This window comes from Neolamprologus multifasciatus, chromosome 14 (genome assembly GCF_963576455.1).
Source record: "Neolamprologus multifasciatus chromosome 14, fNeoMul1.2, whole genome shotgun sequence".
Lineage (NCBI taxonomy): Eukaryota > Metazoa > Chordata > Actinopteri > Cichliformes > Cichlidae > Neolamprologus > Neolamprologus multifasciatus.
Window position 1 is genome coordinate 7465341 of NC_140452.1, and position 63994 is coordinate 7529334.

General features: G+C 41.3%; 6 protein-coding genes and 1 pseudogene across 6 annotated transcripts; all 7 read left to right on the forward strand.

The window, feature by feature from the left end:
* Positions 1-314: 314 nt before the first annotated feature.
* On the forward strand, positions 315-2023 carry LOC146503441 (vomeronasal type-2 receptor 26-like; the record flags this gene model as incomplete). Its single annotated transcript, XM_085184013.1, has 1 exon — positions 315-2023. A coding segment is annotated over one exon (939 nt), but the record flags the coding sequence as incomplete, so codon positions are not given.
* A 4020-nt stretch (positions 2024-6043) lies between these two features.
* On the forward strand, positions 6044-8799 carry LOC146503442 (extracellular calcium-sensing receptor-like). The gene is made up of 4 exons (XM_085131199.1): positions 6044-6217; positions 6336-6581; positions 6919-7059; positions 7439-8799. Exons 1-4 carry the CDS (start codon positions 6044-6046, stop codon positions 8360-8362), a joined length of 1485 nt encoding a protein of 494 aa, XP_084987325.1. The 3' UTR covers positions 8363-8799.
* Positions 8800-11294: 2495 nt separating this feature from the next.
* LOC146503443 (vomeronasal type-2 receptor 1-like) lies at positions 11295-13564 on the forward strand. Its single transcript, XM_085184609.1, has 5 exons — positions 11295-11794; positions 12049-12343; positions 12630-12716; positions 12840-13109; positions 13331-13564. Exons 1-5 carry the CDS (start codon positions 11523-11525, stop codon positions 13562-13564), a joined length of 1158 nt encoding a protein of 385 aa, XP_085040735.1. The 5' UTR covers positions 11295-11522.
* Positions 13565-13588: 24 nt separating this feature from the next.
* On the forward strand, positions 13589-15891 carry LOC146503444 (extracellular calcium-sensing receptor-like; annotated as a pseudogene).
* Positions 15892-25532: 9641 nt separating this feature from the next.
* On the forward strand, positions 25533-29080 carry LOC146503445 (extracellular calcium-sensing receptor-like). The gene is made up of 8 exons (XM_085131657.1): positions 25533-25867; positions 25965-26051; positions 26133-26402; positions 26576-26785; positions 26908-27183; positions 27543-27770; positions 27864-27987; positions 28111-29080. Exons 1-8 carry the CDS (start codon positions 25559-25561, stop codon positions 29019-29021), a joined length of 2415 nt encoding a protein of 804 aa, XP_084987783.1. The 5' UTR covers positions 25533-25558; the 3' UTR covers positions 29022-29080.
* A 5290-nt stretch (positions 29081-34370) lies between these two features.
* LOC146503446 (uncharacterized) lies at positions 34371-35344 on the forward strand. Its single transcript, XM_085131200.1, has one exon. The coding sequence runs from the start codon at positions 34371-34373 to the stop codon at positions 35064-35066; it is 696 nt and encodes a 231-aa protein (XP_084987326.1). The 3' UTR covers positions 35067-35344.
* A 13517-nt stretch (positions 35345-48861) lies between these two features.
* Positions 48862-50339, forward strand: LOC146503447 (vomeronasal type-2 receptor 26-like; the record flags this gene model as incomplete). Its single annotated transcript, XM_085184231.1, has 1 exon — positions 48862-50339. A coding segment is annotated over one exon (981 nt), but the record flags the coding sequence as incomplete, so codon positions are not given.
* Between the last annotated feature and the right edge of the window lie 13655 nt (positions 50340-63994).

Consider the following 63994-nt stretch of genomic DNA (forward strand, 5'->3'; position numbering starts at 1 on the left):
TTTTGAATCAGGAAAGGTTATTTCTACTTTTCTAAATAACTTCTTTTAGAAAAATACTGAGTGAAGTATTGTATATTGAACCTTGCATGTAATCAGTTTGTCTTTCTCTAGCCACCCCAATCAGTGTGTAGTGAGAGCTGTCCTCCAGGCACCCGGACGGCTAGAAACAAAGGACAACCAGAGTGCTGTTTTACTTGCATTCCATGTTCAAAGGGAAAAATCAGCAAAAACAACAGTGGGTATTTGTAATTCAAGGATACTTTAATTTTAATTTTGAGAAATTATACATAGTTATAAACAATTGATATCGTTTATTATATGCCTTCCCATTGTTGTCAGATTCCTTGGAGTGCACCAGTTGTCCAGAAGATTTTTGGTCAAACCCTCAGAATGACCACTGTGTTCCAAAGAAGACAGAGTTCCTCTCCTACCATGAGCCTCTTGGTATTTGTTTGACAACTGCCTCTTTGTTGGGCACATTTATCTGTGCAGTTGTTTTAGGGATCTTTTTCTATCATCGACGTACACCCATGGTACGTGCAAACAATTCAGAGCTGAGCTTCTTGCTCTTAGTATCACTGAAACTATGCTTCCTGTGTTCACTGTTATTCATCGGAAGACCCAGGGTATGGACATGCCAGCTGAGGCATGCAGCATTTGGAATCAGTTTTGTGCTTTGCGTCTCATGTATCCTGGTGAAAACCATGGTTGTTCTGGCTGTGTTCAAAGCCTCCAAGCCAGGAGGGGGAACCATTCTTAAGTGGTTTGGGTCGATGCAACAGAGAGGAACAGTTCTGGCTCTTACTTGTATTCAGGCAGGAATCTGTACTGCCTGGCTTGTCTCTTCCTCTCCAACTCCACATAAAAACATGCAATACCACAATGACAAGATAGTGTATGAGTGTGCAGTTGGGTCTACAATTGGCTTTGCAGTGTTACTGGGTTACATTGGTGTGCTGGCTATCCTTAGCTTTTTGCTAGCATTTCTAGCCAGGAATCTTCCAGATAATTTCAATGAGGCCCGACTCATCACATTCAGCATGCTAAGTTTCTGTGCCGTGTGGGTGGCCTTTGTCCCTGCTTATGTCAACTCTCCAGGTAAATATGCAGATGCAGTGGAAGTATTTGCCATTTTGGCTTCAAGTTTTGGCCTTTTGGTGGCACTGTTTGGACCCAAATGTTACATAATTCTGCTGAAACCAGAGAGAAACACAAAGAAGGCAATCATGGGTCGGCTCACTATAAATGAATAGAATTAATATAATTTGGGTTATTTAAATTAATCACTTAATCAGTTGAATTCATTTCACATTTTGTGTCCAACAGTAATAATTTAAGGTCGCTAAAATCGTAAATCTTTTATCAAACAATAGATTTTTTTTATGAGCATTATCATGGCAAAATGTTATCTTAGAGAAATCTTAACTTGCTGGATTGTTCGCCTCACCAGATCTTTTCCCCCCTCAAGTTGAAACTTTTGGATCTCAACCAAAAGAATGCACAAGAAATGAATTTACAAATTCTAATATTCAAAAGAGTTGCAGCTGTAAGCTAAAGATATTCCATTCAGAGCAGATGATTTTATGTGAATTTATCCTTAAAGGCTACCTGAGAAAACAAACAAACAAAACAAAAAAAAAAAAAAAAAAGAATGCTGCCATTGTAAAAAAACTGACCTAATTTGAGCTCCTACCTGCTCATGAAAGCAATGGCCAGACACACACAGACACAGAAACAGAGACAGATGCAAACAGAAAACAGAAACTGACCATTTGCCTTAAATGTGTTGTAACATTTTGGCTGTCCTCAGTATTTTAATCTTAATATGGGTGTATTGTTTCTCACAATAAATTGATATGATAAAATCTGTTTCTGCCTAGAGAACATGAATGTAAAGGGTGAAATTCACATTGAGGTAAATAATTAATTAAAGCTCCTGTGCTTGTGTGTTTGTGTGTGTCTGTGCCCGTTGACATTTAGGTAGGGGTACTATTAAAAAAGCAATAATACATATGCTTTTTTCTTTATTGGGCAAAATTAGTAGGGGTTTCAGGGAGTGTAGAACACTGTCTAAACACCTAGGTAAACCAGGCCCAATAAAGATGCAGAGTCACAGTAAGACTAAACATCTACTGAATCTTAATCTATTCTTCACAGATATTCTGATGAAAACGTCAAATAAACAATGTAAAAAAACAATACAAAAATAGTTAGCATCTGCACTCCTAACTCAAATTAACAATAAGTGGTACCATTGCGTCATGAATTAACCTGTCAATAAAATACTTCAGGTTTAATATCTAACATATCATGTAAAATAAACTAACTTTAGCCAATACTTCCATGATGCTTCAATGCAGATGAAAGCGAATTGTGTTCAGCACATACTTGACATGGCTGCTATGCTAATTCTCAAAACAGGAAGTGATGTCATCATATTATCATATTATAGTTAAATGATCCACCCCCACCCCTTATTTTCCACAGAGTATAGCCTTTAAAGAATACAATTATCAAATTTGTTTAAAGTATCTTGGGTCTTATTCACAGCTAACTTAAAAGTATATGAATATATGAAACCAGAGGAATTGTACTTAAGGCTACGTTCACAATGCAGGTCTTAATGCTCAATTCCGATTTTTTGATCAAATCCGAATTTTTTGTCTGCTTGTTCACACTACAAATAAAATACGACAGCAAACACGCTCTAGTGTGAACGCTCAAAGCGGCCCGCATGCGCAAAAGAAGACGTCACACACAACGCGCTCTGTTTAGACTCAGAGCAAACAGTATTGTTTGACTGATGGCCCTTAATATAAAGACTTCAGACTTTACGTTTCCCAACTTTTGCTTTAAGTTATTTTGTTATTTACATAATAATCTAGATAACCTAATAATTATCCTTATTGCTGTTTTAGAGGAGCGGTCCTTCAAAGGATAGTTGCAGATTTCTGTCAGAATCTGCAGATTATACAGTACAAATAAAATGTTCACGTTTCTCCAACGTTGTCTTCCCAACAGTTTCACTGACATCTACACTGGATGGCCAGGAAGCGTTCGCGATGTCTTCGCGGGCGCTTCTCCGGAGCTGATAATTGGCGTCTGTCTTGTGTCAGGGACATAGAAGACGGATTTAATGTGACATGACCGTTCAAACAGCAGTCACTTTCTGAAACATCGGATATGTATCGGATTCAGTACCACATATGAAAGTGACCCAGATTGGATTTGAAAATATCGGATTTGTGCCATTCACACTGTCATACCATGATCAGATATGGGTCGCATAGGGTCAAAAAAAAAAATCGGATTCGATGCGCTTTTGCCTGCAGTGTGAACGTAGCCTAAATCTTATGCATTCAGCTTGTCCTACGTCACGGTTTCCTTCCAAATATGTCTTTGCAAAAATTGTGTAAAAAGCATTTGCAGCAACAAAAACACAATATTCCAGAAACACGCTTTGCCAACTGATCAGCTGTTCATAACACTTCCTACGTTGGAATAAATGTCAGCACAATCTATCTGATGTTCGCCATTATCTGCCCGAAAACGGAAGGGACGTCATTTTCGCAGAAAACAAAGATATGCTGGTGTTTTTAAAATTAATGTTTGAGTTTATGCCTTTCTGTATAGTCTCTGGGAAACTTAGAACTCAAATTACATTGTTTTAAGATTGTTTAATTGATGCACATGCTGTTTTTTGGGTTTTTTTGCATATTCGCATTATAATATTTATTTTCGTTTTTCCTCCAGTATATAAAAATTGGTGTATCTCAAAAATAAAACTATAAAGACATTCAAAATGAATTTCCTGTGGTTGGAAACTATTTTGTGCAACTTCTTTGCATTTACAGTTTTGAGGGATAAACCTCTGAAATTTCTCTAACTAGAAATATATGTTAAAAAAACAAAATCAATTTTCAATTTTTTTGTAGTTTATTGCACATTTTTGCAATTTATGTAGCTAGTATGGACTTAATGCATACATATTATTAAAATTTGGGATATAATGTTTGTATTGATGTATATCAACTTGCGGACTTGGTTCTATGGTAGGTCTTAAAGGGTTAATATAGAAGGTTCTTGTACATTTATTCAGATTATGGTCTTAAATTTATTTATTTATTCATTTGCTCACTGTATGTCTCAATGATTTAACTGCAAGAATATTTCTCCCCCCTTTTACTTCACTTGATAAAAAAAATAACATTTTTTTTTTAAACTTTCTAACTCTCTAACCTGCATAGTCGCAAGTGAGTGTATGTTCAGTCATAGCATCTGCATCAATACAAACTGATCTCAAATGAAATGTATTATAGGCCCTGCCCATCTGCTGTCTGCTCTGATAGGTTATTTACAATACTGCATGCCAATAAGAAGGAATTGCAACGCCATGAAACCTAATGACTGGGCTGAGAAAAGGGGAAAAGCAGATAATAGTCATGTTGTCACTTGTACACGCCAATTTGCTCTTGTTCATTTTGTTATATTGTTACTTTTCTTTTACTGCAGCCTCTTTGTCTTCCTCCTCCTGCCAGTCACGTGGACAGTTTCATCTAAATAGCATTCAAAAAAGTGGAGATCTGATCCTAGGAGGACTGTTTGAAGTTCACTTCTTTTCAATCTTCCCTGACCTGTCATTTACCTCAGAGCCACAACAGCCTACTTGCTATGGGTAAGTATGACAGTGAAACAGCACAAAAGACTTTGGGAAATCACTGCCAACAGTGGCGTTAAGAACAAATACACACATCTTGCAATATGAACTTTCTTTATTTTTGTCATTTAGTATGTTATTTTAATTGTTTCTGTTCTTTTCATTTGAGTAGTTGCAAAACGTGTATGGTTGCAAAATCTTTTCCAGGTATCCTGCTATATGTTTCAATAGCAGACTGTGTTTTTTTGTTAGTTTTGATGTTCTAGGATTTAGGCAGGCAAAAACCATGGCCTTTGCTATTGATGAAATCAACAGAAACTCCAACCTATTGCCAAATGTGACTCTGGGATTCACTCTTTATGATAACTGCGTTGAACTTGGAATTGGATTCCGTGCAGCACTGTCATTAGCCAGTGGTCAAGATGATCAAATTATATTACATAATACATGTGTTGGAAATCCTCCAGTCATAGGGATTGTGGGTGATTCATCCTCTACACGTTCAATTGCCATCTCCACTGTCTTAGGTTTGTACAGCATACCTATGGTAAGTTTCCAGTTTAACCATGAAATATTATTTTTGGTTATATTTAATATAAATATATAGACCTAATTGTAAATTTAATGACCAGATTGAAGCTTAAAAAATGTAAGGAGGCAGTCAAGGCTTTGAATATTTCTACAATATACAGTCTGTATCTTTCACAGGTGAGTTATTTTGCCACATGTTCCTGTCTGAGTGACCGTAAAAAGTATCCATCCTTCTTTAGGACAATCCCAAGTGATGCTTTCCAGGTGAAAACCGATCAGCACAATTATAAACAGTCATCAGTAACTAATGATAACTAAGTTTTGTCTTGTCTATGCATTCATGTTTTAATCTGTATTCACTTAGGTTCATGCTTTGATTCAGATTCTAAAACATTTCAAGTGGACTTGGACAGGTCTGCTTGTCAGTGATGATGACTATGGACTCCATGCAGCAAGATCCTTCCAGTCTGAGTTAAGTCAGTCTGGTGAAGGTTGCCTGGCTTACACTGAAATTTTGTCCTTGCACAAAGAAACAGATGAACTCAGGAGGATTGTAAATGTGATGAAAAAATCCACAGCTCAAGTTGTCATTGTATTTGCACATGAGAGTCACATGATAAACCTTATGGAAGAGGTTTGGATTTAAAAGTTTTAAATTTTTACTAGCTATACAGATTTGCATCACTACACTGTGTAACAGATGCATTGTGTCTTTATATATTGATTGAGTAGAGAAAACTAGAAATGCAGAATTCATAATGTCACTAAATTAGTTGCTACTTACAATATGAGTTTATACATTTTGTCAAACATAATGCACAGGTGGTGAGGCAAAATGTAACAGGCCTACAGTGGATGGCCAGTGAAGCCTGGACAACTGCTGTTGTGCTCCAAACACCTCACCTCATGCCATACCTGGGTGGTACACTGGGCATCGCTATTCGTCGAGGAGAAATAACAGGGCTCAGGGAATTCCTGTTACAAATACGTCCTGACTTGCATCACAACAATAGCTATGGAAATAGCATGGTGAGGGTTAAACCCTTTACTGTGGTATTTGCAAGAATTGCATATTTTATTATGTATAATATCTAAAATAGTTTTCATAATATTTCAGGTGAATGAATTTTGGGAATTCACATTTAAGTGCAGATTTGAACCAGCTCCAGCAGGCTGGGTGGAAGGGGGTGGTACATTATGCACTGGACAGGAAGATTTGGAAAATGTGAACAATGAGTTCTTGGACATTTCCGACCTCCGGCCTGAGTACAATGTGTACAAAGCTGTTTATGCTCTGGCATATTCCCTTGATGAGATGCTGCAATGCAAGCCTGGAAGAGGACCTTTCAGTGGGAACAGCTGTGCCACATTACAAACACTGGAGCCATGGCAGGTGTGATATCAGGTTACACTTTTTGTCTAAATTGATTGCTCTGTAATTACATTTAGAAAAGAATTTAACCTGTAAGGCAAAATGCAGTGCTATAAAATTAACTATGAAAAAGCTGGATTGAGGATTATATTTTTCTCCTGAGCAAAAGTAGTGGTTACTGTAATTAGATCAGAGAACCCATTAATGGAATAAGTATGTAGCATTACTATAGGCCTTGTTTAAAAGCAATGAATTCCTATATTCAAATTTAATAGCTCTAATATCTGACTACTGAACAGCAGGGCCACAATTTACATTGTTAAAAGTAATTTAATTCTTTTACATCTGTTTTTAACAGCTTCTTTATTACTTGGAAAGGGTAAACTTCACCACTCCATTTGGTGATCAAGTGTCATTTGATGAGAATGGTGATGTGGTGCCAATTTATGATGTGATGAACTGGTTGTGGCTCCCTGATGGAAGCACTGAAGTTCAGAATGTGGGTGAGGTTAAGAGGTCAGCTTTCAAAGGTGGAGAACTCATACTTGATGAAGATAAAATCTTCTGGAACTTTAAATCCAGAAAGGTTTTTGTATGCTTTTATCTTTTCCCATATGTATATTTTTCATTTTTCTCATTTGGACAATATATGTAATTCTAGCAGGTAATATTAATTTCGTCTAACAGCCAGGTCGATCAGTATGCAGTGAGAACTGTCCTCCTGGTACCCACATGGTGAGACGGAAGGGAGAACCCAAATGCTGTTTCGACTGCATCCCTTGCTCTGAGGGAAAAATAAACAATAAGAGCAGTAAGTGCTTGTCTTTGCATATTTTATTTAATTTATATTAAATGTAAAATGCATTTCACCATCTTAGCTTTTATTGTCAGATTCCTTGGAGTGTACCAGTTGTCCAGAGGATTTTTGGTCAAACCATCAGCGTGACCACTGTGTTCCCAAGAAGACAGAGTTTCTTTCCTACCATGAGCCTCTGGGATTTTGTTTAACAGCAACCTCTTTGCTGGGAACATTTATATGTGCTGTTGTTCTGGGGATCTTTTTCTTCCATCGCAGAACACCTATAGTACGTGCCAATAATTCAGAACTTAGTTTCCAGCTATTGCTGTCACTTAAGTTATGTTTCCTTTGTTCACTGCTGTTCATCGGACGACCCAGGCTTTGGACATGCCAACTCAGGCATGCAGCATTTGGGATCAGCTTTGTGCTGTGTGTCTCGTGCATCCTGGTAAAAACCATGGTTGTTCTGGCTGTGTTCAAAGCCTCCAAGCCAGGAGGGGGAACCAGGCTGAAGTGGTTTGGTGCTATGCAGCAGAGAGGAACAATTCTGTTTCTTACATCTATTCAAGTAGTCATCTGCACTGCCTGGCTTGTTTCTGCTTCTCCTACTCCAAATAAAAACACCCAATACCACAATGATAAGATCATTTATGAGTGTTCAATTGGGTCTAGTGTTGGTTTTGGAGTGTTATTGGGTTATATTGGCATGCTGGCTTTCCTCAGTTTTTTAATTGCTTTCCTGGCAAGGAATCTCCCTGATAGTTTTAATGAGGCCAAGCTCATCACATTCAGCATGCTGATCTTCTGTGCTGTGTGGGTGGCCTTTGTTCCTGCTTATATCAGTTCACCTGGAAACCATGCAGATGCAGTGGAGATATTTGCAATCTTAGCCTCAAGCTTCGGCCTGTTAATCGCACTGTTTGGGCCCAAATGTTACATCATCCTGTTGAGACCAGAGATGAACACAAAAAAAGTTATAATGGGCCGTGGCACTCAGTCATAAAAAAACATTTTTCACATGCAATAGAAAAATACACATGGTGAATACACATTTATATAAATATATTAAATAAAATATAAAAGTGAGAACATATAAAGAAAGTTTGGATTTCTCCTTTACTGTGTATGCTAGAATGTGCAAGCATTGACTCTGTGACACTACATTGTTAAATTTAACTTTAGACATAATTTAGCTATATCTGTCAGGGTTCCTGGGTCATTGACCCAGTGTTTTAAGTTTGTTCATGTTCTGTTTATTTTCCACATGTTCATGTTTTCTGTTTTACCGTGCCAGCTTTGTCTATGTGCATCATGTCTAGTTCTACTTCCTATGTGTTATTAGTCAGATTATGTTTAGCTGTTTACTCATTGGTCTCTAATCATCATCAGTGTATTTAAGCCCTCAGTTTCTTCCTGTCCACTGTCTTGTCATTTTCGATTCTGTGACAAGACCCGTGGGGCGCGAAGACACGCAATGGACCCAGTGGACTCTGATTTAAAATACATAAAACAATATAATCAGAAAATAAGCATTAAGAATATATATATTTATTATTATCTATTTTATTGAGACAGCTGTTGAACATAACAGTAGTATGCCTTTTTACACTTTCTTTGCTGTCACATTTTTAACTTATAAAAGAATATTCTTATACAAGAATATATATTTAAATCCTAACAACACTGAGATTTTGCAAGTTGTCCTTCTTAGAAATCATGGAGGGGTCTGAAATTCACATTGTAGGTGCATTCCCACTGTGAGAGACAGCATTTAAAATACAATTCAGGAAATCACATTGTATGATTTTTAAAGAATGTATTTGTATAGCACTGCTGCACATAGGTATTTAAACACCTGAGAAAATCAGTGTTAATATTTGATACAAAAGCCTTTGTTTGCAGTTACAGAGTTCAAACTTTTCTCGTACTTGACCAGGTTTGCACACACTGCAACAGGAATTATGGTCCACTCCTCCACACAGATGTCCTCTAAATCTGTCACGTTGCTGAGCAACATGGAGTTTCAGCTCCCTCCAAAGATTTTCTATTGGATTTAGGTCTGGAAACTGGCTAGGCCACTCCAGAACCTTGATATGCTTCTTATAGAGCCACTCCTTGGTTATCCTGGCTGTGTGCTTCGGGTCATTGTCATGTTGGAAGACCCAGCCAGGACCCATCTTCAATGCTCTGACCGAGGGAAGGAGGTTGTTGCTCAAAATCTCACAATACATGACCCATTCATCCTCTCCTTAATACAGTGCTGTTGTCCTGTCCCCTTCACAGAAAAGCACCCCCAAAGCATGATGTTTCCACCCCCATGCTTCAAACTAGGAATGGTGTTCTTGGAATGCAACTCATCTGTTTTCCTTCAAACATGGCGAGTGACGATTATTCCAAAAAGTTCTATTTTGGTCTCATCTGACCACATGACTTTCTCCCATGCCTCTTCTAGATCATCCAGATGGTCACTGGCAAACTTCAGATGGGCCTGGATGATGTCTTGAGCAGGGGAACCTTCCGTGCAATGCATGATTTGAGACCATGATAGCGTAGTGTTCTACCGACAGTGACCTTTGAAACTGTGGTCCCAGCTCTCTTCATGTGGTCATCATTGGTCAGCTCCTCCTGTGTAGTTCTGGGCTGATTCCTCACCTTTCTTGTCATCAGTGATACTCCTTGAGGTGAAATCTTGCATGGAGCCCCAGCCTGAGGGAGACTGACAGTCATCTTTAGCCTCTTCCATTTTCTGACAATTGCTCTACTTTTTAAAGGCATAGAAACAGGTCTTTGAGAGCCAGAATTCTTGCTGATTGCCAGGTGTTCAAATACTTATTTGCAGCAGTGCTATATAAATAAATTCGTTAAAAATCACACAATGAGATTTCCTGAATTGTTTTTTTAAATGCTGTCTCTCACAGTGGCAATGCACCTATAATGTGAATTTCAGACCCCTCCATGATTTCTAAGTGGGAGAACTGACCTACTGACGCACACTCTGGTTTAACTGCTGTACTATGGAGGACAAGAGGAAACTGCAGCAGGTGGTGAGGGTGGCAGAGTGGACTTCACTAATGTATCATATTTTTTGTCATGTCAAGTGTACAGCACTTTGTTTTCAGCTGGGAGTTGTCTGAAAGTGCTATGTAACTTAACTGCTTGCTTGTTTACCACCCACCTGTCAGGCCTCTAACTCAGGGATGTCAAAATCATTTTACATTGATAAATGTGTAAAATTACAGAGAAGGTTCTGGTAGCTTAACGCCCAAAGTGTCCTGTATTTTTGACACATAACAGTTTTCTTTATTGATGTCTTTTTAAATCAAAATTTCTATATCAGAGAGATACAAACAGGAACCTATATAGAAACCTATCTATTACTTAATTACTTTGGTATAGTATGAATGGCTTCCGGGGAGGTTTTAATCAGTAGGAAAAGCTGTAAAACCAATAAAAAAATACTTTTAAAAGTCATACTTTTAAAAGTCAAAGTACATATTTTCCAACCCTGACCAGTGGGCTGATTGGAATCTTTGCCAGGTTGATTATGGCCACCAAGTCTTACACTTGACACCCCTGGTCTAACTCATCCATCAGATGGGCTCAGGAAACAGAAACAAATACTTTTGCACAGTGAAGTTTACTTAGTGTGTCATTCAAAAAAATAAATAAATAAAAACTAAAACCCTCTGCAAATCGCCGGCTTGCTGCAATGGAGGGATTTGTATGATCCCGTGAACTCAGGGGCTATGCTATTTTATTGCCCAGTGGTAGGGTTTCCCAAGGCAACCTAGTCCTGGTTGAGATGCCAGATGAAGACTGATTCAGTTGACCCCTATGATAGGAATCAAGGGATCAGTCTACCCTGCCTGGGCCCCACTCTGGAGCCAGGCCTGGGGAAGGCGCTTGAATGAGAATATCTGGTGTCTTAGTCTTGAGCCTTAGTACAAAGCACAAAAAAACTGTTTCTTTTGTTTTGTGTGTGCTACAAAACATTCCACACACACAACATGCTCACGGTGTTACCTAAGCCTACCTGGATACAACAACAGTATATGACCAAATGTATTTGAGACCCACCCCTTTCTTCATCTTTTTCCCTGATGGGCGTTATAAAAGAATAGTCAACACAGCATGCTATTAAAAGGGAATGGGAAAGGAATAAAATGCCACAACTAGGCTCAGAAAACCAGAAAGCTGTCATGTGTTCATTTTTACAAACCAATTTGGTCCTGGTCATTTTGTTGTATTCCTACTTCACTTATACTGTATCCTCTTCTCTGTTTCCCTCCTCGTGTCAGCTGCAGGGACAATTTCATCTAAATGGAATGAACAAGGTTGGAGATATCATTCTGGGTGGACTGTTTCCAGTCCACTTTTTCTCAAGTGTTCCTTATCCATCTTTTACCTCAGAGCCACAACAGCCTACTTGCCATGGGTAAGTATGACAGGAAAATAGCACAAAAAAACCCCCAGAACAACTTAATGCCAATATGTGGGTTAATGCATAAAATGCATAAATTCTATGCATTAGTGCATACATAAATAAGGCCTGTATATTGAATGGAGAATCTTCTTGATTTTTCAAATAAAATATCTCATAAATTATTATTCAGTTTTCTTAATTTTTTGCATCAGTCATTTTGCAACATTTTTCCTGATATATTTTTTAATTTAAATTTATTTTGTTAGTTTCTATGTACAAGGATTTAGGCAGGCACAAACCATGGCATTTGCTATTGATGAAATCAACAGAAATGCCAACCTGTTACCTAATGTGACTCTGGGATACACTCTTTATGACAACTGTGTTGAACTTGGAATTGGATTCCGTGGAGCATTATCATTAGCCGGTGGTCAAGAGGAGAAGATTATATCAAATGATACATGTACTGGAAATCCTCCTGTTCTAGGGATTGTGGGTGATTCTTCCTCTACACCTTCTATTGCCATCTCCAGTGTCTTAGGTTTATACAGAGTACCGATAGTAAGTTTTCAGTTTAACTATACCATATTATTGTTGTATGACTTAATATATTTTTTCAGTGTTTGTATATACTGACTTAAATGTAAATTTAATGACAAGAACAATGTACAATATACAGTCTTTGTTTTTCACACGTAAGTTATTTTGCCCCATTTTCCTGTTTGAGTGACAGTTATTGATTTAATTGTAAATTTAATGACAAGACCAATGTACGCAATACCCAGTTTAAAGGAGGCAGTAAAGACTTTGAATATCTTCTAAAATATATTGTCTGTATCTTTCACAGGTGAGTTATTTTGCCACATGTTCTTGTTTGAGTGACCATCAAAAATATCCATCCTTCTTTAGGACAATCCCAAGTGATGCTTTCCAGGTAAAATTCAATCAGCAGAATTATTACAATTGCCAGTAAATGATGAGCGGCTAATCCACTAAAATTTTTCTTATTATCTATGCTCTCATGTTTTCTCATGTTTCTCATGTTGCTTTCACTTAGGTACGTGCTATAATTAAAATTCTAAAACATTTTGACTGGACTTGGGCAGGTCTGCTTATCAGTGATGATGATTATGGACGCCACGCTGCCAGAACCTTACAATTCGAGCTAAGTTTGTCTGGTGAAGGGTGCCTAGACTACATAGAAGTTTTACCCTGGGACAAAGACACAGATGAACTCAGGAGGATTGTGAATGTGATGAAAAAATCAACAGCTCGTGTGGTCATTGCCTTTGTACATGAGAGTCACATGATAAACCTTATGGAAGAGGTGAAGTTTAAAAGAAAACTTGATTATTTCTTGTTATAAAGATCTGTATCTATACACTGTGTAAAAGATGTATTATGTCTTTAATTGAATGACTACAGAAACGTAAAGAAACAATTTATAACATATAACAATTTATAGCAAATACCTAAGTTGGATGTTAATGTCACAAAAGTAGGGGATAGTTACATCACTTTTTGCATTTGGTAAAATATAATGCACAGGTAGTGAAGGAGAATGTAACAAGTCTACAGTGGATGGCCAGTGAAGGCTGGACAGCAACAGCTGGTGTGCTCCAAACACCTCAGTTCATGCCATACCTGGGTGGTACACTGGGCATTGCTATTCGTCGAGGAGAAATACCAGGGCTCAGAGAATTCCTATTACAAATACGTCCTGACCTACATCACAACAATAACAATGGAAATAGCATGGTGGGAGTTGAAATGTTACTGTGATGTTGACAAGAATTTCATTATGCTATGTTTTTTTTAAATGGAAATGAAAAAACAGTTGTCAACAATATATTTCAGGTGAATCAGTTTTGGGAATTTACATTTCAGTGCAGATTTGCACCAGCTCCAGCAGGCTGGGTGGAAGGTGGAGGTGCATTATGCACTGGACAGGAAGATCTAGAAAATGTTAACACTGAGATCTTGGACATTTCCAACCTCCGGCCTGAGTACAATGTGTATAAAGCTGTTTATGCACTGGCATATTCCCTTGATGACATGCTGCAGTGCAACCCAGGAAGAGGACCTTTCAGTGGGCAAAGCTGTGCCACTTTGCAATCACTGCAGCCATGGCAGGTGTGATATGAATTTACACACTATGTCAATTAGATATCAATCTATGAGTAAATTCTTTGCTCTGTAATTACTTTCAGAACAAAATTTACCCTGTATGACTAAAAGCAGGGTGATTAAATTAATTATGAAAAAGATGAAGTGAGCTAAATGAGTTTTCAATATTTCTGAGTAAAAGAAGTGTTTAATATATTTAGATCAGAGCACTTTAACAAGTATGCATGTAATGTATCATTATAGTTTTTGAAATTGTTAAAGATATTACATATTAAGGAGCCCTCTTTAATATAGAATTTGATTTTATTACATTTATATGTATTCCATTTCGCTATCAAATACAGGGTGCCACTGTTTGGATTGTTAAAAATAATTTATTTCTTATGAATCCCTTTTTAACAGCTTCTTTATTACTTGGAAAGGGTAAATTTCACCACTCCATTTGGTGATCAAGTGTCATTTGATGAGAATGGTGATGTGGTGCCAATTTACGATGTGATGAACTGGTTGTGGCTCCCTGATGGAAGCACGAAAGTTCAGAATGTGGGTGAGGTTAAGAGTTCAGCTTTAAACGGTGAAGAACTCATACTTGATGAAGACAAGATTTTCTGGAACTTTATTTCAAAAAAGGTTATGTGTTTTTCTGATTTTTATATTTTGTCAGTTGTACAGTATATTTATATGTAATATTTAATTTCATCCAATCACTGTATTCGTAAGAAGACAGAGTTTCTGTCCTACCATGAGCCTCTGGGTATTTGTCTGACAGCTACCTCACTGCTGGGCACATGTATATGTGCTGTTGTTCTAGGGATCTTTATCTACCATCACAGAACACCTATAATACGTGCCAATAATTCAGAACTTAGTTTCCAGGTATTGCTGTCACTCCAATTGTGCTTTCTTTGTTCACTGCTGTTCATTGGACGACCCAGGCTTTGGACATGCCAACTCAGACATGCAGCATTTGGGATCAGCTTTGTGCTGTGTGTCTCATGCATCCTAGTAAAAACCATGGTTGTTCTGGCTGTGTTCAAAGCCTCCAAGCCAGGAGGGGGAACCAGTCTGAAGTGGTTTGGTGCTATGCAGCAGAGAGGAACAGTTCTGTTTCTTACATCTATTCAGGCAGTCATCTGTACTACCTGGCTTGTTTCTTCCTCTCCAACTCCACATAAAAACACCCAATACCAAAATGATAAGATTGTTTATGAGTGTGCATTTGGGTCCACTGTGGGTTTTGCAGTATTACTGGGTTATATTGGTATACTGGCTTTCCTCAGTTTTTTAATTGCATTCCTGGTGAGGAATCTCCCTGATAGTTTTAATGAGGCCAAGCTCATCACATTCAGCATGCTGATCTTCTGTGCTGTGTGGGTGGCCTTTGTTCCTGTCTATATCAGCTCACCAGGAAATTATGCAGATGCAGTGGAGGTATTTGCTATCCTGGCCTCGAGTTTTGGACTCTTGATCACACTGTTTGGACCTAAATGTTACATAATCCTGCTGAGACCAGAACTGAACACAAAAAAAGCTATAATGGGTCGTGGCACTCAGTCATAAACATTTTTCCTCACAGATTAGAAAAGTAGCTTTACAGTATATTAAAAAATGGGAAAGGCTTCAGAAGTTTCTGCCAACAAATAGAGATTTGGAAGAGGTGTAATTTAATGGGGTTTAGTGAGTATGTCTGTGAAGGTTCTCAGTCATCCAGGTCATCGTAGTCTAAGGAGCTTGGAAAGAAAAGCGTCTGGACTTCTTTAAGGTGCTTGAAGATGTTTCACCTCTCATCCGAGAAGCCGCTTTTCTTTCCAAGCTCCTTAGGTTCAGTGAGTATTTTTCTATTGTACACGCTGAGCCTTTTCACTTAAAATCTTCTTAAATCATCTTAAAAGTCTTCATGTTTATCTTGAATACAAATAAACTACTCAGAAAATTAAGAGAACCCTTGAATGAACAAATGAATGTCGATGAATGAAATATTACTAAAGCTTTACTTATATACATTGTGTAATTTATTAAGAACAAAATAAAGCACTCAGTAAAAACCATAATCATCAATCCTTTAAAAGCTGGATTCAAAATCACACCAAAACACATGATCCTTCTGTCCAACCATTTGTCTATCCATCTATTCATCCATTTTCTTCCACTTATCTGGATCAGGTTGCAGGGGCAGTCATATCAGGAAATATGCCCAGACCTTCCTCCCTAAAGCCACCTCCTCTAGCTTATGCTGGGGAACGCTTTATAGGCTAGAAGTATAATCTCTCCAGTGTGCTATCGGTCTCCCCAAGTGGCCTTCTTCTATGAGATGAGATGAGATGAGATGAGATAGTCTTTATTTGTCAGTTGCAGGTCTTTTGCCCACAACCGAGATAACAGACCTTGCCGACTGTACATACAATACAAACAACTAGGTAGCGAGGAAAAAAACATTGAAATGTGCAAAAGGATAATACAGGAATGCACAGGTATCAATACACCATAACACAATAAACACAGACAAGCAACATGGGAAAGTGTTCCAGTGTGTACATCTGATCTGGGACTGCTGCAATCTTCGACTGCGCCTCCAGCTGACCCGATGTCCACATCATGGGGGAGGTAAGCATTGGAGGTGGCGTTGGATAGGGAGGGTGATGCATCAGTGAGTTCTTACCAGTATCAGTATATGTGTGTGCGTGTCCATAGTTCAGCTGAGACAGTGTCCTTCGCCCCGCCAGGCTAAGTAAACAGTCTTCCAGCCAACCCAGGTGGCCTTGTAGGGAATGGGAAGGAACAGACTCAACACAGTCGTTATCAGGGAGTTTTTGTTCAGCTCCAGCCTTAAGCCCACAGCTGGCGCCGAAGGGGTAGCCGCATTATGATGGTGATTTTTCTTTTGCAAACAACTCATGAGAATTTCAAGCTGTTTTTAACACTCCGGCAGTGTGATATGCCCAAAATACTTCATCTAGGAGGTGCCCAGGAGGCATCATTGCCAGATCCCCGAACCACCTCAACTGGCAGCTTTCAGTGTGGAGGAGTAGTCACTCTATTCTGAATCCCTTTTGAATGGCTGAACTCCTCACCCTATCTCTAAGGGAGAGGCCAGCCACCCTTTAGAGACAGCTCATTTCCATTGCTCCTTCCTCCTTACTCATGAACAAGACCCTGAGATACTCTCTCATTTGGGACAGTAACTTGGACAGTAAAAGGATAAAGAGTTTGTCCAGCTCTTTATTGAGTAGGACAAAATCCCATTGTTCTTCCTAACCGTGTACCTGACGCTTGACTAAGAATGAAATTTCCTCTCCAGAATTTTGACATAGACCTTCCCAGGTAGGCTGAGGGTTAGGATAGGCTGATCCTCTGTAGTTTTAGCACACCCTCTGGTGCTCAGAAGGTCAGGATGAACCTCAAGGCAACACTCAGGGGCCCAGCCATCATTTATGTGTTTAAATACCTTAATGACCTGGCTCCTAGTGATTGGGAAGTTGTCCTCCTTGTCCCCAGATGCTGCTTTCTCTACAAAAAAAGTGTTTGTAGGTTTAAGAGGCCCAACATCCCACCCCCACTATGCAGAGTGTGACTAGAACACCGCTTTCCCTTCTGAGTAATTTGACAGTTTTCTAGTTTGTGTCAAACAGAAAGTGTATGGTGCACCTAACTTATAATCTGTCCTTCTCCGTTAATACGACAACAGTTATCAAAAAAGCACATGAGCACCTCCACTCCCTCAGGAGACTCAGAAATGCAGGACTCTCCATACTTCATCTCACAAACTTTTTACAGAGGCACCACTGAAAACATGCTGACAAAATACGCAGAGCTATCTCCATCATCAGAGACTCCCACCACCCCTCTCATAGCCTGTTGTCCCTCCTGCTGTCTGGCAAGAGGTACAGGAGCATCAGCTGCAGAACAACCAGGATGCTGGAAGGGTTCTTTGCACAAGCGTGAGAGTGATAAATGGATTGTGCCTCCTCCCCATCCATTCAGCTATTTACACAGCTGTACTGTAAGATCTACAAGCGGACTTTGATGCCCCCTATTTGCACACAGATGGACACACACACATACACACACATGCAATATACTCCTCAGATAGACCCACTAGTTGATTTAATTTTCCCCTTCTGTGAAAGGACTGCTGCTACCTGAATGAGTGTGACTATTTAGACTTGAGTTTGTTTTAGAATTTAGATTTTATGTTATTTATACCTATTTATTGTTACAATTTATTACTGCCTTTTTACTGCTCTCTTTTAAAACTTTATTTTTTTTAATTGACTATTGCACTAAAGAGGCTTGTGAGAAACAGCATTTTGTTTCAGCTTCTGTAACACCATACGAAATGACAATTCACTAGCTGGGCCCACGTCTTCATTTTAGGCTTGACAGCATTTTAGTAGGCAAAGGTGAATGCTTGGACATGAATTGAGCTGCAGTTTGGGTAAGGCCTTGAAGGGGACTGACAATGGCTCCTGGGTCTGGCAGATCCCCATGTACTAAATAGAAGTGAAGAAGTTGAAGAATTGAAAAAGGGAGGCAGGGTGGGGCATGTAAACAAGATTTAACATCTTGGAGAACTGTAGGAACCTATATAGATGAGAACCGGAAGGAGCATGTTTGGAGGCGTGGTCCCGCTCCTGAAATTCTGATACATAATTTCCAATAAACTTCTTGAAACCTCAAAACTGGACTGGACTCAAAATTCAGATGTCCTCTACAGGAAAGGGCAGAGCAGGCTGTACCTCCTGTGCAGACTCAGGTCTTTTGGAGTGAAGGGCCCACTCCTGAAGACCTTCTATGACTCAGTTGTGGCCTCAGCCATCTTTTACGGTGTGGTCTGCTGGAGAGGCAGCATCTCTGCTGGGGACCGGAAAAGACTGAACAGACTTATCCGGAGGGCCAGACCTGTTCTAGAATGCCCTCTGGACCCGGTGGAGGTGGTGAGTGACAGGAGAATGGTGGCTAAATCAAAGACTAAAAGATTTCCCTCATGGGGAACTAATAAAGGTTTATCTTACCTTATATTAGCTATAGATAATTTTCTCAATGTTATTGTAGGGTCGTTACCTTATTATATAAAGTGCATTGAAGCCAGTGTTTTGATTTGGTGCTGTATAAATAAAACCAAATTGAATTTCACATTGTTTTGATAACATTCGTTGTAAACCTCTTTACCAATTAAAATATAAAAACTTAAAGTTATGTTTTGAAGATGTAAAATAAATGGATCAAACTTTATAGTCAGTTTGACCATTCAGACATTTTACACTGCAAATCACCAAACGTATTCCCAGTAAACAGTTCTTCCTTCATACATTTCAATCTAATCTACAAATATATACAATTTAAAAGAAGGTAAATGCTGAAAATCACTTTTTTTAAGTGCTCTCTGGGATTTATTAAGTTGTTTTTAAAGTTGTTCTTTGGAGATTGGCTGCTTTTTAAATTATTTTCAGTGTCATTCTCATACCTTAGAGAGTAATGTAAGTTCTGTTTTAACCTTGCAATCATTAAAATTAAAGTGTATTTGACCATTGTTATCTTGATGGACTTCCATAGGTCTGTAACTTATCAGCTGTTTGGGAGTTTTATGGGGGCCGGCAGGGATAGCTCAGTAGGCAGAGTGGTGGCCCAATGATTGGAAAGTCGGGGTTTGACTCTACTGAACCTACCCCGAGGTATCCCAAAGTAGGTACCAACCCTACACACTGCTCCCTGGGTGCCGAGTAGCTGCCCACTGCTTCACTGAGTGAATGGGTTAAATGCAGAGAGCAATTTCCCAATGGGGATCAGTAAAGTATACATTATTATTAAGTTGTCTGTTGGGAACAGGACTGAGCAAACTGAAGCAACCCCCATGGTGCCTTCCCGAAAACAGAATATTAGAAGCCTACCAAAAAACATGAACTCTATATTACTATGTGAATTCCATAAATGTAAGGTTTTTCTACTTGAAATTCAGTTTTTGTTGCATTTGTTAACCGCTTAAGCCCCAACGCCCCCTGATACGGGGGCAAAAAGCAGGAGATCAGGTAGGCTTGGGGCTTAAGAGGTTAAGATATTAATATGTTTGAAGGAGGAGAGCACATGCTCTCGCAATTACACAAAGATTAATAAAAAAGAAAAAACACTGATGTTCTCATGTCAGAGTTTTCATGTACACAGCTCTGCACTTGAAAATCTGTCTTCAGATATTTCTTAGTCCAGTCTTGACATTTCAGCTTGTGTGTTTTGTTCAGTGGTGTTTGGGTTTCAGCCTTGCTAATGTTATGCTAAATCTTGAATAAAACTGCAAATGCCAGGTAAGTGTGTCTTTTGAAGTGAGGTTTATTAAAAAGAGAAAAGAAAAGGAAACACTGCAGTGGAGAAAATGTTCAGATCAAACACCAAACAATTTTCTGAGGAAGGACACCACCCTGAACCATTTTGTACCTTCCCAGAACACTTTCAAAACAAAGAACATTCCACAGCACATCATATACAGTGGGGCAAAAAAGTATTTAGTCAGCCACCGATTGTGCAAGTTCCCCCACTTAAAATGATGACAGAGGTCAGTAATTTGCACCAGAGGTACACTTCAACTGTGAGAGACAGAATGTGAAAAAAAAAATCCATGAATTCACATGGTAGGATTTGTAAAGAATTTATTAGTAAATCAGGGTGGAAAATAAGTATTTGGTCACCTCAAACAAGGAAAATCCCTGGCTCTCACAGACCTGTAACGTCTTCTGTAAGAAGCTTTTCTGTCCCCCACTCGTTACCTGTATGAATGGCACCTGTTTGACCTCATCATCTGTATAAAAGACACCTGTCCACAGCCTCAACCAGTCAGACTCCAAACTCCGCCATGGCCAAGACCAAAGAGCTTTCGAAGGACACCAGGAAAAGAATTGTAGACCTGCACCAGACTGGGAAGAGTGAATCTACAATAGGCAAGCAGGTTGGTGTGAAAAAATCAACTGCGGGAGCAATCATCAGAAAATGGAAGACATACAAGACCACTGATAATCTCCCTCGATCTGGGGCTCCACGCAAGATCTCATCCCGTGGGGTCAAAATGATCATGAGAACGGTGAGCAAAGATCCCAGAACCACACGGGGGGACCTGGTGAATGACCTGCAGACAGCTGGGACCAAAGTAACAAAGGTCACCATCAGTAACACACTACAACGGCAGGGAATCAAATCCCGCAGTGCCAGACGTGTTCCGCTGCTGAAGCCAGTGCATGTCCAGGCCCGTCTGAAGTTTGCCAGAGAGCACATGGATGATACAGCAGAGGATTGGGAGAATGTCATGTGGTCAGATGAAACCAAAGTAGAACCTTTTGGTATAAACTCAACTCGTCGTGTTTGGAGGAAGAAGAATACTGAGTTGCATCCCAAGAACACCATACCTACTGTGAAGCATGGGGGTGGAAACATCATGCTATGGGGCTGTTTTTCTGCCAAGGGGACAGGACGACTGATCCGTGTTAAGGACAGAATGAATGGGGCCAAGTATCGTGAGATTTTGAGCCAAAACCTCCTTCCATCAGTGAGAACTTTGAAGATGAAACGAGGCTGCATGCATGTATACAATTGGTGTCAGGAGTGATCTTGCTATAATAAAGTGAGAAAGTGATGTTACTATTACCAATGTGATATGATTAAAATATGTGATTAATACATAGAATAAAGAAATTTCCAGTACAATTCCCCCCTTTGTGATAACAACCCCATTAAATCACATTAAAAAAACATGGAGATTTCTTTCCCAACTCCCGTACCTAACATCAACACCATTGCAAACTCAAAAGAGATTTCCCAACGTGCATCATTCTACAGTGTCAGAAAAAGAACAAACAAAGAAACACACAGAACAATTCCAAACCTTAATTTTAATCCTCACTCTCACTATCCTCATTACTGTCCCTATTTTCAGCCTGCAATAGGGGTAACTGAAATAGGTTAATAACAGATATGATTCAATGCAGAGAGGTCTATTAACACATACTGAGTGAGAAAGGTGACTGTAGTGATGACCTGCTTGAAGCTGACGCTCCGGTGCGTGTGTCAAAAAAATCAACACACTGCTGTTTAGCCAGAGTCACGTGATCAGTGACGTCCGAAGCTTCATTTAGAACCTAACTGCTTTGGTATCTGACTCAATGGTTTATAAGGAAGCGAATCATTTGCGGGATTTGTGGAGTGTTTTGATGGTGACAGATAGCAAACCACTGATATTTTTACTGAGAGATTTGGAGCCTGCGAGGAATAGAGGAGTTTCTGTTGTGTGGGAGTATTTTGAGTTGATTTTGGTCAATCTGGTGGGTTTTCCAGCTTTGTGTTCTTGTTGTTTGCTTTTGTTTTGTGCGTGTTTATTTTATCTGACAACGGGAAAACTTAAAATGTCAAAAATCTGCTTTTCATAATATAAATATCATTAAATAAATTTAGAAAGACTTCTATTTGACTCTTTACATTTAATGTTATAAAAAGATACATTTTATGTTTTAAATAATCTTAAACTGTTAGTCTGCAAAATGTGCAACAATTTAATTTATTTATTCTCTTTAGCTGATAGTTTGTGGGGCCCAGTTAGACTGTATAACTGCATCTCTACCAGTTTCTGTGCACTCCAGCCTCTTCTGTTCCATGTGAAGGGATTTTCCTTAAGGCAGGAGAAATTATCTAAATATAAAAGGAACAGGTTCGGCCATGGCACAGTGGAACAAATTTTCTTCTTAAATACAAATGGAAAACGGTTACCTTAAATGCATCATGTTTTTAATTTGCAAGTTCATAAGCATTTTCCCTTTCCACTTCACAATCAAATCTTCCCCCAGGTCAAAAATATGTATAGGAAAATTTCCCTAATGTAATATTATTTATAAAAATACCTGTCTAGCAATTAACTGGTTAAGTACATTAAGTACATGGAGGCGGGACCTCACAGCAGAAGCATACTCCATAATGTGTTGTACATTATTATATGTATATTATATGTAACGTGGTATTTTCAATTATTGTATTTACCAACATCAAGCCGTCACAAGCAAAGAAAGACCACACAATGGTGCATGTTTAAACAAGGAAAGTTTACTGGTCAAAATTATTTATTAAAGAAATAAACAACATTTTTGTCACCCCAAAAAATACACGTTTAAAGCAACACAACGGTGGCCCAATATCAGACAGAATTCCACTCTGTAGAGTGGGCAATCATTACAAAGCACTTGGTTTTATTTTGTGCATTCAAGCTGCTCTTCATATTTTTGGCCACCAGATGTCACCAGAGAAGACTGTGTTGAAAAGCTTCAAGTAATGAACCGTTTTTCAATACAAGCTGCAATGCTTCAGAAAGCTTCATTTGGCCATCACTAGGTGACTGGAAAGGAAAAGCTCAGTGCATCATGGGAAAAACCGGCAGCCTACGTCTATTGCAGCATAACTAAGGGAAGATTCAGGGTCACCTGGTCCAGCCCTAACTATATGCTTTAGCAAAAAGGAAACTTTTAAGCCTAATCTTGAAAGTAGAGATAGTGTCTGTCTCCCAAATCCAAACTGGAAGCTGGTTCCACAAAAGAGGGGCCTGAAAACTGAGGGCTCTCCCTCCCATTCTACTTTTAAATACTCTAGGAACAACAAGTGGGCCTGCAGAGCGAGAGCGAAGTGCTCTAATAGGGTGATATGGTACTACAAGGTCATTAAGATAAGAAGGGGCTTGATTATTTAAGACCTTATATGCGAGGAGCAGGATTTTGAATTCAATTCTGGATTTAACAGGAAGCCAATGAAGGGAAGCCAAAACAGGAGAAATATGCTCTCTCTTTCTAGTCCTTGTCAGGACTCTTGCTGCAGCATTTTGGATTAGCTGAAAGCTTTTCAGTGAGTTTTTAAGACATCCTGATAATAATGAATTACAGTAGTCCAGCCTGGAAGTAATAAATGCATGAACTAGTTTTTCAGCCACTCTGAGACGGGATATTTCTAATTTTAGAGATGTTGCGCAAATGGAAGAACGCAGTCTTACATATTTGTTTAATATGTGCTTTGAAGGACATATCCTGGTCAAAAATGACTCCAAGGTTCCTCACAGTGTTACTGGAGGCCAAGGTAATGCCATCCAGAGTAAGAATCTGGTTAGATACCATATTTCTAAGATTTTCAGGGCCAAGTACAATAACCTCAGTTTTATCTGAATTAAGAAGCAGAAAGTTAGCGTCCATCCAGGTCTTTATGTCTTTAAGACATTCCTGCAATTTAACTAATTGGTGTGTGTTATCTGGCTTCATGGATAGATAGAGCTGCGTGTCATCTGCATAGCAGTGAAAATTTATGCTATGTCTTCTAATGATCCTGCCTAGGGGAAGTATGTATAATGTAAACAGAATTGGTCCTAGCACTGAACCCTGTGGAACTCCATAATTAACCTCAGTGTGTGAAGAGGACTCTCCATTTACATGTACAAATTGGAGTATATTAGATATATATGATACAAACCACTGCAGTACCTGTAATACCTACAGCATGTTCTAATCGCTCTAATAGGATATTATGGTCAACAGTATTGAATGCTGCACTAAGGTCTAGCAGGACAAGCACAGAGATGAGTCCACTGTCAGAGGCCATAAGAAGATAATTTGTAACCTTCACTAAAGCTGTTTCTGTGCTGTGATGAGCTCTGAAACCTGACTGAAACTCTTCAAATAAGCCATTCCTCTGCAGATGATCTGTTAGCTGTTTGACAACTACTCTTTCAAGGATTTTTGATATGAAAGGAAGGTTGGAGATTGGCCTATAATTAGCTAAGACTGCTGGGTCTAGAGATGGAATTTTGAGTAAAGGTTTAACTACTGCCACCTTGAAGGCCTGTGGTACATAGTCAATTATTAGAGATAGGTTGATCATATTTAAGATCGAAGAATTAATTAATGGCAGGACTTCTTTGAGCAGTTTTGTAGGAATGGGGTCTAAAAGACACGTTGATGGTTTGGAGGAAGTAATTATTGAAGTTAACTCAGAAAGATCAATTGGAGAAAAAGAGGCACCACCCGAATCTAACTCTGTCTTACTGCTCAATGTGTAGATCTCAAGTCACAGATCTACACATTGTGCACTTCTTGTGAAGAACGAATCTCTAATCAAAATGTATTTCAGGACCTGCCCTTTCACCTTCTTTTTCCCAGATGGGTGGTATCCAAAATTCATCAGCACAGCATGTCAATAAAAGGGAATGGCAAAGCAATAAAATGAAATGACTAGGGTCAGAAAATATGAAAGCTGTCATGAGCTCATTTTTACAAAGCAATTTGTTCTTGTTCGTTTTGCTGTATTCTTATTTTTCTCATACTATACCCTCTTCTCTGTTTCCCTCCTCGTGCCAACTACAGGAGCAATTTAATCTAAACAGAATGCAGAAGAGTGGAGATGTCATCCTGGGAGGACTGTTTCCAGTCCACTTTTTCTCAAGCATTTCTTACCTCTCTTTTACCTCACAGCCACAGCAACCTACTTGCCATAGGTGAATATGACGGAAACAACAAAAAAAAATAGAGAAACAGGACAAACCTAATGCTAATATAAACATAATTGTAATATCTAAAGTAATTATATTGTGTTGATTAATAAAGCTCAGCTGTTTTCTAAGTATCCTGATGTATTTTTCAAATCAAAATGTTTTTTGTTAGTTTCTATGTACAAGGATTTAGGCAAGCACAAACCATGGCTTTTGCTATTGATGAGATCAACAACAACTCCAACTTGCTACCTAATGTCACTCTGGGATACACCCTTTATGATAATTGCGTTGAACTTGGAATTGGATTCCGTGGAGCATTGTCATTAATCAGTGGTCAAGAGGAACAGATTATATTACACAATACATGTGTTGGAAATCCTCCAGTTGTAGGGATTGTGGGTGATTCTTCCTCTACTCCTTCTATTGCTATCTCCAGCATCTTAGGTTTGTACAGAGTACCTATGGTAAGTTTTCAGTTTAATATTATTTTTGTTTATATTAACTTAATTGTAAATTAAATGTTTAAAACAATGTACAATATACAGTCTGTATTTTTCACAGGTGAGTTATTTTGCCACATGTTCCTGTTTGAGTGACCGTCAAAAGTATCCATCCTTCTTTAGGACGATCCCAAGTGATGATTTCCAGGTTAAAAATCAATCAGGAAAAATATAAAAAGTCAACAGCAGCTGATGAGCAGCACTCATGTTTTAATCTGTATTCACTTAGGTACGTGCTATGATTCAGATTCTAAAATATTTTGGCTGGACTTGGGCAGGTCTGCTCATCACTGATGATGATTATGGACTTCATGCAGCCAGGTCCTTACAAACTGAGCTGAGTGTGTCTGGAGAAGGTTGCCTTGCCTATGTTGAGGTTTTACCCACTGACAAAGACACTGATGAACTCAGAAGGATTGTGGATGTGATGAAGAAATCCACAGCTCATGTGGTCATTGCCTTTGTGTTTGAGACTCACATGATAAACCTTATGGAAGAGGTGCAGTTTTAAAATAATTTATTTCTCTAAACTGGTTAATACATGTATTATGTCTTTATTTGAATGAGTACAGAAAAGTAATGGTATAGAATTCGTAGAAGTCAAGCAAGTACTTCAATGTCATGATGATGTCAGTCGTTGCTATTTACAATACTGCTTTGTACAATGCACAGATAGAAAGGCAGAATGTAACAGGCCTACAGTGGTTGGCCAGTGAAGGCTGGACAGCAACAGCTGCTGTGCTTCAAACACCTCAGCTCATGCCATACCTGGGTGGTACACTGGGCATCGCTATTCGTCGAGGAGAAATACCAGGGCTCAGGGAATTCCTATTACAAATACGCCCTGATCTGCTTGACAGTAATAGCTATGGAAAGAGCATGGTGAGAGTTCAAAACTTTACTGTGTTATCTGCAAAAATTAAATTATGTCCTTTAAAAAACAAAAAACAAACAGCAGATGCACACAAAGACAGCTATTAATATATTTCAATCATATATTTCAGGTGAATCAGTTTTGGGAATTCACATTTCAGTGTAGATTTGCGCCAGCTCCACCAGGCTGGCTGGAAGGTGGAGGAGCATTATGCACTGGACAGGAAGATCTAGAAAATGTGAATACTGAGTTCTTGGACATTTCCAATCTCCGGCCTGAGTACAATGTGTACAAAGCTGTTTATGCTCTGGCATATTCCCTTGATGACATTCTGCAATGCAAACCAGGAAGGGGGCCTTTCAGTGGGCACAGCTGTGGCACTTTGCAATCACTGGAGCCTTGGCAGGTGTGATATTAATTTATACTTCATCTATGAGTAAGTCATTTGTTCTATAATTACTTTCAGTACAACAAAATGTACCCTGTCGGATAAAAAAAAAACCCAATTCAATAAGATGAAATGAGCTGAAGAGAGCTAAATGGGTTTTTCATATTGGGCAAAAGTAGTGTTTAGTATATCTATATTAGAGCACATTAAATAGTATGCATATGTATTGCACAATTAGAGATATCCATGCTTAATTTAGAATTAGATTTTAATGCATTTAAATATAAAAGTATAATAAGTGTTAGATTAAATTTGGTTATTGGATATAGAATGCCACTGTCTGCACTGTGAAATTTATTTCTTGTATACTTTAACAGCTTGTTTATTACTTGGAAAGGGTAAACTTTTCCACTCCATTTAGTGATCAAGTGTCATTTGATGAAAATGGTGATGTTGTGCCAATTTATGATGTGATGAACTGGTTGTGGCTCCCTGATGGAAGCACGAAAGTTCAGAATGTGGGTGAGGTTAAGAGTTCAGCTTTAAACGGTGAAGAACTCATACTTGATGAAAACAAAATCTTCTGGAACTCTATATCAAACAAGGTTAAGTATGCTTGTATTTGATCGTTACCTTTTATGACATTTACATTATATAGAATTGCAGCAGGCAATATTTATTTATTTTTTGACCAACAGCCAGTTCGATCAATATGCAGTGAGAGCTGTCCACTCGGTACCCACATGATAAGAAAGAAGGGGGAACCCAAATGCTGTTTTGACTGCATCCCTTGTTCTGACGGAAAAGTCAGTAATATGAGCAGTAAGTGTATTTTCAGGTTTTTTTTTTTTAATCTGTCAGCATGACATGTTGAATTTCATTTTCATTAAATATAGTATGCATTTAATTATCTTCCCCTTTCATCATCTTTCTCCCTTTTGTCAGACTCCTTGGAGTGCACCAGTTGTCCAGAGGATTTTTGGTCAAACCCCCAACGTGACCACTGTGTTCCTAAGAAGACACAGTTCCTCTCTTACCATGAGCCTCTGGGTATTTGTTTGACAGCAACCTCATTACTGGGCACATTTATATGTGCTGTTGTTGTAGGGATTTTTATCTACCATCACAGAACACCTATAGTACGTGCCAACAATTCAGAACTTAGTTTCCAGCTATTGCTGTCACTCAAGTTATGTTTCCTTTGTTCACTGCTGTTCATTGGACAACCCAGGCTTTGGACATGCCAACTCAGACATGCAGCATTTGGGATCAGCTTTGTGCTGTGTGTCTCATGCATCCTGGTAAAAACCATGGTTGTTCTGGCTGTGTTCAAAGCCTCCAAGCCAGGAGGGGGAACCAGTCTGAAGTGGTTTGGTGTTATGCAGCAGAGAGGAACAGTTCTGTTTCTTACATCTATTCAAGCAGTCATCTGCACTGCTTGGCTTGTTTCTGCTTCCCCAACTCCACATAAAAACACCCAATACCAAAATGATAAAATTGTTTATGAATGTGTAGTTGGGTCTAGCGTTGGTTTTGCAGTGTTATTGGGTTATATTGGCGTTCTGGCTTTCCTCAGTTTTTTAATTGCATTCCTGGTAAGGAATCTTCCTGACAGTTTTAATGAGGCCAAACTCATCACATTCAGCATGCTGATCTTCTGTGCTGTGTGGGTGGCCTTTGTTCCTGTCTATATCAGCTCACCGGGAAATTATGCAGATGCAGTGGAGGTATTTGCTATCTTGGCCTCAAGCTTTGGCCTCTTGATCACATTGTTTGGACCCAAATGTTACATAATCCTGCTGAAACCAGAATTGAACACAAAAAAGGCGGTAATGGGTCGTGACGCTGAATTTTAAAAATGTTTTCACATAAATTAAAATGCATGCATGAAAATAAATACAATTAAATGATTAGATCATGAATATAGAAATAATTTGATTCATACAAGACTGATATTGTTTATACTTGCATATTTTGCCATTCTATGTATTCAGAAATATATTGACCAGGATTTATAATGCTCTTATATGACTTTGAATTTTCTTGAATTTTATGCAAGATTTTTAGAATTTTAAACTGTATAACCGATACAAAAACTGCAGGTCACCTTCAGAAGGAACAAGGATTTTTTATTTTTGAGCAATAATTTTGGATTAAAAGCAATCAAGACATTATGCTTCCACTATTACGCATTCATGCATTTCATAGAAGCTATTTTCTTTCTTGCTTGACCTGTTTTAATCTTGCCTGATTTGTGTTGCGTATTCTGATTGATGGTACTGTGAACATAGTGGAGGATTTTCTTTTTCACCAGGTGACAGGATGTTTAGAGGTTTCTCCCAACAGTTATTTAAAAGGGCCTCAGTGGAGAATTTAGTGGGGTTTGAAGCTAAAGCATTGCATAACGTGCACAGGGGACCAAAACTCAAGGCACACTTTAGGTCGCGGGCCAAACAATGTAAACATTTTTTGAACAAACTAAAACAATGTTTTTTAAACATAAATATAAATAAATATAGACAGGAGTATTATTCTAGAATAAATAAACTTAAAAAAAATAAACTTTAACTTTAAATATTTTGCTCTTAACAAAAATATATCCTGTCAAAATTATGCAAGTTAGAAATATGAACATGCTGCCAAAAACCCCAGAAAAAATAAATGAAAGCATATACAAGGCAAGGCAAGGCAAGATTATTTGTATAGCACAATTCAACAACAAGGTGATTAAACGTACACCTATCTGGAACAACCCTGACATATTACAAAACAATAATATGATAAACTTTTCAGATTGGAATGGTAAAGGAATCAAATATGTAGAACATATACTAGAAGGAACAGAATTTATTTCATTTGACAGACTAGTTACACAATATGGGATCAACAAGAAAAGATTTTTAGAATATCAACAAATTAAATCCATAATAAAAAAGAAATTTAAACCGGGTCAAGTTGAACTACAAACACCACCAAGTGTGGTTCAATTTTTTACTCTTAAAACCCCCAAATTACTATCCAAAATATACAGAATGCTTTCTAAAACAGATGAATCAATATCACTTCCTATTGCAAAATGGGAAGCGGATTTATCAGTTAACTTAGACCAAAACTTCTGGTCTCAGATTTGCTTAAAAACCTTTCATCTAATCAGAAATCCCAGTCTTCAATTAATTCAATACAAAATACTACATAGAGTGCACTATACAGGTCATCGGATGTTCAAGATGGGCTTTGCATCTACCAACAACTGCTCACACTGCCAAACCAATTCACCGGACAATTATATCCATGCTCTTTGGTTCTGTCCACCAGTTCAGAAGTTTTGGCGCGAGATATGTGAAGACTTATCAAAGTGTCTGAAATGTAACATTCCAACTTCCCCCTTAGTGTGTTTGTTGGGCAGCTTAGATAATGTCACTTCAGAAAAGAATATAGCCCATATGGTTTTCACTGCCCTATGCATAGCCAAGAAAACAGTCCTCATGAACTGGAAAAATAAAAACAATCTTAATTCTAACCAATATAGAAATTATCTATTAGATTACATTAGTCTTGATACAGCCTCTGCCACCACATCAGATCAATCGCTCTGGGCTCCTCTGATCAGCTCCATCACCTAGTGGGGGTGGGGGGTCATATTTTGGTCTCGCCTTCACTGTTGTGATTGGTGTGGGGGTAGGGTCAGGCTTAGGGCGTCGGGGGGTTCCCCGGGAGCATCTTCCTTGGGGGGCTCAACCCAGGGTAGCGGTCATGGCCAATTAGGGGCTCTGTTGGCTCTTAGGTGACGGTTTCCTCGTGGCTACGTGCAGCGGGGCTAGGGGAGGGTCTGTGCTGACGGACGGGGGTTACTGACCTGGTAGCCTGGCTGCCACTGGGTGGATCCGGGACGGGCGTGAGGTTCTGGGGGCGCTCCGGCTCTGGCCTGGGGCCCTGGCCGGGCCTCGGGGGCCTGGGTCCTGGTTGGTGTGTTGCCGGGGTTGTGGGCCGGTGGGTATATGGGGGCCCACCACTGGTGCAGGGTGCTGCCGGTGCGCCGAGCCACCTGGGGGGCTCTTCAACTGGTGGGGGGGGGGGGGGGGGGTTTGTCACATCTTGCAGGAGCTTTCCTCTCTCAGGAACTCTCTCTGCAAGAGGGGGAGATACAGGAGAGGTGGAGGAAGATCTCAGCCTGGGCGTCTATTGTCTTATGTAGTCTGGAAGATGAGTGGATGATGGGGTGGGTGCAGTTTTCTCTGTGGTGGGGTTGGGTGGACTGCCCCGGGCTCTGTGGGGCCGGGCGGCGCCGCTGCACTGGGCCCCGGTTCGGATGGGCCTGGGCCCCCCTTCCCTGGCGGGTCGCGGAGTATGGGGGTGCCTACTGGGGTCAGCGGGGGAGCTGGCCCCAGGGAGGGGTCACTTGCCCCTCCCTTCCTTCCCTCCCCATCTCCAGCTGCCTCCCTCTTCCCGCTCCACCACAACCACCCACACATGCAGGGCCTTGGAGTAGGGGTGTGTCACCAGGGTGCAGAGGAGGTAACCCCCCCCCCCTCTGTCCCCTTCTGGCTGCCTCTGCCTCAATTTTATCCCGCAACTTAGACATTCACATTACTCACACTCTCATTACACATACATATAGGATCTTGGGGTGGGCACGCTACACGGAATCCCAATTACCATCAGGGTGTACACCTCACCCCTGGCGTCGTTGCCCACCTCTCAATTTTAAATACACGAAGACATTGAGGGCTAGCAGGAGGGACTATGTGCTTACCTGCTGCTCTCTGGCAGGTAGCTCCATGCCCTCCTGGGTTTTAAATGCACCTTAGAACACACATACATCAACACTACAATGAGCGGGTGGAGGGAGGTTAGGAGTCTTCTCTCGCCCTCGTTCTCTGCGGTCTGCTGGAGCAGGGGGGCTAGGAGGAGGAGTTGGCCGTCCGACTGGGGTCCGGAATGTGGGGCCTCCCTGCTGCTGCGGAGTCGGGGCGGTCTGCTTCTCCCCACCGCAGGGAAAAGGGTAACACAACCTGGGTCTGGGTGCAGTTCCCCCCTCCAGGGGCAAGGGTACCTAGACCCGGTTCGTAGAGTACGCTTGGGGAGTGTGACTGTGTGTACAGCGTCTCTTTATGTCTGTCTCCACGTTGGTTGAGTGTGGAGTAAGTGCATATGAGAGCATGAGGGTGGGAATGGATGTTTGTATCTGTGTGTGCCTGTATGTCTGTGTCCATATGTCAGGTTGGGTATCAGACGCCACCTCTCTGAGGACAGCTCAGGCCCTCCAAGGTTTGGAGGCCTATCTCCCCCCACCACTTCCCCTGCCGGGGGCGGACTCCCTCAGACATCGGTGCGTTGGTGGTTCTTTGTGTCCGGGGGTGGGCGTCCGGGTACACACCGGCTCACTCCTTGGCGGCTGCTTATCGGGGCCTGGAGCCTGGGGCTCGCTTGGGCCACTTCGGAGGTGGGGTGCCCCCGGCCTCTCGGCCTGGGGCTCGGTCACTCAGGCACAGCTGGCTGCCGGCGGAGCTCACGGGCACGTCGCTGCAACCCCCCCTGGCTTCTGCTCCGTGGCTGCTGGGTGACCCCTCATCTGGGACTCTCCTCAGCTCTTTCTGGGACAGTGGCACGGCTGCCCCTCTGTTGGTCTTCCTTGGTCTCTTGTGTTCTGGGGGCCTCTGGATGTCTGGAGTTTTGATCTCCTCCATACCTGCTTCATGCCCTGGAGGACGGGGCAGTGGCCCCCCACACCCTCTAGCAGATCATTACATGAGGGAACCTTTTAAGAAAACAAGCGCGTCCATGCTCACAGGTGTACACACGGGTGATCACACACACAAACTACACCCTTTTTGGCTCCTACCTCAATGCACACTGTGCTGTCGATCTTACGTGCTGCACAATAATGTTTAATATTTAGTATTTACTGTCATATTCCCATATATCATTGTGATGTTGTTTATTGTATTACTCTCGTTTTCTTCTGCTTGTTTTCTTTTTTCTTTCTCAACAGGTGATCCAGGTGATCGATATATGTATTTTTTTTTTTTTTTTTTTTTCTGCTTATTCTGTTGGTTTTTGTTTTTTGCCCTTCTCCCCCGTCCCTCTTCTCAACTGTTTTTCTTTCCCTCTTTCTTTCTCCCTTTTCTTTCCCCCAGTCAAGTCTGTCCCGTATTCAGCAAGTGAAAATAAAATAAAGAATAAAAGGTGAATCAAATGGACCATTACGGCAAAGCTGGGATGGTCAATTTGGTAAAGAAAATCCGTTGGGCATCTTTCTTCGCCTTTAGACAATAATTCTGATGGCAAAAGAGCCAAACGGGACAGGCAAGAAAAAAAAACAAAACAAAAAAAAAAAAAAAACAACAAGGTGATTCAAAGTGCTTTACAGATATGTTAGAAACAAAAACAATGATTTAAAATTGATTAAAACAAGCAAACTAACTAACAAACAAACAAACAAACAAACAAAACAGTATATAAAATCAAAAATCAAAACAGATAACATCAGAACAGTAGATAAAATCAGTAGTTAAAAAGTTAAAAGTTTTGAAATTTAAGCTTAAGTGCGGATTTGGTGCTTTATTTAAATGCAGCTGAGAATAAGTGAGTCTTCAACCTGGATTTAAATAAACTGAGTGTTTCAGCTGATCTGAGGCTTTCTGGGAGTTTGTTCCAGATATAAGGAACATAAAAGCTGAATGCAGCTTTTCTGTGTCTGGTTCTGACTCTGGGGACTGATAAAAGACCAGATCCAGATGACCTGAGGGATCTGGAAGGTTCATACTGGGTCAGGAGGTCACTGATGTATTTTGGTCCTAAACCATTCAGAGCTTTATAGACCAGCATCAGAACTTTAAAGTCTATCCTCTGACGGACAGGCAGCCAGTGTAAAGACCTCAGAGCTGGACTGATGTGGTCCACTTTTTTGGTCTTAGTGAGGACTCGAGCAGCAGAGTTCTGAATGAGCTGTAGTTGTCTGACTGATTTTTTAGGTAGAACTGTAAAAATGCTGTTACAGTAATCAAGCCTACTAAAGATGAATGCATGGACTAGTTTTTCCAGGTCCTGTTGAGACATCAGATCTTTTATCCTTGATATATTCTTGAGGTGATAGTAAACTGATTTTGTTATTGTCTTAATGTGTTTTTCTAAGTTTAGGTCTGCATCCATCACTACAGTGTGATGCAGATACACGGAACGGAGCGAGCGAGACAACAAACTAAATGGGGCCTAAGAGAACGCCGACCGCTGAGGAAATTGAGGACATTAAAAAGTCACTGGACTTTTTAACTGAAGAAACATCAGCTATCAAGCTACAGCAGAAATATATCTTGGACATTGTCGAGGAGATAAAGTCACTTCGCAATCAGAATGCAGAGAAGGAGAAACGGATTGTCTATCTGGAGAGCAGGGTCGTGGACCTGGAGCAATACACCAGAATGAACGATGTGATCATCACAGGGCTACACATAAAACCCCGGTCATATGCTCGGGCTGTGACTGCTGACAGCAAAGAGGACCATGGAGAACTGGATGTTAGCTCTGCAGAGCAACAGGTAGCTGGTTTCTTGCAGTCAAAAGGGATCGACCTGGACTGTAATAACATCGAGGCATGCCACCCTTTGCCCAGGAGAAACGCTAGTGATAAACCAGCTGTCATCATAAGATTTGTAAACAGGAAACACAAGAATGCACTGCTGAAGCAGGTGAGAAAACTAAAGGGATCGAACGTCTACATGAATGACCATCCAACTAAATACAACGCTGACATGGCTAAGAAAGCACGACACCTAAAGAAACTGGGTAAAATTCAAAATACATGGACTGCAAACTGTAAAATATTTATTAAACTCAACGGCATACCGGAGGAAGCCAAAGTGCTGGTCATCAAATGCATCCAGGATCTGGAAAAATATTAACATGACTACAAATGCAAGGAGCTGAACAAACAATCAACATTCATCAAAGCAGGTAACAGAAGATAACAACGGAAGCTAAAGCACAACATATTAAATCATGGAACAATCAACTAATTTAACATCTGGGAATTATACACTGCTATCACAGAGGATTGCTAATCATGAGAATCTGGAGTTAAATTCACCACAAAACACGGAATACAATACACACTTCACAGAGCAGGACATTGATCCAGAATTGAACTTTTTTAACATCAGAAACACCTGCTGCTATTATACTGAAGCACAATTCAATAAAACTGTCAAGGCTGACTGCAAAATGTCCATAATCCACTTTAATAGTAGAAGTTTATATGCCAATTTTCACAAAATAAGAGAATATTTAAGCAAATTTGCACATCCATTCAGTGTGATTGCAGTATCTGAGACGTGGATTAATATGGAGAAAGGAGTGGACTTTGAAATAGACAGATATGAATTAAATGTTATGAACAGAAAGAATAAGAATGGTGGGGGTGTGGCTTTTTTTCTGAAGTTTATGGATCTTATAAAATATAAAACTGCAAAAATTATGTACAAAGCCAGATACAATATGTTGTATCTATGTACAGGGGATGTTTTTTGACAGAGAAGGGGACTATGAATTGAGGGGAAAATTAAATCTGAAGACTCTTAAAGCACGGACAAAGGTTAAAACCTTTTGTGTTACTATTTATGGGGTAAAACTGTGGAACAGTTTTACCCCATAAACAGTCCACAGTAAACCTACAGCAATGTTCAAGCATTAGTCAGTTTATAAAGATGTTTCGAAAACTGATTTTGGAAGAATATGAAACTGATAAAGTTGATCACCCATTGTTTATATAACTATGCTAAATTGTATCTAAATTATATCTATCACTGTAGCTATGTTTATACATGTTCATCCATCCATCCATTCGCTTCCGCTTATCCTTTTCAGGGTCGCGGGGGACGCTGGAGCCTATCCCAGCTGTCATAGGGCGAGAGGCGGGGTACACCCTGGACAGGTCGCCAGTCTGTCGCAGGGCCAACACACAGGGACAGACAACCATTCGCACTCACATTCACACCTAGTGACAATTTGGATTAATCAATTAACCTATCCCCACAAACTGCATGTCTTTGGACGGTGGGAGGAAGCCGGAGTACCCGGAGGGAACCCACGCAAACACGGGGAGAACATGCAAAGTCCACACAGAAAGGCCCCGGCCTGATGGTGGAATTGAACTCAGGACCTTCTTGCTGTGCGGCAACAGTGCTAACCACCGTGCCACCGTGCATGTGTTTATACATGTTCTCCTTGTTTATTGTGTGGGGTAAGTGATGATGGGAATTAGGTGAATAGTGGGATTCAATAGAATGTTGAGCATGGGGTAGGGATTAATAAGTATGTTATACTTCTTCCTACTCCATTTCAGACCTAATAATTGTCATTTCATGTCATTTAGACTCTGTTTTATTTTTTTTATTTTATTTTTTTGTTTTATCTGTGCACATACATGTGTGTATTTACATATATATTCATATTTGTAAATGCAAGTACGTGTACTTATCTTATAGTGTATATATTGTTTTTTTTCTGTATATGTCTGAAATAAATAAAGATACAATACAATACAATACAAAAAAAAGATACACCCAAATTCCTTGCCTGGTTTGTGGTTTTTAGGTGTATAGATTGAAGTTCTCTGGTGACCTGTAATCGTTTTTCTTTGGCACCAAAGACTATTACCTCAGTTTTTTTTAGCTGGAGAAAATTGTGGCACAACCAGTCATTAATTTCCTCAATGCATTTACCAAGAGCCTGTACAGGGCCTCGGTCTCCTGGTGACATTGTGATATATATTTGTGTGTCATCTGCATAGCTATGATAGTTTATTTTGTTGTTCTTTATAATCTGTGCCAGTGGGAGCATGTAAATGTTAAACAGAAGGGGTCCCAAGATGGAACCTTGGGGAACTCCACATGAGATACTTGTCTGCTCAGATGTGAAGTTACCTATTGACACAAAGTATTTCCTGTTTTCTAAGTATGTTTTGAACCAGTTTAGTACAGTTCCTGAAAGACATGCCCAGTTCTCCAGTCGTTTGAGTAATATGTTGTGGTCAATTGTATCAAATGCTGCACTGAGATCCAGTAAAACTAAGACTGACATTGTTCCACTTTCTGTGTTCAGACATATGTCATTAAACACTTTGGTCAGAGCAGTTTCAGTGCTGTGGTTCTGTCTAGTGATGTGCGGATCAATCCTGAAATATTGATTCCTTCGATACCAATCATCTATGCTCTAGAATCGATTCTCACATTAAAATATCAATATTTTAGTAATTCAGGGTAAATTTGTAGTTTAACATTAACAGGAACACAGTGGAAAGAAACTATAACATTCGGATTGTCTACATTCAAAGGAACTACTTCCTCTTCCACCTTTCATAGTCATGTGCGAAATACGGCTGTATAAATGTCTTGCAGCCCCTTGGCGTGCGCACTCAAAACAATGGCTGAGCGTAATTGTGCGGACGTATTTTATCTCCACAAACAGCTGAGACGTGGTTTGCGATACATGTGGCAAAAAAACGAGGTGTTGTGGCCATACTTGCCAACCTTGAGACCTCAGAATTAGGGAGACATTCAAAAGGGCTGTTGGGGTGATAAATACATTTTACAGTGTTGATTTATCGGATAAAATACAGCGGGGGTGTCCAAATTCAGAGGCTGCTTCCACCTGAGGAGCCGGCCTTTGCGGTCTAAAGAAAGCCAGGTAATACGTCATGAGCTCCCTCCGTGGAGTGAAACTCTGCCGTCTGCTCCTTGCTATCTAAAATATAACCGGGCACTGACATAAACTCTCGACCGTCTCACACTTTGTTTAATTAGTTTTCTGTTTGACGTTTATTCAGCTGTGTGAAAACCCCGGAGGAACCATCCCGAGGGATTAATAAAGTTAAATTTAATTTAATCTAATAACTTTAATCTCGGCCAAACCGATTTACTCACGAACAAATAAAACACTGAAAAAGCCAAACAATAACATTTTTAAGTTATCAAAGTGACTTGTATATCATGTTTAACCCGACTAGTGAAAGATCGCGATGTGTCGGTCGGCTCAGATATTTGAAGTTTACACAGCTACATTCTCACCTGAAAAAAGAGAAATAAGAGTGATATTAAAACTAAGTAGCTGCCGCCATTGTTGGAAACTGGAATTGGCTGGGCTGCGCTATGAATTCTGCGCTATGGTTTTTCAATTTTGTTGTCCGGGTGGAAAATCGGGAGAAATTCGGGAGAATGGTGGCTCCGGGAGATTTTCGGGAGGGGCACTGAAATTTGGGATTCTCCCGGAAAAATCAGGAGGGTTGGCATGTATGGTTGTGGCAACATCACTAACCTTGTCAAACACCTCAGAGTAAATCATATCACAGAATATGATGAGCGTATGTTCAGGCAAACTGAAGAGGAGGAGAGGGACAGGTGCTGCTAAGGCGAGACAGACGTCTCTCACAGAGTCCTTTAGTGCTGCAGGCAGGCAAGGTGTTCAAATAGTGCACAACTTCAGTTTTTTTTATTTCTGTATGATGAACTCTGCATTACTAAGTGATAAGAACAAGTAATCTGATGTCCTGTAATCATTATGACACTGTAATTTGAGATACATCAAATAAAATAAGTTTTTGTACAAAGTATCAGTATCGGATCAGTATCGTCGATACCACCCTGAATATTACTTGGTATCGGATCAGAAAGGAAATCAGTGGTATCGCACATCACTAGTTCTATCTAAAGCCTGACTAGAAGGCATCATGGCAGTTATTCTGTTTTAAGAAGTAATTGAGCTGTTGAGAAACTGCTTTTTCAATGATCTTACTTAAAAATGGGAGATTTGAGATCGGCCTGTAGTTGTTCATTTGTGTCTTGTCAAGATTGTTCTTTTTCAGTATAGGTTTTATTACAGCAGTTTTTAGTGATTCTGGAAACACACCTGATATTAAAGAAAAGTTGACGATCTGTAACAGGTCTGACTCTAAAGTCTTTGAGACCTTTTTGAAAAAACTTGTTGGCAGGACATCTAAACAGCAAGGGGAGGAGTTCAGTTGACCTAAGATGTCCTCCAGGTCTTTGCTGTTAATAGGGTGAAACTGTTTCATGGAGATCAGTAGGTCAAGAGTGTGTCCTGGGTAGTGAAGAATACCGCTCTCTCGTATTCTTCACTACCCAGTTTTACTCAGGCCGCCAAGCCCCTGATTCGGGCTAATGTAGTGACCTCCGGGGATGCTTTTCAGCGTTTGCTTTTAGAGTTTCCATCGCTGTCTGTCCCTAATTTCTCTAGCACGGTAACGAAGCACGGGGTTGAGCATTATATTCCCACGGTCGGGCCCCCAGTGGTCGGGTCGCCACCTCGACCCCGTGAAACTGTCCGTCGCTCAGGAAACGTTTGCAGCCATGGAGCGCCTTGGCATTGTACAGCGCACGAACAGTGCATGGGCCTCTCCGCTTCACATGGTGCCCAAATCGGATGGTCGGTGGCAGATTTCCACCGATTAAATAATGCCACGGAGAATGACCGTTACCCCACCCCCCACATTCAGGATTTCCGTGCGCGCCGAAGACGTTTCTAAAACCGCTGTCATTACCCCCTTCGGCTTGTTCGAGTTTTTGCGCATGCCATTTGGCCCAGACCTTTCAGCAGCTGATGGACTCCGTTTTGTGCGGGCTGCTGTTTGTTTTTCTTTACCTGGATGATATATTGGTGGCCAGCTGCTCGGCGAGCCAGCATGAGTCCCATCTGCGACAGGTTTTCCAGCATTTGGCAGCGCACAGCCTGATAATCAACCCTTCCAAGTGCCAGTTTGGGTTGCCTGTTCTGGATTTCCTTGGGCACCGCATTTCCGCTGAGGGTGTGGTTACGTTGCCAGACAGAGTCTAGGCCCTTTCGGTTTTTCCGCATCCCACCTCAGTTAAAGCATTGCAGGAGTTCTTGGGGATGATCAATTCTTACAACCGCTTTCTCCCCAGAGCTGCCCACCTGCTACAGCCGCTCTATGCTGCCTTAAAAGGTAAAACAGCCAAAGATCCTGTTGACTGGCTGCCGGAACGCATCCAGGCGTTTTTCCGCAGCCAAGTCTGCGCTGGCTGACGCCGCCTGCTGGCCCACCCGTTTCCATCAGCGGAGATCGTGTTGACCACCGACGCATCTAATGTGGCAATGGGTGCCGTGTTGGAACAACGGGTTTCAGGTCTCTGGCAACTGCTTGTCTTTTTCAGTCGGACACTCTGGGATGCCAAACGCAAGTACAGTGTTTTTGACAGAGAGTTGCTGGCCCTGCGCCTAGCGACACGACATTTTCGTTTTTTCCTCTAGGGTCACAACTTTACTGCGTACATTGACCACAAACCTTTGACGTTTGCCATGTCCAAGGTGCCATGGAGCGCACACCAGCAGCGCCAGCAGCGCCCGTTGGCGGGCATTTCGGAGCTTACCACAGACATTCAGCACGCAGGCACCCCTCGAACCTTTCCGCGTCCTCGGTAGGTGTTTCAATCATGTTCATGTGGACCTGGTTGGTCCCTTGCCACAGTCACATGGTTTCACGCACCTTTTGACTGTGGTGGACTGCACGACCAGGTGGCCGGAGGCAGTACCCCTGGCGTCCACTGACAGCGGTGACGTTGGCCAGAACATTTTTGTCACCGTGGATTTCGCGTTTCTGTCCCCCTGCTAACATTACCTCGGACAGGGGCCCCCAGTTTGTTTCTGAGCTTTGGTCTGCCATGGCTGACGGCTTGGGGGTCAAGGTCCACCGTACCACAGCATACCACCCGCAAGCTAACGGGATGTGCGAGCGGTTTCACCGGTCACTCAAGGCCGCGCTCCGGACTTCCTTAACAGGTGGCGACTGGGTCAACCGTCTTCCGTGGGTTTTGCTGGGATTGCGGAGCACGGTTACCCTGGCTGAACTGGTCTTGATTATTATATTATCTTATGCCACGTTAGACCCCTAATTAAAGATTGTGAAATCATTATGTAGTTTTAGTTTGCATTATTCTCCTGACTTAGAAGAAGGTGATAATTATTAAAGTTATTAAACTGATTTGTATTACATTAGACTGCTGATTTATTGTGAATGAATGATATTGTTTTATGATGCATTATACTGCTGAGTTATAAGAAATACTGTTTCCAGAAAGTCATCACCTGAGGGGGGGCTGAAGCTATAAGAATGTGAGGAACGCTCAGACACTTCGAGATCAGGCGGACACCCTCCCGCGCTCATCTCCCATCCGGATGGTTTATGCTCATAAAGTGTTGAATTGTATGGAATAAAAGATTGTTGATTGAGCATTTATACACCGAGTATTGTCCTTCCTTCAGCCGAAAGATCAAAAGAATTGGGAGGATTTAACATTGGCCAGCCCCTCCGGGTCCCCAGGGAATTCTTACCTGAGAGCCCCCCACCCCTTGCTTTTTCCCCTAGGAGCGCCCCACAACCAATGGAGCCCGAGTTGTCTGCAGGTTTTTCTGACCGCCAGTGCCAGCCTTGCTCCCGGGCTGGGTTTCCCTCAGTCAGTTCCCCACCCCCCAGTTCAGCCGTTCCGGCCGTTTGCTTAAACCCCGGGTCCTGGACTAGTTCTGCTGGGTGTTTGGGGGGGGGAGGGGGGGCATGTTTGGTGGACCATTAGAGGGCTCCACTCACACCCAGTGTTGAGGAAGTGTGTTGCTGTGTTTTCTGGCGCAATGTGTTCAGTTGAACAACTGGGATAACCACATTTACTCAGGGCCTTCTTGATGTGATGTTTTTCTGCTTCCCTGGCCACTGTGTCTGTGAGGATGGTGTTCACTCTGTTTTGTAGCATCCTGATGACAACCAATTTATGTTCCAGTGGATGATGAGAGTCAAACCTTAAATACTGATCCGTATGCATAAGTTTACGGTACACATCAGCTTTTAGATGTCCCCCATTACTGATGGAAATCTCACAGTCTAAGAAGGCTAACCTGCCACTTTTCATATCCTCCCTGGTGAATTTGATGTGTCGGTCCACCGAGTTAATGTGATCCATGAATTGTGGAACGACCTGAGATTTGATTTTAACCCAGGTGTCATCCACATACCTGAAATTGGCCACGATGGGTCAAACTGGTGAACCCATGTTTCTGCCTGTAGAACTGACCCTTATATGTGAAATAGGTGGAATGAAGATACAGATGAACAGAATCAACTTTTGGAGATTCATTTACCTGGATGATTGAGCATACATCAAGATGTTAAATCAGTGGCCATCTCACAAACCCAATCAGCAATTGTATTTCTCTTCATGTAAGACTGCTTTCTTCCATTTGCGCAACATCTCTAAAATTAGAAATATCCTGTCTCAGAGTGACGCTGAAAAACTAGTTCATGCATTTATTACTTCCAGGCTGGACTACTGCAATTCATTATTATCAGGATGTCCAAAAAACTCACTGAAAAGCCTTCAGCTAATCCAAAATGCTGCAACAAGAGTACTGACAGGGACTAGAAAGAGAGAGCATATTTCTCCTGTTTTGGCTTCCCTTCATTGGCTTCCTGTTAAATCCAGAATTGAATTCAAAATCCTGCTCCTCACATACAAGGTCTTAAGTAATCAGGCCCCATCTTATCTTAATGACCTTGTAGTACCATATCACCCTATTAGAGCACTTCGCTCTCGCTCTGCAGGCCCACTTGTTGTTCCTGGTGTATGGGGGTAAAAGTAGAATGGGAGGGAGAGCCTTCAGTTTTCAGGCCCCTCTTCTGTGGAACCAGCTTCCAGTTGGGATTCGGGAGACTGACACTATCTCTGCTTTTAAGATTAGGCTTAAAACTTTCCTTTTTGCTAAAGCATATAGTTAGGGCTGGACCAGGTGACCCTGAACCCTCCCTTAGTTATGCTGCAATAGACGTAGGCTGCCGAGGGATTCCCATGATGCATTGAGTTTTTCCTTTCCAGTCACCTTTCTCACTCACTATGTATTAATAGACCTCTCTGCATTGAATCATATCTGTTATTAACCTCTGTCTCTCTTCCACAGCATGTCTTTATCCTGTCTTCCTTCTCTCACCCCAACCGGTTGCAGCAGATGGCCGCCCCTCCCTGAGCCTGGTTCTGCCGGAGGTTTCTTCCTGTTAAAAGGGAGTTTTTCCTTCCCACTGTCGCCAAAGTGCTTGCTCATAGGGGGGTCATATGATTGTTGGGTTTTTCTCTGTATCTATGAAGCGCCTTGAGGCGACTTTTGTTGTGATTTGGCGCTATATAAATAAAATTGAATTGAACTGAATTGAATTCAGGCTCACATTTGCCAAAATCTGCGTTTTGTCTGGACACAAGACATCGCACACCTTGATCATGCACTCTTCAGAGTGGGAAATGGCCGGGCTGATTTGGCTCCTCTATTGTAGCTCCTCTGCTACAATAGAACTTGCTTTCACAACACCTTCACTTTGTGATTTTGCTCTGGTGAAAACCGTCTGCTGAAATGTTAGATTCTTCTTTAGCTCTTCTACCTTCTATAGTTTCTGCTCTGCATTTAGGTTTTTCAGCTTATCCTGATGTTTTGTCTCGTAGTGCCGTCTTAAATTAAATTCCTTAATTACAGCCACATTAGCTCCACAAATAAGACACACGGGTTTACCAGCAATGTCTGTAAACATATATTCAGTCTCCCACCGGCAGGCTCTGTTTTCAGAATCAACTTTTCTCTTCGCCATTGTGAGGGGCTAGCTTCGCGATAACAGAAGATTGACTTGATTGACGCGGGAATGTTCCCAGGCAGCCTAGCGTTCGGCAAGGAGGCTGCAGCGATGCATTATGGGATCTGTTGTTTGTGCGTTATTAGCAGTGTTGGGCAAGTTACTTTTAAAAAGTAATTAATTATAGTTACTAGTTACTTCTTCAAAAAAGTAACTGAGTTAGTAACTGAGTTACAAGATTCTAAAAGTAATGAATTACTTGAAAAGTAACTATTGTGTTACTTTAAAGAAATGTTTAATCCTCTGGGGTCCAGGTTATAATTGGCCATTTTCAACTACTTTTGATTTTACCTCTACATTTCACCTTGAAAAAATTATTTATTTTGCTGTTTGTTTGTATGTTTTCTTTTCACCACAATGTCACGTGTCTGAATTTACAGTTTTGTTTTAATTTTGACATACTCTATTAACACAATTGATCTAAAATCAGGCAAAAAACATAAAATCCAAGTAGAAACAGTCATATTTTTTACTGTTACAGCCACAAACATGTTTAATGAATCATATTTCATAACTTTAAATGCAAATATAAATTCCATCCATCCACTTCCGCCTATCCTTTTCAGGGTCGCGGGGGGTGCTGGAGCCTATCCCAGCTGTCATAGCAGCAGATGGCCACCCCTCCCTGAGCCTGGTTCTGCCAGAGGTTTCTTCCTGTTAAAAGGGAGTTTTTCCTTCCCACTGTCACCAAAGTGCTTGCTCATATGGGGTCATATGATTGTTGGGTTTTTTTTCTGTATTTATTGTTGTAGGATCTACTGTAGAACATAAAGCACCCTGAGGCGACTGTTGTTGTGATTTGGCGCTATATAAATAAAATTGCATTGAATTGAAAGAGCAGGGAGGCCAGATAAAACTCGGGCAGAAAACATCCGAGAGTCCATGTAGTTCTTAAAAAAATATTTGAACAGATAAAACCAAAAACCACCTTCCACAGGAATGATAGGAAGAAAGTCTGTTCTGTTCACAGTGTGACATTTTGTCACTCAGTAAGAAATCACGGATATACTGTCGACTGTCAGTGTGTCTTTAGCAGTAATTGGCTCTTTGTTGTTTGGCTAGCTGTTTGGCTAGCTGCACTGAAACAAAATCCAGCTGTTGGCCATAATGTTCTAGTTTGTAAACCACTTTAGAAATGAGGACTGAGTGAAGTGGAGGAGAGTCTGCTTGAGTCAGGTGACAGGTGGTTCACTGGACTGACAAGCTGGAGTCAGAAACTCTTATTTTTCCGTGTTTGGCTGATTATACCAAGTGGCGCAATCAGCTGATGCAATCAGTGCTATTTTGTGCAATAAAATAGTTTCCCTCTTCTCAATCACATCCTAAGAGTTAAGAACATAACAGATTATTACACGTGAATCAAACCACAAACATAACTTAGTTTCTTACAGAAGCACAATCAGGAATCCCACCAGCAAGTCTGCATGAAAAATAGCAGATTCCATGAAAGAGATGCCACACTCTTTGGAGACCTTTTGTTTTCTCATGTCATTTCACTGACTTCATTTTAGAAGTGAGGAAATGCAAAGCCCAAATGTTAGTAAAAAAGTTTTTTGTTTTTGTTTTGTTTTTTGCTGCTGACATGCTGATGGATGTCAGGATTTTCTGTTGTGTTTTGATAGGACAAACAAGTAGCATAAAAACAGACTGATTGCATCAGTTGATTGCACCGCTCTACACTTGGCCGAATGAAAAAAAAAAATTCTGACTACATGACTGATGAAGAGAACGCAAGAACATTCATTATTCTATTAGAACTGTTGAAAAATACAATAATATGCAACCAAACTGAAAAGATAGACAAAAATATGTTTTTTTTTGTGAGCTTGAGGTCATTTTGATAAGTAATATACTCACAGTGTTACCTTAATATGCCTGGATACAAAAGCAATATCTGATGTATTTTAAGCCCTGCCCATTCTCCTTGTTTTTTGCTGAAGGGTGGTGTGCAAGATTCATCAGCACAGCATGTAAATAAAAGGGAATGGCAAAGCAATAAAATGAAATGACTAGGGTCAGAAAATCAGAAAGCTGTCATGAGCTCATTTTTACAAAGCAATTTGTCCTTTTCCATTTTGCTGTATTCCTACTTTTCTTATGCTATGTCCTCTTCTCTTTTTCCCTCTTCGTGTCAGCTTCAGGGACAATTTAATCTAAACGGAATGCAGAAGAGTGGACATGTCATCCTGGGTGGACTGTTTCCAGTCCACTTTTTCTCAAGCATTCCTGATCTGTCTTTTACCTCACAGCCACAACAACCTTCTTGCCACGGGTAAATATGATAAGGAAACAACAGAAAAAAGAAAGAAATGGGACAAACCTAATGCTAGTATAAATGTAATTGTTATATCTAAAGTAATTATACTTTGCTGATTAGCAAAGCTAAGAAAAATGGATATTGAATGAAGCTTCTTGGTTATTTTTTCATTAAAATATCCCTTTAATTATTGTTATTCAGTTTCCTTAATTGTTTGTATGAGCATCTTTGCAGCATGTTTTCTAAGTATCCTGATGTATTTTTCAAATCAAAATGTTTTTGTTAGTTTCTATGTACAAGGATTTAGGCAAGCACAAACCATGGCTTTTGCTATTGATGAGATCAACAAAAACTCCAACTTGCTACCTAATGTGACTCTGGGATACACCCTTTATGATAATTGTGTTGAACTTGGAATTGGATTCCGTGGAGCATTTTCATTAGTCAGTGGTCAAGAGGAACAGATTATATTACACAGTACATGTGATGGAAATCCTCCAGTTGTAGGGATTGTGGGTGATTCTTCCTCTACACGTTCTATTGCTATCTCCAGCATCTTAGGCTTGTACAGAGTACCCATGGTAGGTTATCAGTTTAACCATAAAATGTCTTTTTTGTTCATAATCCTGTAATTGTAAATTTAATGTGAAAATAATGTACAACATATTGTCTGTTTTTCATAGGTGAGTTATTTTGCCACATGTTCCTGTTTGAGTGATCGTCAAAAGTATCCATCCTTCTTTAGGACGATCCCAAGTGATGCTTTCCAGGTTAAAAATCAATCAGGAAAAATACAAAAAGTCAACAGCAGCTGATGAGCAGCACTCATGTTTTAATCTGTATTCACTTAGGTACGTGCTATGATTCAGATCCTAAAACATTTTGGCTGGACTTGGGCAGGTCTGCTCATCACTGACGATGATTATGGATTTCATGCAGCCAGATCCTTACAATCTGAGCTGAGTGTGTCTGGAGAAGGTTGCCTTGCCTACATTGAGATTTTACCCTGGGACAAAGACACAGATGAACTCAGGAGGATTGTGAATGTGATGAAAAAATCAACAGCTCGTGTGGTCATTGCATTTGTACACGAGAGTCATATGATAAACCTTATAGAAGAGGTTTGATTGTTTCTTGGTATAAAAATATGCATCTCTACTCAGTGTAAAAGATGTATTATATTTTTATTTGAATGAATGCAGAAAACAAATGATATAAAATAAATTTTAACATGACAAAATACTTCAGTAACATGAAAATGTCACGAAAGTAGTTGTTAAATTATCACTTTTTACATTTGGTTAAATAAAATGCACAGGTAGTAAAGCAGAATGTAACAGGTCTACAGTGGTTGGCCAGTGAAGGCTGGACAGCAACAGCTGCTGTGCTTCAAACAACTAAGTTCATGCCATACCTGGGAGGTACACTGGGCATTGCTATTCGCCGAGGAGAAATAACAGGGTTCAGGGAATTCCTATTAGAAATATATCCTGACCTACATCACAATAATAACTATGGAAAGAGCATGGTGAGAGTTTGAAATTTACTATAGTAGCTGCAACAATTTTTTCTTGTCAATATTAAAACAAAAAACAAAATAAACATTTTCCAATAACGTGTTTCAGGTGAATCAGTTTTGGGAATTCACATTTCAGTGCAGATTTGCACCAGCTCCAGCAAGTTGGGTGGACGGTGGAGGTGCATTATGCACTGGACAGGAAGATTTAGAAAATGTGAACACTGAGTTCTTGGACATTTCCAACCTCCGGCCTGAGTACAATGTGTACAAAGCTGTTTATGCTCTGGCATATTCCCTTGATGACATGCTGCGATGCAAGCCAGGAAGAGGGCCTTTCAGTGGGCACAGCTGTGCCACTCTGCAATCACTTGAGCCATGGCAGGTGTGATATGAATTTTTTCTTCATCTGAGTAAATCATTTCTTCTATAATTACTTTCAGAAAAAAAATTATCCTATTGGATAAAAAAAAACAATTCAATAAGATGAAATGAGCTGAAGAGAGCTAAATGATTTTTTCGTATTGAGCAAAAGTAGTGTTTAATATTTTTTATATTAGAGCACATTAACTAGTATGCATATATATGGCACAATTGGAGATGTTCCTGTTTAATTTAGAACTAGATTTTAATGTCTTTAATATGTACAGGTATAATAAGCGTTAGATTTAATTTGGTTATTGGATAGTGGGTGCCACTGCCTGCACTGTGAAATTTATTTCTTATATATTACTTTTTAACAGCTTGTTTATTACTTGGAAAGGGTAAACTTCACCACTCCATTTGGTGATCAAGTGTCATTTGATGAAAATGGTGATGTGGTGCCAATTTACGATGTGATGAACTGGTTGTGGCTCCCTGATGGAAGCACTAAAGTTCATAATGTAGGTGAGGTTAAGAGGTCAGCTTTCAAAGGTGAAGAAATCCTACTTGATGAAGACAAAATCTTCTGGAACTTTAATTCCAAAAAGGTTATACATGGCTTTTCAAACTTTACCTTTTGTCACATTTACAGTGAATGTCATTCTGCTAGGAAATATTTATTTTTGTGCAACAGCCAGTTCAATCGGTATGCAGTGAGAGCTGTCCACCTGGTACCCACATGGTGAGAAGGAAGGGGGAACCTAAATGCTGTTTTGACTGCATCCCTTGTTCTGAGGGAAAAATCAATAACAAAGGCAGTAAGTGTTTTTTGTTTTTGTTTTTTTTTAATCTATCAGCATGACATATTGAATTTCATTTTCATTAAATATAATATGCAATTCACCATCTTCCACTTTCTTCATCTTTCTCCTTTTGCCAGACTCCTTGGAATGCACCAGTTGTCCAGAGGATTTTTGGTCAAACCCCCAGCGTGACCACTGTGTTCCAAAGAAGACAGAGTTTCTGTCCTACCATGAGCCTCTGGGTATTTGTTTGACAGCAACCTCACTGCTGGGCACATGTACATGTGCTGTTGTTCTAGGGATCTTTATCTACCATCACAGAACACCTATAATACGTGCAAACAATTCAGAACTTAGTTTCCAGCTATTGCTGTCACTCAAGCTGTGCTTTCTTTGTTCACTGCTGTTCATTGGGCGACCCAGGCTGTGGACATGCCAACTCAGACATGCAGCATTTGGGATCAGCTTTGTGCTGTGTGTCTCATGCATCCTGGTAAAAACCATGGTTGTTCTGGCAGTTTTCAAAGCCTCTAAGCCAGGAGGGGGAACCAGTCTGAAGTGGTTTGGTGTTATGCAGCAGAGAGGAACAGTTCTGTGCCTTACATTTATTCAAGCAGCCATCTGCACTACCTGGCTTGTTTCTGCTTCTCCAACTCCACATAAAAACACCCAATACCAAAATGATAAGATTGTTTATGAGTGTGCATTTGGGTCAGCTGTTGGTTTTGCAGTGTTATTGGGCTATATTGGCGTTCTAGCTTTCCTCAGTTTTCTAATTGCATTCCTGGTAAGGAATCTTCCTGACAGTTTTAATGAGGCCAAGCTCATCACATTCAGCATGCTGATCTTTTGTGCTGTGTGGGTGGCCTTTGTTCCTGTTTATATCAGCTCACCAGGAAATTATGCAGATGCAGTGGAGGTATTTGCTATCCTGGCCTCAAGTTTTGGACTGTTGATCACATTGTTTGGACCCAAATGTTACATAATAATAATGAGACCCGAATTGAACACAAAAAAGGCTATAATGGGTCGTGGCAGTGAGTCTTAATTATTTTTCCACGTAGACTATAAAAGCAGCTTTAAAGTATATTAGAAAGAAGAGAAACTCCAGTAGTTAGGATACGTTGAATAGGGTGCAGTAGAAACATGTTTTTCTCTTTTTTCTTTGGGGGGTGGGTGTTAGTAGTAACATTTGAATTTTTGATCATTACAGTTGAAACAATGGGCATTCAGCATTAGATATTTAGATAAATTGTGGCAGCCTTTTTCTCTCTCTTTTTTTCAGTCTTGCTTTCTACTGGGGATATTTGTTGGAAAAAGCACAATGTTCATGCAAAGATAATGAAAACATATGTCAAAATGAAACTAAACAAACTGATCAGGAATAACCACATTGTCAAACCACATTCACAGATAAAATATAAAATTTGTATCAAAAAAATCCATAAACAAAAATAAATGATGCTTAAAATAGTGCACTACTGTCATGTTATGTAGGTTAAGCTTAGAGTGAGTGCATGAAGTTGTCAAAAAATATAAGTGTGAATGAACTGATAAATGGGACTGACCTGTTTTTAATCACACATTATTTGCATATTCTGAATGATGGTACTGTAAATATAGTGGCTGTTTCAGACACAAGGATGAGATAGAATCTTCTGTAAACATATAGGATTTTGGAAAATGTTAAGCATCAACTTTCATGGAGTTAGAAGCAAAAGCATTTTTTTTTATTGTACGCAGTGTTTTCACCATAAGTGGGGCGATCGTGGCTCAAGAGTTGGGAGTTCGCCTTCTAATCGGAAGGTTGCCGGTTCGAACCCCGGCTTGGACAGTCTTGGTCGTTGTGTCCTTGGGCAAGACACTTCACCCTTTGCCTACTGGTGGTGGTCAGAGGGCCTGGTGGCGCCAGTGTCCGGCAGCCTCACCTCTGTCAGTGCGCCCCAGGGTGGCTGTGGCTACAATGTAGCTTGCCATCACCAGTGTGTGAATGGATGGATGACTGGATATGTAAAGCGCTTTGGGGTCCTTAGGGACTAGTAAAGCGCTGTATAAATACAGGCCATTTACCATAACATCATTATCTCATTTTCACAGACGTGAGGTTTAGAGGTGTCTGCATATTAACCCTTTAAAACCGGTCAGAGCGGGCACGCTCCATTTTGCGCAACTACTTTTAAATCCCGGTAGCACTGCAACCACGTGAGCTAGTGCAATAATTTTTTTTGCATATGAAACCGGGGAAGTTGTACTGACATCTTATGCCATCAGCTTGTCCCAGGTCACGGTTTCCTTCCACATATGGCTTTGCAAAAACTGCATAAAAAGCACTTGCAGCAACAAAAAAAATAATATTCCAGAAACAGGCTTTGTCGATCCGATCAGCTGTTCATAACACTTCCTACGTTGGAATAGACGTCAGCTCAAACTATCGCATGTCCGCCATGACCTGCCTGAAACCGGAAGTGATATCATTTTCACGGAAATGTAGTTTTTTACCATCAGGGCCTCATCAGCCTATACTGGTGTTTTTAAAAGTTATGTTTGACTTTATGACTTTCTGTGTCTTTTCTGGGATGCTTAGAACTCAAATTGCTGGAAATAGTTTATTTTGATGCATATGCTTTTTTTTTGCAAATTTGCACTATAATATTTATATTCGTTTTTCCTGCAGTGTATAAAAATTGGTGTATTTCAAAAAAATAAAACTATGAAGACACTCAAAATAAATTTCCTGTGGTGGGAAACTATTTTGTGCAACTTTTTTGTATTTACAGTTTTGAGGGATAAGCCTCTTAAATTTCTCTAACTAGAAATATATGTTAAAAAAACAAAAACGATTTTCAATTTTTTTGTAGTTTATTGCACGTTTTTGCAATTTATATAATTACTATGCCCTTAATGCATACATATTATTAAAATTTAGGCTGTAATGGTTGTATTGATGTATAGCAACTTGAAATGCTCCCAAAAATGTCTCTACAACATGTAAAAATATAATATAAGCTCTGGCGGACTTGGTAGGTCTTAAAGGGTTAAGTCTTCATGTTAATCTTGAATAAATATAAACTACTCACAAATTAAACAGAACAGTTAAATCAAAAACTGTATTTTTATGAATAAAAATCTTTTAGAGTTGAAAGTCTTTACTGATATACCCTGTAGATATATTTGAGAACAAGATTTATAATCAGTTCATCCATCCACCCATTTTTTTCAATTATCATTGGATAGATCACATGGATAGAAGCCTAAGCAAGGTTGCCCGGACCTTCCTCTTCCCAGCCACCTCCTACAGCTTATCCGGGTAAACATCGAGGTGTTCCCAGCCAGTCAAGTAATATAATCTCTCCAACATGCCTTGCGTCTGCCTCCTTCTGGTAGGACATGCCCAAAATATCTCATCCAAAAGGCAGCCAGGAACCATCATTCAGCCAGATTCCTGAACCACCTCAACTGGCTCCTTTTAATGTTGAGAAGTAACAGCTCTACTCTGAGCATCTGTCAGATGGTTGGTCTCCTCACTGTATTGCTAAGGTAGAGGCCAGCCATGCTCTGGAGAAAGCTCATTTCTGCTGCTTGTATCAGCAATCTTTGGTAACTACCAAGAGATAGGTGAGGGTAGGGACATGAATTGACAAGTAAGCCAAGATCTTTGCTCTCTTGCTCAGCTCTCTTGCAGCTTCAGCATTACTGCAGCCATAGCCCACTCCACTTTTCAATCTCCTGCTTCCCTCGCTCCTCACTCTTGAACAAGACCCTGAGATACTCAAACTCTTCCACTTCTCAGAGATTCTCAGGTCACCAAAGTGGAATCATTCTGCCACCTAGCTATGTCTATAAATTCTGTCCATAAAAACTATGAAGAGAATCAGTGACGAAGGACACCCCTGGTCAGCACGCACTAGGACTGACTATGACTTATTGCTCACAATGCAGACCAAGCTCCTGTGACGGTTATACAGAGATCGAATGGATGATATCAATAGATGATACTATACCACACTCCCCCACAGGATACTCAGAGGGATGCATTTGCCTTCTCCAAGTCCACAAAATACATTTATACTGGTTGGGCAAACTCCCATTACCTGACAAGTCCTGAGCTGAAATTAGCACCATCCTACTCCCACTAAACACCATCTAAGTAGAGCACCACTTTACCCTTCTGAATCACTCGACACTTTGCCAGATTCAATTTAAATGGTTTAACCAAACTCCAACATCTGAGTTTTTGCTTCAGCTACCACCTGTGCCACATTCACACCTGACAGTACCATCATCTGCTTCCAAAGCTTGATGGTGCCCTTCACCACTGGTGCCCACCGTCTGGTTCAGGGATTACCACCATGACAGTAAGCAACCACATTGCAGCCACAGCTCCTTGCAGCAGCCTCATCAATGGAGGTCTGAAACATGGTGCATTCACACTCAATGTTTCCAGCCTCGCTTGAAATTCTACTGAATTCTGCTGGAGGTGGGTATCGAAGATCTCCCAGACCACTGCCTTTGCCATGTGCTTCCAGCACACAATCACTATACATTTGGGTGTACCAGGTCTGTCCAGCATCCTACCCCCTACCTGAACCAACTCACCGCCAGGTGGTGATCAGTTGACAGCTCAGCTCCTCTCTTCACCAGTTTCCAGAATTTCTCGTTACATAATCAATCATTGACCTGTACCCTAGGTTACCCTGGTGCCACATAAACTTATGCACATTCTTATGTTCGAACAAATACTTTTCATTATCAACAAACTGTGATCTGTACAGAAGTCCAATAACAGAACACCACTCAGGATCAAATCAGGCAAACCATCTGTCCTTTCATGCCCCTTCAGTTCTCACTGTCATTACCCATGTGAGCATTGAAATCTCCCAGTAGGATCGCAGAGTCACCAAATGGAGCACCCTTGATCACCCCACCCAGCAACTCCAAGAAGGCTGATTACTCTGAACTATTGCTTTGCACATATGTTTTGCATAAACAACAGTTAGAACCCATTCCCAGACATGAAGATGCAGCAAAACCACCCTGTCATCCACTGACCAAAATCCCAATGTACAGGAAGCAAGCCGAGGGAAAACAAAAATAACCACGCCTTTTTGCTGCCTCTGACCAAGGACCTGGCCACAAGAAGGATTTGTATGGAGATAAATATGTTGCAAAATGTGAGAGCTTGTAGAATAAAAAGTGAGAATGTGTAGAAAAAATTTGAACTCAAAAATGGGATATTGCACAGTGGCAGGAATGAGCAGCAGTACAGACTGAACAGTACAAAAAAAATTAGTGGCAGTTAGTACAGTATTGCACATTTTTTTCTTAATATAAATACCAATAAAGTGAAGTGACCAGTGCAGATTGTACAGTGTAGTTGTGAAGCTGCAGGGTAGCTTCTGAGTGCATGCTGTGGAGTGTGTTGTGTGTGTTTAAGTGTTGTGGTTGAGGGGTCGTATGGCTTGATGGTAGAAACTGTTTTTAAGTCTTGTAGTCTGGGCAGACAGACTGTAACGTCTGCCAGATGGTAACAAGGATAAGTGTTATTAGGCTATATTGGCATGTTGGTTGTCCTCTTCCTGGCTATCTTCCTGATAGTTTTAATGAGGCCAAACTAATCACATTCAGCATGCTGATCTTCTGTGCTGTGTGGGTGGCTTTTGTTCCTGTTTATATAAGCTCACCGGGAAATTATGCAGATGCAGTGAAGGTATTTGACATCCTGGCCTCGAGCTTTGGTCTTTTGATCACACTGTTTGGACCTAAATGTTACATCATCCTGCTGAAACCACAATTGAACACAAAAAAGGCTATAATGGGTCATGGCGCTGAATTGTAAACATTTTTCCACAACTGGGTGTGGGTCCCAATCAGCCAGAGTTTCGGGTGAGTTCATTGTGAAACCTGGCCCCACCTTCACAATGAACTCACCCGAAACTCTGGCTGATTGGGACCCACACCCAGTTTCACACCTCGGCTCAGGCATTTAGAGGATCATCAGGGGGTCCTTTTGTCCCTCTGTGGGGGGACACTCCCACTAGGTTTATATCTGGGACTCTCCACCATTTGACCTTAGAACTGAAGAAGCTTCTCGGATGAGAGGTGAAACGTCTTCAAGTAACTTAAAGAAGTCCAGACGCTTTTCTTTGCAAGCTCCTTTGACTACGATGACCTGGATGACTGAGAACCTTCACAGACATATTGCCGTACATTTTGGGAGGAACACCCTTCAACTGGTGCGGGAGTATGAAAGGGAATCAAGGAAACTAGCGGATTATAGGAACCATCTCCGTTTCAACCTAAGATGTAGACAAAGCAGAGTTGTTCCTAAGAGCCTGCGCCTTGGATCCACTGTCAGGGGATACAGAGCAGACTTGATTCTACAGAGAGCACAAAATCACCTTTTAAGTGAAAGGATAAGACAGGTCCATTTCACTATAGATGCCCTCCAGATCAAGATCAGCCAGACTCTGCAGGAACTGGAAACCCTTCTACCTTCTCCAATCTTAGAAGAGGTTTACAAGTTTGTGGACAAGGCTCAGCGGGCCCAACACTCTAAAGGAAAAGAAAGACAACGCAGGAAATTTCACACCTTGCTTTCAAAAACACACACTCCTCATTCTGAACCTACACAACCCAGAGAAGAAAACACACCTGAAGACAGTCAGGAGAAATGGGTTAAGAACTTTTCAGACCGGAATCTCACTGAACCTGAATTTTGCCATTTCTCCACAACAATTGCCCATAGTGGACCTCATCACAGGCACAGAATCTGCCATACGGATTAATAAATTATCACAGACAGAAGCAGAGCAAATCAGGATGAAAGTCTCAGCCACCCTCTCCAGTGCCAAAGTCCCTCCGTCCAACCTCACAATACAGGAAAAGAAGGCCGTCGCTTCCTTGAGCAAAGACCACAACATCACTGTTTTACCAACTGATAAGGGAAGATGCACCGTGGTCCTAAACACTACAGATTACCATACAAAGATCACTACTCTCCTCAGTGACAACAATACCTACGAAGCCTTAAAGCGAGACCCCACAAGCAGCTACAAAAAGAAAGTTATAGCTTGCCTTCAAGACTTTGAAAAGGACAAAATCATTGGCTGCCTTACATATCACCGCCTTTACCCAGGGGATGCCATACCCTGCATTTACGGACTTCCTAAAATCCACAAGGAAGCTGTCCTACTTAGACCCATAGTCAGTAGCATAAACTCAGCCACTTATAACATTGCAAAACACCTTGCTACCATCCTTGCTCCTCTCGTGGGGAACACCCCACACCACATCAAGAACTCCACCGACTTCACTGACCAGGTCCAGAAACTTACCCTGGATCCAGATGAAACCATGGTGTCCTTTGATGTAGTCTCTCTCTTCACTTGCATACCCACCACAGAGGCAGTGGAGACTGTCAGAAAACGACTACAAGAAGACAGCTCCTTGGAGGACAGGACCAACTTCACACCCGATCAGATCTGCACACTGTTAGACCTCTGCCTCACCAATACATATTTCAAATACAACGAAGGCTTTTACAGACAAAAACATGGCTGTGCCATGGGCTCCCCCGTGTCACCTATTGTAGCCAACCTTTACATGGAGGAAGTGGAAAGGAAGGCTCTTGGCTCTTTCAAAGGAAGAGTACCCAGCCACTGGTACAGATATGTAGACGACACCTGCGGGGCTAGGGGAGGGTCTGTGCTGACGGACGTGGGTTACTGACCTGGTAGCCTGGCTTCCCCTGGGTGGGTCTGGGACGGGTGTGGGGTTCTGGGGGTGCTCCGTCTCTGGGCTGGGCCTTGGGGCTTGGGTCCTTGTTGGTGTGTTGCCATGGTTGTGGGTAGTGGGTGTATGGGGGCCCAGCCCTGGCGCGGGGTGCCGCCAGTGCATCGAGCCACCTGGGGGGCTCTTCAACTGGTGGGGGAGGTTGTTAAATCTTGCAGGAGGTCTCCTCTCTTCAGGAACTCACTCTGCAGGAGGGGGAGATATAGGAGAGGTGGAGGAAGATCTCCGCCTGGGCGTCTATTGTCTTGTGTAGTCTGGAAGATGAGTGGATGACGGGGTGGGTGCAGTTTTCTCTGTGGTGGGGTCGGGTGGGCTGTCCTGGGCTCTGTGGCACTGCTGAACTGGGCCCCGGTCCGGATGGGCCTGGGCCCCCTTTCCCTGGCGGGTTGCAGAGTATGGGGGTGCCTACAGGGGTCAGCGGGGGAGCTGGCCTCAGGGAGGGGTCACTTGCCCCTCCCTTCATTCCCTCCCCATCTCCAGTTGCCTCCCTCTTTACGCTCCACCACAATCACCCACACATGCAGGGCCTTGGGGTAAAGGTGTGTACAGTGTCTCTTTACGTCTGTCTCCACGTTGGGTGAGTGTTGAGTAATTACATATGAGATCATGAGGGTGGGAATGGATGTCTGTATCTGTGTGTGCCTGTATGTCTGTGTCCATATGTCAGGTTGGGTATCAGACGTTACCTCTCTAGGGACATCTCAGGCCCTTCAAGGTATGGAGGCCTATCTCCCCCACCACTTCCCCTGCCGGCGGCAGACGCCCTTAGACATCGGTGCGTTGGTGGTTCTTTGTGTCCAGGTGTACACCAGGTTGGCGTCCAGGTACACACCGGCTCACTCCTTGGTGGCTGCTTGTCGGGGCCTGGAGCCTGGGGCTTGCTCGGGCCCCTTCGGGGGTGGAGTGCCCTCACCCTCTCGACCTGAGGCTCGGTCACTCTGGCACAGCTGGCTGCCGGCGGAGCTCACGGACACGTCACTGCAACCCCCCCTGGCTTCTGCTCCGCAGCTGCTGAGTGACCCCTCATCTGGGGCTCTCCTCAGCTCTTTCTGGGATAGTGGCGCAGCTGCCCCTCTGTTGGTCTTCCTTGGTCTCTTGTGTTCTGAGGGCCTCTGGATGTCTGGAGTTTTGATCTCCTCCATACCTGCTTCATGCCCTGGAGGATGGGCCTGTGGCTCCCCACACCCTCTAGCAGATCATTACATGAAGGAACCTTTTAAATACAAGCGCGCTCATGCTCACAGGTGTACACACGGGTGCTCACACACACAAACTACACCCTTTCTGGCTCCTACCTCAAAGCACACTGTGCGCTGTCGATCTTACGTGCTGCACAATAATGTTTAGTATTTACTGTGATATTCCCATAGATCATTGTGATGTTGTTTATTATGTTGCTCTTTTTTTTCTTCTGCTTGTTTTCTCTTTTTTCTTTCTCAACAGGTTATCCAGGTGATTGATATATGTATTTTTTGCCTGCTTATTTTGTTTGTTTTTTGTCTTTTGCCCTTTATCCCCGTCCCTCTTCCCCACTGTTTTTCTTTCCCTCTTTCTTTCTCCCCTTTCTTTTCCCCAGTCAAGTCTGTCCCGTATTTAGCAAGTGAAAATAAAATAAACAATAAAAGGTGAATCAAATAGACCAATACGGCAAGGCTGGGATGGTCCATTTGGTAAAGTAAATCAGTTGGGCATCTTTCTTCGCCTTTAGACAATAATTCTGATGGCAAAAGAGCAAAACAGGACAGGCAAAAAAAAAGACATAAGACTTTCAATATTACTTCATACATGTCATACCAGCAATTTTCTTTCTTGCTTGACCTTTTTGAACCTCGCCTGATTTGTGTTGCATATTCTGTTTGATGGTACTGTGAAGATAGTGGAGGGGTTTTTTTTCACTAGGTGACAGGATGTGTAGAGGTTTCTCTCAACAGTTATTTGGAAGAGCCTCAGTTCAGAATTTAGTGGAGATTGAAGCTAAAGCATTTTTGTTTTGTACTGAGCTTTAACCCAGCGTGATTCCCATATTTTGCACAATTCAATTCAGTTTTATTTTTACAGCACCAAATCACAACAACAGTCGCCTCAAGGTGCTTTATATTGTAAGGTAGGCCCTACATGAATACATATAGAGAAAAACCCAACAATCATATTACCTCCTATGAGCAAGCACTTTGGAAACAGTGGGAAGAAAAAGCTGCCTTTTAACCAGAAGAAATCTACCTCCAGCAGAAACAGGCTCAGGGAGGGGCAGTCGTCTGGGGGTGAAGGGAGGAAGACAGGACAAAAGATATGCTTTCACTGATGTATAACACATGGTAATCCATCTGGCACTTAATAGCAAACACTATATTAGTATGTTTGTGCTGGGGGACCTGATCGTTGGGGTGGACCTGTTTTTGGTGTAGCATGTTTTGGAGTTTCAAAGCTACAGCGACACAGTGTTTTGAGAAAAAGAAACCTCAGGTTTCTGAATCCCCTGACATATGAGGAATGACTAAAGGTTTATGCTTGGGCAGCAGTTTCTCTCCAGAATCACCTGGAGCAGTCTTTAGATGCCTGCCCACCTTTGACAAATCTCCAGCTAACCACATTTAATCAGGCCTTGATATGATGTTTTTCTGCTTCCGTGTCCAAAGACTGTGGGATGATGTTCACTCTGTGTTGCATAGCATCCTAATGACACCCAATTTGTATTCTAGTAGATGATGATTTGTGTGAAATATTTGGATTAAAGATGCAATACCAAGAGAAGACAAACTTGGTGAGGGGTGAGAGTGGTTCTGATGCTGATGCTTACCATTACTAACATGAAAATGCGATGCGGTTGCGTTACTATTTTTCAGCAAAAAGACAGCTGAAGCGGTCTTCAGCTTACCACACCTTACATCAGTTGCACGGAAGTAGCTACAGCTTTAAGCACCTGCGCCCCTCCCATGGATGGCATTAACTTTCTAGCGGACATATGCCAGGTCCAGAGTGTTTGTACCAATCAGTATTGATGGCTGCTGAGCTGATTGGACATCAGGAACTACCAGAACAAGTGTGTCAACAGCTGTGGTGGAACCCAAGAAGTTGGGAGGGTAAGTGACGTTCATCTCCACATAACCAAGGTATGGAACAGCTTGGCCATTAGCTCCTATCTCCAGGAGATTTTTCAGTGGTTGTATCTCTTGGTAAGAAAGATAGTCATGGTGGAAGGAGTGAGAGATGGTGGTTACCTGGGACCCAGTGTCTAACAGGCAGTTGAATACAGTTCCTCCAACTGTGACCTGTGCTGTACTTCTGGTTCCAATGAGTCCTTTAGGCAGTGTGATTTTGCTTGTAACTGGGACAACTGCAGCCTCTGTCTGTCCCTCCACAGAGACTGCCTCTAGTTTGATGATTTGTTATTGCTGTCCCATGCCTGCTGTCTTTTTTCAAGTTTCTTTTCAGAACCAGTGTCGGGTCGGAGGGTTGGCGCATCCTGCTGACATAAGCCCATCCTCTCCACATTTAAAGCAGTAGCCTGCTCTAGGCCGGGAACTGTTTGCACTGCTACTGGGTCTCGGTCGTGCTGATCCGAGTTGAGATAGTGCTGGCTTGGACAATTGAGATTTCTGTGAGAGAAGAGCAGCCATTTGACTCTCCAGTTTCTGCATCTGTTGCTTCAGCTCATTAATAGCCTTGGTGTCTGAATGGCCACAAGCACATGTGCTCTGAGAGTGAACAGCAGCACGAGGCTTGGATGTAGTCAGGTGCTTCTTCATGAGATTCTCCTTGGCTAGCTGTCTACTCTCCTCAGCTCGAAGTAGTAGTAGGAGCTCTGCAAAACAGGGTTGGATCACTCCTCAAGTTCTCCAACTGTAGTTTGTTTATGATATCACTATCCCAGCATCCTTGACAAAACTGCTTGAGTAAATGTTTGTTGAAGTCTGAAGACAAGATACCACCTCTTTCCATCACAGTGCTTAGTGTGAGTTGTAAACGTTGCAAAAAAGCAGAGGGTTTCTCACCTGGATCCTGTAATGTATTCAGGAATTAAGCAAACAAGTCCTCTCCATCTTGTACGGTGGCAAAAGCAGAATCCAACACTTCCAAATAGATGGATGGAATTGTGTTTGAGCCCAGCCCTTTTACAACATCTGCTGCTGGAGGTAGCAAACTTTCAAGGATGCGATGAGTGATCTGTAGAGGTGCTAAATTTGGATTTGCTAACAGCAGTTCAATGTGAGACCTCCAGGTCTCATAATCGGTTTCGTTGGCTGGTTTGGGAATCTTACCAGAGAAAGGACGAAGTCTGAATGCAGGTACGGTGTCTGTTTTTACAACATGCCCCACCACTACTTTTTGTATTTCCGGGGGGATCATTTTAGTCTGTGAAAATCTTTGTGGATGTGGCAGTGACCCCTGTTGGTCAGGTGAGGGATTGCTGGTAGCTGTCTCAGGGATTGCGGAGTGTCCAGACGATGACCCCTGCTGGCCAGGCAGAGATGATGCAGGCTCTACAATTTGGACTGAGGCTCCCTCTTCTAAGTCACTGTCTTGTTCCATTCCTTCCAGATGCTCACTGATTTGTCCCATCATTTCCTTCAGAATATGTTCAGAAATCCCTGCCACTGCGGTGTGCAAGTTGTTTGAGCTCGCCAAGGTAAACTGCAGGGGTCTGGACTCCCGCTGTGGCTGTGCATTCCGCGGCAAGCAATTTTACACAATAAGTCGAAGCAGAGTAATTCTTTGACTGATGAGTATACGGGAAAAATGGATTGAGAGCGGTTAACGCAGAACTATCAATGTATTCAACGATCAGGTTTTTGTAAAACATGCTATTTAAGTCATCCACGAAAATAACCTTTTTTATACGAACGTATTGTTTCAAACAATCAAGAATTTCCTCATCTTCTCAGTGTTTGTGGCATCAGAAACAATGACAGAATGTGCAACAATGACCCCACTTTCCTCAATAAACGTCATGTTTTTTTTGTTTTGTTTTTTCGCGGACCTCAAAACCACAGAAAATACCAAATATTCAATTAAATCAAATAACACAAAAAACACTCATTCACACATCAGGCTCATAGCTGGCTCACCATGTGTAACGCAAAGTTATTTAAGGGCTAGTTTTATTGCAGTGGGTGAGTTTACTGACTGACGCGCAGAAGAAATAGTTCTTTATGGAGCGTAGATGGTGTGAATGATGAGACCAGAGACTACAAATTCTTGTTTAGGAAAAACCCAAAATATATTGAATAAATGGGGGAAAGGGGAATTGGAACAAAATGATAAATACAAAGCACAACATAAATAAATGCCCACAATTAATTAATTAATTAATGCTGTGATTCTCTGTGCAAGAGTCCTTTTGTTAAGAGTCCCTTTGGTCCTTTTTTAAAGTTCACTTTTAACCTCTTAAGCCCCAAGCCTAACTGATCTCCTGCCTTTTGCCCCCGTATCAGGGGGCATTGGGGCTTAAGAGGTTAAGGAATTCCTCCTTAGGGTCCAGCTTCATGTATTGGGGAAAAAATATGTCTGTAATCCAAAGACGGCAAAGTGGGTGAAAAGAGGGGGAAAGAATGGTCCTACCGGCTCGCCACTTCAATATGAAGAAGATCAATTCAGTATGAAAAAAAACCTGACCTGTAGGCCAGAAAAATGTCCATTAGCTCATCAAGTTCAATTCAGTTTACCAGTAAACAAATACATTTTCTGCAATCCTATGCAACAATGAACAATCATCATCATCATCATCAGTCACAAATGTACAACAGTTAAATTATTAATCATCTTGGCTATGTAGCTTAATCCATACATTCCAGTAACGTTCACTACAAACAAATACAAAAACAACAATTAAGAAGCATAGCCAAATGCAAGGCAACACATAACAATAATCAGTCAATTGCACTTTGTTTCAAAGAAAGCCCATTTAAGTGCTTAAATAAAAGTGTTCAAAAACAGCAGTTTTCGAACCAGAGTTCTACTCGCGGTGGGAACGCCGCCGAACAAAGTCTTTTTTTTTTCATCGCGGAAACGATCAACTCGTTACTGACAACTAAAAGGTTGTTTTTGGTAGATGTTAAAGACACTTACCGCTGAGGTGATACGATTTTATAGACGAATTGAGGGGAGAAAACGCTTTGTTTTCCGACGCCCTTCTAAACGCCATAAGCTTATAGCCACAGCAGGAGTCGAACCCGGAAGTATCCTTCCACAGCCGGTTTTCATACTTGCCGCGACGTGGAAGGAGCAAATCAGGAGAGAGACCTCAAATCAGCTGACGTGGGTCATGTGACAGTGCGTAGTTGATATGGGTTACACTTCCTCTCATGTCATGGTACACAAGTGCACACAGAATCTTATCAGACCTAAGAAAGATAAGATATTTTATCAGCATACAAATGATTATATATTTCTAAGTGTAAATGATTATATGTTCCTAAGCACAGATGACAATATAAAAAAATATCAATCCTGACCCAGTTGCTAGTGGCCGTGGAGTCGCTGTGTAGAGTTAGTAGAGGAGAGGGCTCAGTACACACCCCTGTGGAGCACCAGTGTTCATTATGACGGGGGATGAGGTGATGCTGCCCAGTCTGACCACTTGGCATCTGTCAGACAGGAAGTTAAGGATCCAGCTGCAGAGAGGGTCCTCAATCCTAGATCCTGCAGTTTCCTGTCCAGCTTTGCAGGAATGGTGGTATGGTATTGAATGCTGAGCTGTAGTCTACAAACAGCATTCTCACATACATGTCTCTCTTCTCCAGGTGCGAGAGGGCAGTATGTAGTGTCAGGGCTATGGTATCATCAGTGGACCTGCTGTGGTGGTATGCAAATTGTAGAGGGTTGGGTAGTGCAGAGCAGATGAAGTCCCTGACCAGCCTCTCAAAGCATTTTCTCATGAGGAGATGGTGGAGAATTTTGGTATAGGGACGATGGTGGCCGTTTTTAAGCACGCTGGGACTACAGACAGAGAGGCGGAAACTTGACTTGAGGGCGAGGCCGGGGATTCCGTCCGGACCAGTAGCTTTGTGTGCATTCACGTTCCTGAAGCATTTCCGCACATCCTCCTTTTTCTGATAAATCCACAGACTGAGTCTGTGTACTCGTCAATGTCGTCAGCAGCCATTGTTCTCCAGAGACTGCACATTAGCCAGTAATAAATTGGGGAGTGGTGGTCTGTTAGTGTGCTCTCTCAGTCGAACCAGAACGCCAGATCTTCTCCCTCTGCATCGACATTTGCAGCCTCCAGGGGCCCAGAACAAAGGCATCTCAGGTGAGATGAGTGGGGGTCTGCAAACAGAGGGTCCATGTTGCAAATCTTGAATTTCAGAAAACGATGAGAAAGTCCATCTCTTATGTCCAGTAAGGTTTGTCGGCCGTACATAAGGAGACATGTGCTACTCATGAAGAAATAAAGGAAAAGTCAAATTAAA

Coding starts and splice junctions, on each gene's coding strand:
- LOC146503442 (XM_085131199.1), top strand. CDS start 6,044: ATGGCCAGTGAAGCCTGGACAACTGCTGTTGTGCTCCAAACACCTCAC. Junction 6,218..6,335: donor ATAGCTATGGAAATAGCATG/GTGAGGGTTAAA, acceptor TTCACATTTAAG/TGCAGATTTGAACCAGCTCC. Junction 6,582..6,918: donor AAACACTGGAGCCATGGCAG/GTGTGATATCAG, acceptor TGTTTTTAACAG/CTTCTTTATTACTTGGAAAG.
- LOC146503443 (XM_085184609.1), top strand. CDS start 11,523: ATGCCACAACTAGGCTCAGAAAACCAGAAAGCTGTCATGTGTTCATTT. Junction 11,795..12,048: donor CAACAGCCTACTTGCCATGG/GTAAGTATGACA, acceptor TTATTTTGTTAG/TTTCTATGTACAAGGATTTA. Junction 12,717..12,839: donor TCCCAAGTGATGCTTTCCAG/GTAAAATTCAAT, acceptor GCTTTCACTTAG/GTACGTGCTATAATTAAAAT.
- LOC146503445 (XM_085131657.1), top strand. CDS start 25,559: ATGTTTTTTGTTAGTTTCTATGTACAAGGATTTAGGCAAGCACAAACC. Junction 26,403..26,575: donor TGATAAACCTTATGGAAGAG/GTGCAGTTTTAA, acceptor TACAATGCACAG/ATAGAAAGGCAGAATGTAAC. Junction 27,988..28,110: donor AAAAGTCAGTAATATGAGCA/GTAAGTGTATTT, acceptor CCCTTTTGTCAG/ACTCCTTGGAGTGCACCAGT.
- LOC146503446 (XM_085131200.1), top strand. CDS start 34,371: ATGGGGCCTAAGAGAACGCCGACCGCTGAGGAAATTGAGGACATTAAA.